This window comes from Durio zibethinus, chromosome 20 (genome assembly GCF_047325235.1).
Source record: "Durio zibethinus cultivar Kanyao isolate XHJ-2024 chromosome 20, ASM4732523v1, whole genome shotgun sequence".
In the NCBI taxonomy this organism is placed as follows: domain Eukaryota; kingdom Viridiplantae; phylum Streptophyta; class Magnoliopsida; order Malvales; family Malvaceae; genus Durio; species Durio zibethinus.
This window is the reverse complement of record NC_143181.1, coordinates 5,257,727-5,328,857: the sequence shown is the minus strand read 5'-3', so window position 1 is coordinate 5,328,857 and position 71,131 is coordinate 5,257,727. Positions and strand designations below refer to the sequence as shown.

General features: G+C 32.7%; 7 protein-coding genes across 9 annotated transcripts in view; 3 read left to right on the top strand and 4 right to left on the bottom strand.

Moving 5' to 3' along the window:
* Positions 1–5,241: 5,241 nt before the first annotated feature.
* Positions 5,242–14,429, bottom strand: LOC111315628 (uncharacterized). The gene is given in 17 exon segments (XM_022917497.2): positions 5,242–5,489; positions 5,603–5,683; positions 5,685–5,735; positions 6,079–6,386; positions 6,469–7,655; positions 8,526–8,655; positions 8,741–8,832; positions 8,936–9,261; positions 9,393–9,472; positions 10,380–10,439; positions 10,965–11,177; positions 11,285–11,369; positions 11,852–11,946; positions 12,262–12,555; positions 12,669–12,836; positions 13,767–13,892; positions 13,999–14,429. Coding segments are annotated over 17 exon segments (3,678 nt in total). The 5' UTR covers positions 14,272–14,429; the 3' UTR covers positions 5,242–5,380.
* Positions 14,430–16,688: 2,259 nt separating this feature from the next.
* Positions 16,689–19,752, top strand: LOC111314976 (lysM domain-containing GPI-anchored protein 1-like). The gene is made up of 5 exons (XM_022916590.2): positions 16,689–17,891; positions 18,268–18,385; positions 18,511–18,672; positions 18,783–18,814; positions 19,301–19,752. Exons 1-5 carry the CDS (start codon positions 17,222–17,224, stop codon positions 19,588–19,590), a joined length of 1,272 nt encoding a protein of 423 aa, XP_022772325.2. The 5' UTR covers positions 16,689–17,221; the 3' UTR covers positions 19,591–19,752.
* A 1,040-nt stretch (positions 19,753–20,792) lies between these two features.
* LOC111315627 (uncharacterized) lies at positions 20,793–23,378 on the bottom strand. 2 transcript variants are annotated; one of them, XM_022917495.2, is made up of 6 exons: positions 22,995–23,378; positions 22,803–22,911; positions 22,382–22,593; positions 22,277–22,304; positions 21,754–21,862; positions 20,793–21,089 (listed from the first exon to the last, which is right to left on the bottom strand). In XM_022917495.2, exons 1-6 carry the CDS (start codon positions 23,262–23,264, stop codon positions 21,008–21,010), a joined length of 810 nt encoding a protein of 269 aa, XP_022773230.2. In that variant the 5' UTR covers positions 23,265–23,378; the 3' UTR covers positions 20,793–21,007. The 2 variants fall into 2 exon arrangements, with proteins under 2 accessions (XP_022773230.2, XP_089605686.1); XM_089749560.1 differs by having other exon boundaries at positions 20,853–21,092; positions 21,803–21,862; positions 22,995–23,374.
* A 669-nt stretch (positions 23,379–24,047) lies between these two features.
* Positions 24,048–29,225, top strand: LOC111315624 (uncharacterized). Its single transcript, XM_022917492.2, has 9 exons — positions 24,048–24,252; positions 24,520–24,625; positions 25,795–26,102; positions 26,254–26,359; positions 26,453–26,863; positions 26,947–27,023; positions 27,112–27,236; positions 27,940–28,200; positions 28,850–29,225. Exons 1-9 carry the CDS (start codon positions 24,110–24,112, stop codon positions 28,870–28,872), a joined length of 1,560 nt encoding a protein of 519 aa, XP_022773227.2. The 5' UTR covers positions 24,048–24,109; the 3' UTR covers positions 28,873–29,225.
* Positions 29,226–30,416: 1,191 nt separating this feature from the next.
* LOC111315625 (ChaC-like family protein) lies at positions 30,417–34,585 on the bottom strand. Its single transcript, XM_022917493.2, has 8 exons — positions 34,366–34,585; positions 34,178–34,254; positions 33,784–33,837; positions 33,034–33,090; positions 32,903–32,943; positions 32,748–32,819; positions 30,991–31,070; positions 30,417–30,867 (listed from the first exon to the last, which is right to left on the bottom strand). Exons 1-8 carry the CDS (start codon positions 34,472–34,474, stop codon positions 30,788–30,790), a joined length of 570 nt encoding a protein of 189 aa, XP_022773228.1. The 5' UTR covers positions 34,475–34,585; the 3' UTR covers positions 30,417–30,787.
* Positions 34,586–36,497: 1,912 nt separating this feature from the next.
* On the bottom strand, positions 36,498–39,443 carry LOC111314975 (WAT1-related protein At4g08300-like). The gene is made up of 7 exons (XM_022916589.2): positions 39,180–39,443; positions 39,032–39,094; positions 38,436–38,552; positions 37,921–38,158; positions 37,669–37,827; positions 37,187–37,338; positions 36,498–36,921 (listed from the first exon to the last, which is right to left on the bottom strand). The coding sequence occupies exons 1-7, from the start codon at positions 39,371–39,373 to the stop codon at positions 36,708–36,710; spliced, it is 1,137 nt and encodes a 378-aa protein (XP_022772324.1). The 5' UTR covers positions 39,374–39,443; the 3' UTR covers positions 36,498–36,707.
* A 26,791-nt stretch (positions 39,444–66,234) lies between these two features.
* LOC111315623 (uncharacterized) overlaps positions 66,235–71,131 on the top strand; it is a 5,888-nt gene continuing 991 nt past the window's right edge. For both annotated transcript variants that reach the window (XM_022917491.2, XM_022917490.2), the window contains exons 1-4: positions 66,235–67,159; positions 67,255–67,392; positions 69,484–69,723; positions 69,801–69,928. In XM_022917491.2, the coding sequence (XP_022773226.1) occupies positions 66,338–67,159; positions 67,255–67,392; positions 69,484–69,723; positions 69,801–69,890 (1,290 nt within the window). In that variant the 5' untranslated portion in view covers positions 66,235–66,337 and the 3' untranslated portion in view covers positions 69,891–69,928. The remainder of the gene's footprint in view (positions 67,160–67,254; positions 67,393–69,483; positions 69,724–69,800; positions 69,929–71,131) is intronic.

Sequence of the window (71,131 nt, the reverse complement as noted above, 5' to 3'; positions counted from 1 at the left end):
AAGGAAGGAAGAAGGCTTCAATCAAGCAAAACTGAGAATGGAGACGAATTAGTATTCCAGCATTCAGCTGCATGCTTACGTTGTTTTTTCTTATCGCTTTTTGCATCTCGTGAATTTTGGAACTCTACAATACGACATAGCGTAATCTCTTCATAACCGATAGCACCTACACTTTTAAGAAAACAAAATATATTATGCCTTTGAGTATGGACCATACCGTTTCATATGTTAAAATTTTTCACCTAAACATATATTATTGTGGCTCATGGAATGATAGTATTAATGAATCTAACATCACCTAGGAGAATTTTTTTTTTTTTAATTAAAACTATACCTTTGACCATAGTTTTAGACCAAACTTTTTTTTGGTTAAAGACCATGCCCTTTATTTTCATTTATATATATATATATATATAAGAGAATATTCAAACATAACTTTTAAAACAGGTCAGGAAATACATATACTAATTATTGACTAATTGTTAAGTATTCGGGTAGATAACATATAATAAGAGTATTTAGATATGATATGCATGTATGTAAGGATTTATTTATATGTGCTATTTAACTTATGATAGTATACATATACCAATGTTGGCTATTTGATTGTGAAAGGAAATTATGTATGTTTAGATTTTTTTTTCTTTGCATATGTATTGGCTTAGTTTCTTCTTTTATGTTCTTGAACTAATTAAACTTAATTACCCTATCATAATCTTTCATTAGATCATCAGTTACATAACACCAGCATAAAAACATAATCTTTTACATTATGTTCGGTAGGAAGGAAAGAAAACGAAAAGAAGGAAAAGAAAAAGTAAAGAAAAAAAAAAGATAAAGGAAAGTTATTTTTCTTTCATTGTGTTTGGTATGAGTGATGGAAAATAGAGGAAGAGAAAGAGATTAAGGGTAAAGTTATAAATAAAATTATTAATTTAAGTTGAATAATTTTTTTTCTCATGACACTTGCGATAAATGGATTTGAAGTGAAAATAAATGTACAAATTCACTCATTTTTCTTTTTTTTTTTTTCTACTAAACGAAAGAAAAAATAGAAAGAAAGTAATATTTCTTTCTTTCTATCTTTCCTTCCTATCAAATACTGTGTTAATGTGATAAAACTAAGCATAAACCAAGCAATATAATTCCATTTTTATTACAAATTAAAGCTTTTGTTCTAAATTTAATGATTGTTATATATCCCTCTAACTAAAAGTAAAGAGTAAAACTTTTTTCTTCCTCCAACTTTATCTCTATATAGAATACAATGTAAAATGTAGTACTACTTCAAAGAAACATTTTTTTTTTTTTTCACAAATCAGATAAAGGAGAAGAAAAGAACAGTGATTTTCCTAGTGATTTTTAAGCAAAAGGACAGGCACAGGATAAAGGGGGGAATATATTGGTAGAGAATATAATGATATTTTGCACATGCGGCAATATCAATGGCTTGCATGTTGCAGTGGGGATTTGATTTTGAATCTGTACATTCATAGCTACAGCCTACGGGGCTTTCGATCACAGGCTGCCTGGCTGGTTGGCTATGAAAAAGCCAGATGAATCAGAAAAAAGGGTGCTCCCTTTTTTTTTCTTGGTAGATTATTATTGTGAGTATGAATCATGTTGGTTTTAATTCTTTTTCTCCCTACTTGCTGATCAGGTCATTACTCATCAGCTGAAATTGTTTGGGTGGTTTCCTCTTTGATACCGAAGGAAGGTTGTAAAAATTAAGAGGCAAAGAATTGCACATTCAAACTAGCTAGACAAGTGGTCTCCTTCATTCAATGGAATATTAATGACATAATTGTTCAATTTTTTTTTACCTTTTTGATAATTTACTATGTTAACTTTTTTTTTCTTTAGATAATTAAAGATATGCATGACTTTAGGTAAGTTAAATGGAAATTTGAAAATCCACCAGATTAATCTAATTGATAAGGAGAATAGCTAATTTTTATATCAACCATAGTTCGATTCTTGTAAATATCATTTTTGGAGTAAAATTATAAATATATCAAATTAGAGGAATTGTGTTAAGTTTTGAAATACCAATGATCGTGTTATAAAAAAATTAATAAAAAAAAAAGAATTGACAATTGAAAATAAATACTTAAAGTAGAACGAGTAGGGGAAGAAGAAATTAATACTACATAGTACATACTCATGTTATTAATGCAGAAGCACTATTTTAACCACCATGAAAAGAAAATTAACATTACCTGATATAAGCAACCTTGTTTCATTTTGAAGCATTCGATTCATTAATGTTCATCTCATTAAATGAGATATAAATATATGCGTGAAGACAATTACGTTCCTATCTTGTCATGGTCTCAACTCAACCTGTCTTGTCTGACAACAAGATTAAAAATGGCAAACAGGGTTATTTGAGTTATCAGACAAATACCAAGCTAGAGCCACAGCATTTATATTGAAGATATATAAATACACTCAACTGCTTTTTTAAGATGCAAACATAAAAAATCTAATGCATGCTTGAATTAATTGGCTAGCTTGAGAAGGGCAACTATAAGTTTGCAAATATTCATGACTAGTTAATAAAATTATCCTCCCTTTATGGGTAAAAAAAGTAAATGAACAAACAGTCAGGATTATTTCTGCCCTGAAATTTGCTAGCAAAGCTCTAATTTCTTGCCTTCTAACCTAGCTCGTACCGGATGTTGCTTTTATACGAAGAAAATTTTCATCTACTAAGAGTCAATTCGGAAGTTCGATTGAAAAGCTCTCACTCTAATGATAGATGCGTTTCATGGTTGAATTCTAAAATATAATTTAAAAGTTCAATCATTTATTAACATTTTTTTATTTGAGAAAAAGAAGATTTGAATTCTACATTTTTAAAACAGTAAATACATAAATTTATTAATTACTTGAATTTAATTCTTGTGTGTATTTGGTGAGAAGTTAATTAATGATTTAATAAAAAATACCGATTGGACCGATAAAATAAGAAGATAATGATTCTTTAAAGGAAAATCAAGATGTAAATAATTTGGACGGAGATATTAAACTTGGATGCTTTGAGAAATTCAACATGTTCTTCTACAATAGACCAAAATGATCATATTGGCTACTATATAAGATCTAAATTGTAACTATATAACATGCATGCTGCTGAGGGTTCAGTAGTTGATGATTGTAGACTCAGAGCTCCAGTAGAGAATTACAGGCAGCAAGCATATTGGTTGGCCAGGAGGAAAAACCGAAACAAGCAGAAATGGTGTAGTCCCATCGGCCATTACCAGGATTTCAGGATGGCCTTGGATTTCTTTTCAGAACATGTGCATGAACAGTGTCACCCCATGTCGATCTCTTCATATCAAAAGAGTGGTCCCATATTTTGTTTAATTGACTGTAAAAGTGACAATTGTTTCGAGATATTCATCATTGATTTTTTGAGACTTGCAGCCCAAAAAGATAGCTGTTTTATTTGATAAGCAAGCAAAACTAATAACGGATCAATTCCTTAAATTTTTCCGCTTCAGAATAAAGTAACTTAGTGAGTTATTTTGATGCAATTTTAGCTTTAATGGTCAATGATAGGAAACCTTACCATTCTTATAAAATAATTATGTTAAACTAACTTCTGGTCTGATGATTAAAAAAGATTATCAGTGATTGAGAATGATAATAAATATGATTGGAAAAAAAAATTAAGGAACGTGATAGATAAATTTTAACACGTGTTCCAACACTCGAGTTAAGAAATGTATAGAAAAATAAAATAAAAATGAATAAATAAAGAAAAATTAGAAAAAAAAAAAGAATCAAGTAATAAATACGGTAGGTGTTTGGTTTAATCTCACCATTTATATCTTAAGAGTAATGATGCGGTTGATTGAATAATCATGTCAAAGTCATGGGCAGTTGGAGTTGTTACTGACATGGCTACTAAGATATAACAAAATCAATGTTGATTTTTCTCACTGAGACTACCAATTCATTGATTCCCTCAACATACAGAACATTTTATGAATTCGTTGCAATTATGTATGGGAAATTTTCTTTCTTAACGTAACTTCCATCTGCTTTGTGCTTAAAAAAGGTAGTTGTGGTTTTTCTATTCATACATATTATGATTTTTTTTTTTACTTGTATTTATGATTTTATAAAGAAAATAGGCTGAATTACAAGAGTTTTTATTCAACTTTTTCGGTGAGTTACCCCCATATTATTATTAAGCTGTGATCATTAACATCTTTCAATGCTTCTTTTTCTGTTATCATGGAATAAAATGGCAACTAGGTAGCATGATTAATTAAGCCACACATGCTGTACTTAAAATCATGGCATTGTGGCTAATCCTACCTGGCATCGTAACTAGTAAGGGCAAATGAAATGAAGTAAACCCGAAATATATATTTTTTAATTTTTAATTATCTTTAAATCTTTTTATTTTATTACTTAGTTAAAAAAAATACATATATAAATTCTTTTAAACTTGTAATTTTTAAATTCCAATTCTAATAACATATTAATTGATTCAAAAAATCTTCGATAAATATTTTGTTACCTACTTTTACCTTCTAACCTGCGCATATACATATAATTACGTCATAACATAACCTCCCATTTTTGAAGCTTTTTCCTATGCGCTGTGAGAGTTTTTTTTTTTTTTTTAAATATATTTAAAAAAATCATAATTTGAGAAAAAAAATTTTAAATGAATTTTCGAATTCATGGTAACATGCGCTGGAGTGCCTAAATAATCAGCAAGTTTCTCTTTAAGGAATTGCCTGAAAAAGGCAGCTTTGCTCAAACTTTTTAACTTTCAGCACATCGTAGACCTGAAATTCCCATTAAAAAAATTTCAGCAAATGGGATAACGTTTTTGAATATAGGACCCTAGAACTAGTTTCTTTCTGATATGTCATTCTGAAGGTATACATATCCAACATGACAGACGATATGTGAAGAACAAGAGATTTTCTATTTTTAAGATACCTGACTGAACAAAAAAGTGCATTATGGTCTCATTTCTCAATCTTTCTTATTATTATCACTATATCACTACAGAACTGTTATGACTACATGTTTTACAATGATGAGAATGGATGGAATGACATCCAATATTAAGATATCTACTCCTGTCACATATTAAGGCTTGTTAGCAAGACTTAAGGTTAGGCCAAAAAATAACAGCTGTTCCAGACATTCCTTTTCCAATAAATAATGATATCCAACACTTACCATCTGCTGAATGATTTTCTGTTTTTGTTCTGCAGCTGAGTTTTCGACTTTCCCTCATCCATTTAAATATCCACAGCAGCTGTTTGAAGCCAAGGACATTTAACTAAGTTACGAGCTTACCAAGTCCATTTTGTTAGTTTTCCTCAATCATAATTTGCTGAAACCGGCATCAGCTGTTGGATAACTTTCCATTAAAGTTATATTGAACCAACAAGGAAATGTCTTCAGGAGATAACATTAGTGCACCAGTGCTCAAGTAATGCCGAGCACCTCTTGCCCTGTGATAAAAACAATTTGTAATTAAACAGAACTGCTGCAAGGGATGTGTGGTCATGTGTAACGAAGTACTAACATTTGCTAAGCAAGTAATTTGAGATAAAAATTTGCCTACCTCTGTCTTTTTGTCAATCCCAAGCCTACCGATAAGCGGGATGCTTCTGATCTTGAAATACATCCCAATGAAGAAATATAATCTTGAAGGGACTATGGCCCTAATGATGTTGAAAAGACATGACTTCACATCCCTGTATTGCAAACGCCAAAACTAATTTAGGTGAGTAAAAGGGCAGAGCCAATAATGAAATTCTAAACTGAACAAGTCAATAGCAAGAAGACAGGCTATGTAATTACATGAGTAAACCAAAATTTGTTTCAGACAAAGCACATTAGACAAATGCTTAAATCCTACATCTACAAAGGTTCCAATTATCCAAGGAAACACTTCGTTCCATCCTAGCAAAACAGAAATTGTAAATGAACAATAATAAACATGAAATTTGATCTGTCATCTGCCAATGTCAAAATGCCTCAACTCATTTACAAGTAATAAATCCAAGTGTGGCTTCAAGTGAAATAATAACTCCATACCTTTTCACTGCTAGCTCACGTTTTGATGGGCTCAAGTCCAAAACCTTTCCATCAATTGAAGTCTTGTTTGCTCTAGCATCATTTCCAAGCAATCCACCGATTGCCATTATACTAGTTGAGGAAGCCAGTATCTCCTGCCTCAAATCCACCTTATGCTCAAAACCCATGTTTGATCCTATAACATCAATTTCTTTAGCATACAAGCAAAATCCATGTTGTGAAACTGTGTTAGCCATCTGCAACTGCTTATCACACCAGCTGAAAGCATCAGAATTCTCAGAAGGAATCATTAACAGCTCCAAAGAATCCTGCATATATGGCTAATTAGTACCAAAGGAAACAGGCAATAAGAAATGGTCTCTGAAAAAAATAATACTATTCATCACTTACTTGCATCTGGCATTTGGAAAGTAATTGGTCAGCTTGCGAAATTAGATCACTCATACTAGAAGTGAGTTTTAAAATTTTAAGTGCATCTTTTGGCTCTGAGTCAACATACTGTTTTAGATCAGCATGATTGTCACGAAGTTTTTTCCATGATTTCTGTACTACATTTACAACCTGGTTCTTAAATTTCTCCATGGAAAAGAATCTTTTGTTGAAAGTCATGCAGTTGCAATCATCCATCACTGCATGCCCAGTTGATACACCCTCATCGTACTCATTTTGAGAATTGTCCAGCACTTCTTCACGAGATGCTTCTGCAGTCATACTGCATTTGCCACCTAACATATCTGAAGTACTAACTAATTTATGTATAAATTTACCAGTGTCATTCGCATCAACTGGCAACAAATCCTCTGTGAACTCGGAACTCACTGAAACTTCCGTTGTTTCAGCAACATTAACATATGACAAAGTTCTAGAAGGCAGCTCCATTCCATTAACAATTTCAGTTTCAGGAACAATGGATGACTCAGGAACATATGATACATCCACAGATTTGCAAGCGTCCATTTGTAAATTATTTGCTGTTTTTGAGCATTGGAAACCCCTATCCTCACAATTCTCCACTTCAGAACAAAGTAGCTCGTCTCTTAATGGCCTTAAGCAATTTTGCATGTTTGGACAATGACAGTGAAGTCTGCAATCTTCTTTGATGAATAATTCACGGTTGACATTCTTGTTTGAAACTAAACAAGGTTGCTTATTAAAGTCCTCATCTTCGGAACCAGAAGACATTACAACATCAAGTTTCCTCCTACGTGTTCTTCGAGAGAAAGAAACTGGGGTGCCCGAAGAATTGTAAAAGTCATGGACAGTATAAGAAGGGTTTATGAATTCATTACAATCATGAATAGAGGTATTCCTGCCTAACATCACTTCTTTTGCATCCATTCTGTCTATCTCGTTATTATGCATCTCCAACCCATTTGACATGTTATTTTCAAGTTCTTCCTCCATCACCTCCATTGAAGTTGAATTTTCTTCCATCATGGACAATGTCTTAGCAATTTCCTTCTCAACTAACTCTGATAACTGAGATGGGAAATCCCAAGGGACTATAGTTGGTAGTATTGAATGACCCGCCTCTATATCAAACAGCAGCAAGCCATAAGTCTTCCACAATTTCCTATCTGGATAGCCAAGGGGTGTTAAAACAAAGTGCAAATATATAATACAAAGAATATTTCTTTGCAAGAGATACTAAACTGGCAATGAGTTCAAGAACAAATATTAAACATGGAAATCACACCCTTGAAAAAAGACCTGTTATGATTTTCTCAAGCACAAAACAAGTATCTGAAATTGGACCAGGTATAAAAAATAATCCAATTGGTTCCAGAAAGCAGTAGATGTCACATAATAACTTCCAAAAAGTCAAACAAAATGATAACAGAAATCCTTTTACAAAAAGTATGAAATATCAAAACCTTCAACACGATGCAGCTCTTTTGCTCAAGGAAGTAAAAATAAACCATAAGTCCATAACCACAAAGGCTGATCAGAAGTTTTCTAGTGAATTTATCTATTAAAAGTAATGACATCAACACTTGAATTAAATCTCGTATATGCATCACCATACACCAAAAAAACTGTTAAATAGGGTTTATATTTGCTCCTGTATCAGGGACCTATTGAGATCACCCAAATTAAAGTGAATATGTAATTTATAGATGGTCAATACTTACTTCAAATGATACTTGGCTTTATGCACAAGCACATACATGTCAGGTGAATTTTATTTTAAAACTCATTCCTTATATTTCCTCACATAGTGATTTATTAAGATTTGCAAAAATCTTGGCAGATTAAACAATCTCAAGAAACTTACTGAAGCTCTTTCATTTAGTTTTCTAACATTTTTCATAGTCTCTGCTAAAAGCATAGTACCCCAACTCATAATAGGGGAAACCAGTTTACTGAATTTCTATTATAACATGTAAATTTCAAAAAGAACAATAGATGTACTATGCAAACATGTATAGCTGTGTTATGTTATTAACCTTTTTGATTTATTTTGCTCTGGCACCAAAACTGGAGATGCATAATGGTTTTCCGAATGTCACCCTGACAACATTTAGTTAATTGCTCTAGTAAATGTGGTTGAATGGCGGCTTTCTCTGCTGCACAAACCTGTGGCATAAAACTAAGATAAATATGAAAAGGTAAAGATTTTTGTAATGTGAAAGAGTTCAAAAGAAGGCACTGAAGCTTATACCATAGAGAGATGGTGAAGCAGCTCTTCTTGTGACGGCATCGTGAAACATAACTCTAGCCTGTCCAAGTTGTCTGGCAGAACAAGATTGTTACCTGAAATTACCACCACAACATGGTGTTACGAGGAAATACATCAAGTAAAAGTTATAAAGTGTCAAGAAAAAAATATAATGTTTCAATCATAAAGCCAACTTACTATTACTAGTCAGTATCACGGGTCCTTTTGCTTTTTCAGCAATTTGCTGTATAGCAGCAACAAAACCACGATCTTCAGGAAAACTGACATCCACATCCTCAAAGAGAACCAAAGGCTTAACTTTAGTTTGACCAAAGCCAGTCTCACTATCATTACAGACATGTTTTCCAGATGCTTCATGCGCAAAAAATGAATCTTCCTTATCTGATATTGATATCAACTCTATCACCTCATTATCAAATTCTTGCACTGCTTCACTGCTAGATAAAGGTCCTGCAGATTTCATCACATGCTTGCTAAGTGAAACTATAGGATTTTCTAGTGACCTGCAACAAGTATACTTTACAATTTAGGACATAATTACATTAGTAAAGCTTGAATTTGCTAGATGCTTCAATGGACAATAGAATGATCACATAAATAGTGTAAGAATGATAATGAAGACAGAGTCACCAACCCTGTAAGGCAGTGTGATTCTAACGCCTCTCCAAGCTTTTGCTTCACAACAGCTCCATTTCGACAGTCTGATGCATTGGACTAACAAAATAATAGATTAGAAGGATGCAACTTTCACTTAAAGGATTATTCTCTTAGCATTGAATTACAAACACTAAAATTCATTGAAATAACAAACACTAAAATTCATTGAAATAAAATTAACTCAATTGACTGCATGAAAGGATGCCTTGTAATCAAAGACAAATTTGACCAAGCTATATGGAATTGCAAGAACAATAGCTGTATCTTATTTCTATTTTTAGGAGTGCACCAAGTAGAATTAAATTAATAAGTTTTTTAAGAAAGGGGAAAGTAGGCTAAAACATTTGGGACTTTTGAAATATGAATTGACCTTTTTAACGAGAAAAAATGATACAAAGGAAAGAGAAAACATGAAGAAACCTTCACAGTTTTCCAACTTACAGAAAATCTCCCTTTTAAGTTCCAAGCAGTTACATCTTAAAGAAGTGGCACAAACACAAGCCTTAGAGCAAGTGGGTAACAAAAGCACCATAGATTTACTTGCAGCATGAATTTGAAGGTACAGGACAAGTGAACCGATTTATCAATCTTGCAACTTTATTATTTTAGTTGAAATCTTCCAGAACATCCAATGCGTGAATAAGTCCAAAGTCAGACTCATCTAAGTTTCCAATGATATAGAAATAAAGGAGAGATGAATCTTTGTCTTTCAGTTGCAAGACATGTCTAAGAACTATAAGCATTTAGAATTGCAAACTTAAGAACTCAACATAGAGCCTTAGCTTCATAACAAAGTGAGAGTCCATTTAATTCACATACACAGTTTCTAATATTATGCCAAAAAAGCCTAGTGGTTATAGGCATTTTCATGCAAGGATAAGTATCATTTGCACATGGCCACAACTAATGCTGGACAAAAAAATTGTAAAATGGTTTGACAAGAATCTAAAAGTTTAGTAGCAACCTCCAAAACTTTAAATCCTTGTTCCTTTGCACAAGCATGGATAGCTGCAGATTTCCCACTCTGCAGCACGAAGAAATATACCTTTAACTACCAAGAAAAAGCAAAAGCATATGTACCAAACATAATTTGAAACAAAATACGGAATGCTATCCAACAAAGCAATCCTTTAAGAAAAAGAATGGAAATGGAGTTCCAATTTAACATAAGCAACAGTGTTCTCTTAAACCTTGTACAAACTCAAGACCGAAACCTTTGCAGGTGTAACTACATTTACTGTTGTGAGTAAATCAACTTAATGTCAAGTTCCTAGTTCCATTTTCAGGAAAAGAAAAATCTTAAATCAACCCAAGACATAAGAAACCAGTAAACCTTGTAGCCAAGAAACACACCACTAAGGGCTAGCAGTGCATAGAACAAAGAATTCAACCAATACCAAAGGAAATATCAACCGCAAAATGTAGTGAGACATGATAAAGAGATAATAATTCATTCAAAGCCAAGCATTACAAAGAACATACAAAGACAAAGGTTAACTCTAAAACAAGCAAACAAGTACTAAACTTCAGTGAAAACTTTTATGTATACCCCAATTGGTCCGGTAACTAAGAGAACATTCTTCAGACTTTCCTCTCCATCTATGTTTTCTGAATCAAAATCACTTTCACAAAAATTGTCATCATCTTCCTGCATGTTGCTTTTATCAACGTTTTTAGAGGCTTTGATGGCTTGAAAACTTCTCTCACGCCAAAGCTGCAACCATTCATTCATAAACTTCACTGATACAGTATTACCACACACCTGAAAAGCAGTATTAAAGGAGAAAAAAAATGTATGAAATATAATATTACCTCCCCCTTCCTTTTAGGATATAGAAGTTCAGAACAAACAAGCTAATAAAATCTCACCTCTTTGGCACTTTTTGGCTGATACTTATCAGTCCATAAGCTATTATCATGCCGGATACTGCAACCAGGATAACATGGCACAAATCTGCAAATTAATATAATGAAAAGGATCTTGCTTGGCAGAATAGCAGACTTACATACACAAAGGCTATCCTAACTAGCAAGTAGCAACTTTTTATTGGATACACTAGATTATTATTAGTATGGCCAAAAGTTGCAGAAGTTTGCACCATTGACCTTGACCATAAAACCAAGGCTTTAACAAGTTAGTGGATATCAACCGGGCCAGTTCCATTTGGTTAGCAAGTACCAACAGTATTAAGGCGCAAATCCTATTTCTAACACAACTATCTCTATTCAGCATATTTTGAATTGAATAGCTTCAGAAACTATAGTAGCATAGAAGATTCTCATACTGCCAGATATTGTGCAACAAATATGAAAATGATCATTTTAATGCATACAAAGTATTTGTAATAACAAACATATTAAAATAATCCTAAATTAACATATCAGAAAGGACGCTTAAGAAATGGGCAGATAGGTTTTAATATGCAAAATTCCAACCTTTCTTGAAGAAGCCGACTTTGCTGTTCAAGCTCTGAATTTCCCACATTATCAGCCTGCATAGAAAGGACAGCAACTTCATCTACTTGGCTGTCCTGGCAATAACCAAATTATAGCAACAAACAAATTGAAGAACATTCAAAGTTAATAAAAAGCTAATGAGCCTTTGGCACATGGGCAACTAGTACATCTTTAAAAGTATGGGTAAAGGAGGTATATGTTAGATTCGACTTGAAGAAATTGCCTAACTTAAATGGGGTTTAGGAATTTGTGGGGGTTGGTTGTCTAGAATTTCGATTGTTAAGGGGGAAAAAGAGTTAAATAACTAGAAAAAAATAATGGTAATAGGAACTCCCTTGAAAATAAATTAAAGAAAAGAAAGGTAACGAGGATAAAATTATACGACATACCCCTTCTGAGCCCTTTAACAGCAGATAGCTTTCCAATTGCTCATGTATTGGCGCAGCATTTATTGCTAATGATGTTCCAAGTAAGTCATTATCTTGAATAATACATTCATCTGACAACTTGTTTTCAACAACTAATGCATCAGAGAAATGTGAAACACCAGGCAAGTTGTCAAGACATAATGCCCCAACATAACTTTCAAAAACTGATGTGAATAGGCCTTCAAAATTGTAACCAATGTCAATGGCAGTTTTCTCAAAAAAAGTCCAATCTTTCCAATCAAGAACAACATCATCCTGCATGACAAAGTTTGATTGTCATTTCGGATAAGAAAGAACATTTAAAGAAGTTCAAATTCAAATCAAGAACATACAATAAATTTAGACATGGTTGAGTCATAATGCCATACCTGAATTCTTTCAAATACATGAATAGGACCAACATTAACGCCTGTGTTACATCTGTCTAGCAAGCAACCATTTTTCCCTACTTCAGCAGTCTCCTGGCTCCTCTTTCCCGCTTTTCGTGATGCAAAAAATGGATGAATTTGCCTTCTTGCAAACATCCGTGAATTTTCCTAATCAAGCATAAAATAAACACACTTTCAGTTACAACTTACATGTCAAATATTGTATTAAATGTTAGTTACATTAACATATCATGAACTTAGATACTGTTTGCTAGTAGTTCGAGCCAATGCATGGACAGCCAAATATTCAGACACCATATTGCAGCACTCATCACAAGGAAAACGTCCAGGGAGGGAGGGGAATTGGGGCAGATGAATTTCTGCACCAAAAAAAGGAACAATAACAGCTTCATATGTTGCAAGGAAAACCCTAGCAATCTCTCCACATTAAAAGTGATCCAGAAAATTGGTAGAGAAATAAGCTCCTGAGTGGGCTGAAAAAGTGATGGTTGCTTATCATTTTGCCTAGGCTCATAAGTAGGCACATCCTGCAGGGCATTATTTAAGCTCCAAGAGCTTCATAATAAGCTATGCCACGTCATCAATGGCCTCCAACCAAACAGCACAAACTAACATCACTTATTAATACCCTAGCGTCTTCCTTTCAGTAAATCGGAATCACCAAACACCAGTCACTATGTTTGATTATTTTCTCTCTACTTAATCCTAATTTTTACCTTCATCATCATCACCCATCATGTAAGCCCTAGGTTTCTTAAAAAAAAAAGAAGAAAAACTAAAACACAAAGCTAATATTCCACGGCAGACCTTTTTTCTTTTAATTTCTTGGAACTATTCTTATCTTACTACATTACAGCAAAATCTTTCAGCATTAGAACATGATATTTGCTCTTCAACATCTAAAACAACGTTCTCAATCAACACTAACCATGAAATAAAGGAACAAGAATTAGCCAACAAACTGCTAATGCAAGCGATCCACAGTACAATGGTAAACAAAAAGCATACTAAAAGTTCCAATGACATATATGAGAGATCAAAATAATGTTTTAATGCTGCGAAAGCACAATCACTAACCTCAGCTGTCAATTTTGCCTCCAATCTCAAATTAGGAATTGGTGGCGGTGATGCATCTTCACTCTCCATCAAATTATTCATCCCATTCTTCTTCAGTGTAGTTTCCATTGGCGATTTCTCCTTTGACTGCTTATGGAAAATCACATTCAAAATTTTAAAAACAAAAAAACTACCAAACAGCTCTTCCCTTTTATTAATCGGTTAAATTAACTAAAAATTAACTCAACTAAACCTTTTTAGAAGCTCGATTCTGAGAAGTTACTTTCCCTTTCCGTTTTCTTCCCTTCTTCTTGCCTTGGCTACCACAGAACTCTTCATCTTCGCCGTCGTTATTGTCATCCTCTCCTTCGTGAGCCTTCTGGTCAACCTTCGGTTCAATTTCTGGTGATTTGCGTGGGAACAAGGTTGACTGGACCAATCTCCGGCGGACGCTCCTCCGTTCCGGCTGGTCGGTGCCGTTGACCATCATTACTTCCGGCTCTCTCTTCTCAGCTGATTCTTCCATGGTATTAAGGTTTATCCAATCTTAATTTAGGAATTTAGGGTTTTGAGTGACGACATTTGGGCTTTGTTTTTTTTTCGTTTGGATTTTCCAACTTGATCTAGGAGAGAGGGAGAAAGCTGGAGAGAACGAGGATTTTCTTCCCGCGCGCGTTGTGAGGTAAAAGAAAAATTACTCACAATGCGTGGTGAGTATATCATTACCGAAACCTAATTTCTTATTTGCTTGTACCCTGCTTTTAATCATATCATTGCACTAATCAAATCTTTGCAACTGAATTAGACTTCGTTAGCATTGGTTTTGCGGTTGAAAAAATTATAGTTTGAAAAAAAATATAAATTTTAAAAAATATTATAAAAAATTAGTGTGAAAAAATTATGATTTAAAATTTTTTGAATATTTGTTATTGCTTTGAAAAATTACTGTAAATTTAAAATATTAAAAAAAAACACATTATGTTGAAAAAAAAAGTTATTTTTATCAAAGGTTGTTATCATAAATAATTCTTGAATTATAATAAATATTTAATATGATATTTAAATTTTAAAAAAATTTAATATGATACATAAATTATAATTTTGTTAATTAATATGATAATTAAAATTTTATTTATTTATCATATATCATCATTTGAAATTAATTAAATTAGAGATTAATATTATATCAATTAATAATTTTAAAATTTAAATATTAAATTATAAATTTTTAAAATTTAAATACTCTATTAAATATTTAATATAATTTAAATCATTTAAGACATCCACCTTTTATTAAAAATAAATAATTAAATGGGTATTTGATCATTTTGTATCAAACTCATAAATTTTAAATCAAAATTACATTTTCTAATTAATTTTTACGGTATTTTTAGTTGTCAAAAAATACTTTTTATATAAAACATAATGTATTTAGTATTGCTTTTACGTTTAAAAATTACGTTTTAAAATAAAAATGCAATGCAATACCAAACACGAACTTTAATCCTTCAACCGTTGGCTTTTAGTACAAAAGCAGTATTTGGAGCAAATTTGTGCTAATCGACATTGAGCATCCATTTGGATGCTATCACGTGGCACGATTTGTGGTGGTGGGACACTGGCCAATTTTGGTCTGCTAGTCTTACGGTTGACAACAGGTATATAAGATCGAGACGAATTTTTATTTATTTCGAATTTGATTTAATTTTATATTTATTAAATTTAAATTTTTATGATCCAAATTTTTTTATTTTTTATATTTATATCCAATTAAATTTGAAATTAATAAAATATTATTTTTTTAAAATATAAATATTTAAATATATAATTATATATAAATAAATAATTGATTAAAAATTATTTTTATATAATATTAGATAGAATCAAGTAATGTTTGTCTAAAAGTTGAATTTGATTCGATCTCGATTTTTTTTTAATTTTATTCAATTCTATCCTAAACTTGATTTAAAAAAAAAATAAATTATATGAGATCAATTCTAATCAAAACCTGACAAAAATAAATTGGGTTGCCTACTTTAATTAGTCTATTGATCATTCTTTTTATATATATTTTTACCTCTCAACTTATATTATAAATGCAAAATATTTTTATAATTTAAATTTTATAATTTGATTTTTTATTTAAAAATATGAAATAGTTTAGTTAATTTAATCTAATAAAAATATTGGTTAATATATTATTATTTTAATTATTTGTAATTATTTATTAAAAAATCATTATTTGATATTAAAATAATTTATTAATTTTATAAATATTAAATAATTTAACATTTTATTATATATAATTTTTATTTAATGTTTTTAACGGTCAATTTTTTTATATTATAATTCATCTCATTATAAATATTATTTTAATATCTAAATATATATTTTATTATTAATTTTAATCTTATTATTATAATTAATTTTATCAAAATTAATCTTATTATTTGCCTATTGATGTATCGGATTGATATGAAAGACTTACCGTACTATTTTATGTTTTTTATCTGGTTCCAGTTTCCCACCAAAAAAAGATATGAAAGGCTTAGTTTTCACGGACTTGTCACGTGACATCTCAACTATGAGAAGTGTCAACACGCGCCAAAAATGAAGCGTGGGGTAGGAGGGAATCAGGAATGCCAGTATGTTATGTCCGAAACCGCAACATTGAAGAAAAGAAAAGACCACAAATTCGTTACCTTTCCTCCACGCCTGAAAAGATAGCCGATATAGTTGTAAGTGGGGCACGACGGGCAACTTTAGATGCTGCGAAATCTAGAAAGAGGTATAACTGAATTTACTAAAACGTCCCTCAAATCCTAATAACTCAATTAACTTTCTTAGCTTGAGAAATAAAAAAGGCGGGAACAAATTAGTCTTAATGGAAAAAGTAAATAATGCTCGAAGACTCTAAATCGAGAATCTGACTCGTGTCTGTTCACTCTATGAAACACAGATGTGACCTTCCTCACCGCCACTACTTTGAAACCTCTGCCTTTGTCTTGTTTGTCTTGTTATTTGCTGCAGACCTTTTTGCAGAAAAGAAGGAAGCCCAAAACTCTAAAATCACTGAATCTTACCCAGCTTGAAAGTAGTCATTTTTCTACATTGTACTAACTCTTTCTCTTTCATAATAGTTCATTTTTGGTCGATAGGGGAGGACAAAAGCCACCTGAACAAACCCTTGAAACCCTCTAGTACATTACATTTGATCATTAGATTGAACCAAAAGACGCAAAGAAGGAAAAACCCATCCTTTATTGGTTTCAAATCTTGGCTCCTTTTTTAGCTCCTTCTTTGTTAAACCCTGAACCTTTACTAAAGAAATAACGCATCTTTGAGTAGCAAAGCAAAGCAAAGCAAAGCTAAGCTCTTTTGTTTGTATTCTTCAGCCACTCTGTTTTTATCCTGTTTTTAACTGAAGAGGAACAAGCAAAAAAGCCCTCGACCTGCTCAAACCCCAGAACCTAACAATGCCAAACCGAAAACCCACTTTTTTCTCCTTCTGCAAAGCCATTTGCTTCATGGTTTTCTCCAATGTGGCTTTGGTAACTTCCAAATCAACAATCGAGCCCTGTTCAAACTCTGATTCCTGCAACGCCTTGCTGGGATACACTCTCTACACCGACCTGAAAGTCGCTGAGGTTGCTTCCCTCTTCCAGGTTGACCCCATTTCGATCCTCACTGCCAACGCCATCGATATCTCTTACCCCGATGTCGAAAACCACATCCTTCCTTCCCAACTCTTCCTCAAGATCCCCATCATCTGTTCATGTGTTGATGGGATTCGAAAATCCGTTTCAACTCACTATAAAACCCGCCCTCAGGACACTCTCTCCACCATTTCGGATTCGGTTTATGCTGGTTTGGTGTCACCTGATCAGATTAGGGAGGCTAACTCAATTGCTGATCCTTCTGTTCTTGATGTGGGGGAGAACCTTGTCGTTCCTTTGCCGTGTACTTGTTTTAATGGGACCGATAATGAACTGCCGGCCATTTATCTATCGTATGTGGTGAAGCCAGTGGATACTTTAGCCGGAATTGCAGCGAGTTATTCGACTACGATCACAGATTTGATGAATGTTAATGCTATGGGGAGTACTTCTATTAAGGCTGGTGATATTCTAGCTGTTCCTTTATCAGGTAGTTTTTCATTTCCTTGTTTTGGTAGAGTGTGCGGTTGACATTAAAACTTGACATTTGTATTGCTTTAATCATCAATCATCTAAAGCCATTATGCCAATGCCAGTATCATGTGTGTTTCTTCTGTAAAGTTGAGTTTTCATCTTGCTTATGTAGTAGGGTTATGCTTTATATAATCACTGCAAATGGTATTGCTAATTTGCTATAACCTTTTGATTTGTTAGTTGAATTTTTGTCCTTTTAATAGTTTTTGCCTTGAGAGTTCAAGCTAATGCAATAATTGTGAATTTTTACACAGTTTTTATGCTTTTGCTTTGTTATGTCTGTTTCCTAAGGGCAATTGAGGATAAGTGTTATTTTCTTTTGGTTCCTGCAGCTTGTGCTTCGAATTTTCCTAAATATGCCTCAGATCATGGATTGATCGTGCCTAACGGGAGCTATGCTATTACTGCTAGCCACTGTGTTCAGTGCAGCTGTGGGCAGGGGAGTAGCAAGTAATTGAGCTGTTTCTTAGCATATTGGTTTATTCGTTGTTAATTAATAGTCTTTACTGCATGGGATTCACTCCCCTAAATCTAACAGTCTGGAGTTAATCACCTTTTCTGATTGTGTTGAACAGTTTGTACTGCATGCCTGCTTCTTTAGCTGTTTCTTGTTCAAGCATGCAATGTAAAAGCAGCAATCTGATGCTAGGGAACATTACAGTGCAGCAAAGTAGTGCTGGATGCAAAGTTACTTCTTGTGCTTATGGTGGTTATGCAAATGGCACTATTATCACTTGGTATGCTACATTTTTTACCTACTTTTATTGTTGGTTATGTGAAAAGTGATCTCTGTGTTTGAGTTTTATCCAATGACTGAACCCTTTCGACCCCTTTCTTTGTTCTGCAGGTTGTCATCATCTCTTCGACCTCGATGTCCAGGTAAGAGTTTATAAAACACAGTTCTCATAGGTTGTGATTCCAAAATGCATGAAGACAATAAATTGTTTAATTTTAGGGCTATTTGGACTTCCATAATCCAATGCAATGTGAATGTGTTAATTTCCTTTTCGCATTGATTCATATGAAAATCAAATTTGGTAATTGCTAATTAAATGGAGTGAAATGAGATAATTCTTATCTGATACTTCTTGTTGTAGCATCTACCAATACAAATAATGTTTGCTTATTCATAAACATACTGAATTCATTTGTTACCTTCAATAATGCATAATTGTTAGACAATTCTGGTGCTTCCTTTTTAAAAGAAATGAAAGTTTCAGTTTCCGTGACAAGATTTATGACTTCAAATGTTGAGGAGTTGAACATGAGCGATTTACTTTCTAGAATTCACAAATATTTCCAGATGGTCATAGAAGGCTTCTTGACCTATTTAAAGTTGCATTGCATTTCAAAAAAATAATGCAGGACCACAGCAATTTCCTCCCCTTGTAGCCCCACCTACTGATGTAACTAAGGATTCAGTTTTTGCCCCAGCACCTGCGCCTCAGTCAGATGGTGCCACAACAAAAGTGCCCAAGACTTCTACGGTGCCCAAGATTTCTACAGCGCCATCTACTGGGTCAATTTCTGTGCTTCCCCCAGCAGCTGCACCTATTGGAAGTTTCTCTGATGCTTCCATATTGATGAATTCAGTGGCTGCTCTTCCGACTGCTCTTATGATATACTTTCTTATCAAATTAATCTCGCCCTTCTGATTGTAATTTGCTTGTGAGTTTTGGTGGGGTTTTGTTTTCTAAGGTTGCTTTGTTTTTTACCTGTCCCACTTGTCTGTTGTATGTAACTTTATTCATGACTGCATTACGTAATTGCCTCGAGTTTTCAAGTTGCATTAGTAATTTAATTTACTTGATTACTTATCATTCAGTGCAATTCATCGGCAGTTGCCTTTCTAATTTCTATTCATTAAATTTTGAGCTATATGAAATTTCTTAGATTACTTCATTGTCTTTACAGGACTACTAAGACCTCATTAACCTGGTTTAGGGGTCGACATTTCTTGGCTGTGTTATATCTACTTGTGGGCGGGGAATAACATTTCAATAGCTAGTTTGAACATCTCAAGTCTGATCCAGTGTTGTCGTCTTTGTAATGATATCGTCTTTGTAATGATAGCATAACGTTATGATCATGAGTGTCTACCAACCAAACATCTTGATCCCCAAACCACCTTTTATCTTTCATTGTAAAAGTGAATATGAATTATAGTTGTTAATTTCATTTCAATATCAATCATATTAGACAGTTCAAATTATATTATAACATTGTACATCTAAAGATAATTTTTTATACATGATTTAATACAAATCGTCTTTGTTAATTTCGGTAAATTTCAATGAATTAATTTATTTTGACCTTAAATGTTAAATATGTTTTATAATTTTTAATTTATTTTTTATTATTTGACTATTTTTAATCTAATAAAAATAGAATTAATTGGCATAATACCGCCTAAAAGTTAAGCTTATCTATTTTTTAATTGTAAATTATTTTCTTTTATACTTTTTTTTTAAAATAAAAATTTATAAGTATTTTTATTTTATTTTATAAGAAAACAATTATACTTCATTTTTAAAGTTTAACAATCATAAAATCAAAATTAATTTTTTTATTTCTTTATTTTTATCTTAATATTTGCATAAAAAAACTTATTTAAATATTATATAATCAAATTGAGTGTTTAAAAATATCATGATAATTTTACGATATTATTTCTTATACTTTTAAACTTATTTTTTTGATTTTTAAAAATATTACACATTTACTTTGTAAATTTTTAATAAGATTATAATGTATAAGTTCATATATATTTATAAATATATTTATACTAAATAAAAAAATCCAGAATAATATACTAAAACAATTGGTATCGACATAATCATATTTAGAAAAAAAAAAAAAAACCAAAATGTTGTCTACTATTATATTAACAACCTTGATATGAAGAGTAAGCAGGGGGTGAATCAATACAATTATCCATTAAAGGAGTAGTACCAATGCAAACGTATTTACAGTATTTACATTTCACCCCAACAATGACTTAATAAAACAAGCAAGAATCCCCAAGCATTAATACAGTTAAGAGAGATTTTCTCTCAATCATGATCAATAAATTTATAGCGCCCTCATTACAACATTGCTGGTTGTGTGGATACCCATTGCAGCAAGTTTCAGTATAGTACGGGTCCTATATAACCTGTTCATGTCAAGGAGAAATTGATATGATAATTCATTATAATTAAAGATAGCATAGGAACACGGCTAAAATATAGCACATGGTGCTCCAAATCTAAAAGCACCTGAGAAAATCTCAGTTACCAAAATCTCCACAAGACTATGTACAACTTTGGAGTACAAAGAATTAAAATTTCCAATCTTTAGATGTTTTGGTCCCGAATGCAAACATAGGGTTCTATAGTATAGTACAATAGGTTATAACTTTGTTAAAATTTCCGAAAGAGTCTATAGGACCTTAAGAAGTTTACATATTCAGATGTATAAAAGGTATAATTGTTTCAATTAATAACAATCCATCTTATGATTAGAGGATGTTGAGAGCGTGGTGGGAGATATTTATATCTTTCAGCCTGCTAATAGAGCAGCAGCTTCTGTTAAATTTTTAGTACTGATGTAGATACTATATGCAAAATGAATCTTGGACTTTCATATCCCTTAAAAAGGATTCATAAGCATTGTCTCTAGGATCGAGGTTTAATGGTGTTCACAAAGTTAAATCAGCATGCCTGGCTTCTCAAGCAGAAAGAAAATGCATGCCATTCCTTTTTAAACTTGAGGGCATGAAAGGACACTGATAAATGCAAAAGCAAACAAATAATAGTAAAAGGAACAGTGAAACACACCCAACCAGTGTAAGTCCCCAGGTTGACAAGGTATAGAACAACTTTCCTGCATGCCAAATGCCCAAAACCTTCTCCAATTTGCTGACACTACCTAATGCTTTCAGCAGAGCTGCATGTAATCTCACCACAATAAGTAACACACCATAATATTCATAATTGATTAGAATTTAGAAGAATGGGGGAACAAAAGTAAGATAACTAGCTACAAAATCGATGGAGGATGATGCTCTGTGCTCAAATATAAGGTTACCAAACGTGGAAAATGGAAGATACATCTATATTTAAATGCTTGGAATTTATTATATGCACAGCTGCAGGCTGCCCATCTTCCAATATATAGTTTAATGCTGGAGTGAATTGTAATAAAGTTTAATCTTTATCAAAACAATGGAACTGAAATATATACTATCAATTATCAGGAAGCATTTACCCAGTCACCATGACATAAAAAAAGGTAACCATACCAAGGAAAATAATTATCAATTTAGGTAGTAAAGCCACATGAACTAAGTAGCAAACTTACTCTTCTGCAGTTCTTCTGGTGTCAAAGTCTGCGATACCAAGATAACAAACAAACATGAAAATCCGGCAGAAGTAAATTGGAAAAGCAGATCCATTAGCTACAAACCTGAGCTTTAGGGTTGGACAAAATGCATTTAGCCATAAAGTTGGCAACCCCATCCACAACATGTTCCTCACTAACAACAATGTAATTCTCATCATCAATTCCACTCCACTCTTCAACATGGCTTGGAGCCATTTCATCAGTTACCCATACCCACCAACTCGGCTCTTTTTGGTCAACATTAATCAAAATATCAGCTGAACGCATATCATCCCCTAATTCAAAAACAAATAAAAAAATTAATTACTCAATCAAAATCCACATTCCTAACATAAAAAGGGGAAAAAAAATGACCCAACATTATTGTCACAGCTGATGGGGTAATAATTTATCAGTTAAAAATGATTGGACAAGTAGCATTACTCACACAAAAAGTAATCAATTACGCGATTAAATTCAATGCAAAGATTTAGCATATAAGAACCTGTAGCTTCCTTGAATGGAAACTCGATTTTAGTATTGGATTCGTTAAGTGTTTTGAGTCGGGTCAAAAAGTCTTTAGAATCCACGGTAGATACCAACTGAGCATAAAGCTGCAATTAATTAAACAATTAGATTCCAGAAATTAGGGGAAAAAGAAAATCAAACAAATAAAAAAGTAACGAAATTTACGTACGTCAGGAGGACAATCGTTTAATACAGCAGGAGATTCCAAGAGATTGTTGAGGAGTCTGAGGTTCTGTTCCAAATGATTCCTAAGGCGTCGATTTTCGGATTTTAGGGTTTCCAATTCTTTTTCGAGCTTGGAATTGTCATTGTTTTCGGGGGAATCATCGTCGTGGTTGTGACGGTGGTGGAGGCTGTGGCAACATTCCATGGCGTTCCATGCGACGTCGGCGACTTCGAGGACCGTCTTGGCAACCTCCACAGCTTCACGGCCGCCCATTGCTTTTCGAAGGAAAAATGATTTTTTGACAACTAGAGAGTTGGTGGTTGTCGCTTCACGTTCGCGTGTCCGAACGTGGTGTGTCCGTGATCCGGTTTTGTTACTTTTTATTCTGGTCTACCGGTTTTGTCAACTTTGTTTTGAGCATTTTGTCTCTTTGTGAGATTGCGTGGAAATTTGGTAAATTTGTACAATAATATATTAAAAAAATAAAAAATAAAAAATTATAAAATTTAAACTTTTATTAAAATTTATTAATAAATTTAATAAAAATAAAAAATATATTTAATGCCAACTCTTCGTGATATAATAATTTTTATATTTTATTTATATTTAATATAAATAAATATGACTTGAATACACTAATTCTCTCATCTATAAAATACTCTCAATTATTATATTTGTTTCATATAATTCATTAAAAAATTAAAATTAAAATTTTTTTTTATGAAAAACTTTGATTAGTTATTTTATGCTTTACATCAATTTGTTTACTTTATTTATTCTTAATATTTTTAAATAAAAGTACAAATAATTATTTTCATGGATATTTTATATTTTTAGCATAGATTTTATTTGTTTACTCATAAAAAATTAAGCAAATAAATAAATTTTAATCTTAATTTTTTATTAAACAAGAAATATTAAGATCAATTATAATTATTTTATAATTAAACACAAAAAAGAGGCCGCAACTGATTCAAATATCCTACACCCGCCTACACCGTATCACTTCCTTGTCCCCCCCCTTTTTTTTTCCTCTTCCCCGTGTGTTAAGGTTTTAGGCTTATAGCATATTCTCTTTCTCTCTCTAAACCAGTAACAGTGAAACCTCCTCCCGACGAATGGCAGAGGAGCTGCATGATAGCGCTGCGCCCGATACCGTCGCCAAGGAAGCAGCGGAAGCGACGGCGTCTGCGGAAGATATCGAGTCACAAATTACCACCGCCATGCGCTCTCGTGTTGGCCACTTTAAGGAACAAGCCGAGTACACACACTCTCTCTTGCTGGCTGTTTATTTCTTACACTCCGTAACTAGGCTTTCAGTTTCGAATTAATGAGTTTGTGAAATTCTCATTACAGAGTCAAATTCTAGGGATTTGTTGTTGATTTAGGCCTGTATTTTAAAGGTTTTATTCGAAATATTTCAAAGAATGTGAATGTTGGGTGTCATATTGGTATCTCTAATTTAGTTTTAAGCGTGATTTATGTAATTTTGTTTAATTTGGTTCTTTGTTTTTGGTTTGTTGGTAAGTTCGTTGACATTCGAGGGAGTTCGGAGATTGTTAGAGAAAGACTTGGGGCTAGAGACGTTTGCATTGGACGTTCACAAGAGATTCGTCAAGCAATGCCTGTTAAAGGTACCTTTTTTTTGTTTTTCAATATTGCAATTCCTTCTCTGCTACCTTTTAGTTTTTTGGATAAGAATTTTTTTTTTAATTTAGGTTTCATGTAAATTTTGTGTCTTTTTTTTGTGGCTACTTGCATTTTCACTTCTAAGAGGGAAAGGGGTGTTTTAGATACTAAAGCTAATATTATTTTTGGAAGATTAAGAATAAAAAATTTATATTTTATATTGGAAAATGCATGATTTTACTCTCTGTGGAGAACAGTTATGTCAATTTCCAATACATTTTAGTCCTTTACTCATTTTATAATTAAGTATGCTTTATTTATTTTTGCTTTTTGCTACTGGATGCACTAGGAACTGTGCAGTTGATAGAAAATGCATGATTTTGCTTTTATATGGAAAAAAAATATGTTAGAATTGATTTTACATTTTGGTCATGTTTATTTTCAATCGATCACAATGTTGCTTTATAAAAATTTTTGGAAAACAAGATATAACTAGCAAAAATCAAGTAGTAAAAACAATCACATGTAGCCTTAGATTTTTTCTTTTTTTCCCTGGATGATAAGCATGTATTGGAAATTCTAGTCTATGACTGTATGTGGCATGTTATTCTTATAGTTTATCTTCATTTAGTACAAAAATAGCTTATTTATGTATAATACAAAAACTGAAATTTAACAGCCTTTTGTGTCTGATCAATTCTTAATTGTTGATAGAATACACTGCAGTTTTAATCCCTTGTTTTATGAAATAATCATATCTTCCTATGTTGCTTGGATTCTTCGTTTTCATTGAAGTACTTGTATTAGACACATATCTAACGGACATGAGCATGGAGATCCGACCCTCCAAATATATGGAAATACTTAGAAAAAATTAAGCATACCCGTGTCAGATGCATACCTGTTCCAACACTCACTCCCAAGTACAAGTAACATAGATATCTTCCGTTTTAAAGTTTTGCTGGGCTTACAGGACCAGGTTTGTTAGAGCTATAGTTTACTTGAGTATGATGAAAATCACAAATCTTGTTACTGCTGGAACATTTGGATATTGATAATGTTATTTTAGAAGGAATGGGTGTGTTGGAATGTGAACGCTTACAGGAAAGGTTTATTCCATTTTCTCATTTCACTTTTATTTGATTAGTACATTTAATTGATTCTTTATTTACAGTGTTTAGATGGTAGCAATGATGATGATGGCTCCAAGAGTTCTGGTGAAACTGTGGAGAAAAATGTAAGTACAACCACTGAAGGAACAGAATCACGCAAAGGACGACAACCAAAGAAAGATGAAAAGGATGCTGGCTCTGAAAATGAAGAGAAATCGGAAGACTCTCCTGTTTTGGGCCTTCTGTCTGGACATAAAACTACGAAAACTGACAACACCGAAACTGAGAATATAGAAAATAAAGAAGTTTCTGAGAGTATAATAAAGAAAGCTATCAGAAAAAGAGTTTCATATGTTGAAGCTAATTCAGAGTAAGTTGCTAAATTGTTTGATTGATTGCTTCTAGTCAAAATAAAATTGCTTGTCCATGATGTTCATCGTATTGTTTTGTATGCTTTCCTTTTCCAGTACCTATGGTGTACTGAGGTGTAATATCGAATCATTGGCTCTTTGATGTTTCAGCAAAGTCACAATGGCTGGACTTCGTCGACTTTTGGAGGAAGATCTTGAAATTGATAAATATACACTTGATCCATACAAGAAGTTTATAACTGAACAATTAGATGAGGTGGGTATAATTCGGTCATGAGAAGTCAATTCAGCTTCCTAAACTATCATGTGCATCATAGCTCTCTTTATGCTTTTCTCTGTTAATTATCAGGTATTAAAGTCTCGTGAAGTTTCTGCACCTGCAAGTGAGGTTAAGAAAAGGAATCCCAAGAAAAGTTCTCAGAGCAAAGCTTCTAAAAAGGCCAGCAAGAAAGTGAGTTCGGCTTCATCAGGAAGCAAGAGTGATGAAGAGGAGGAACACAAAGATGAAGACGAAGAAGATGTAGGAGAAGAAGAGGAAGAAGAGGTAGTGAAACCCAAAAAGAAGATTGCCCCAAAAGGGAAGATTAAGGACTCTGAAGGGCTTAAAAAACGGAAAATACCTAAAAAAGAGGCAGAGATGCCTAGCAAGAAGAGAAGCAAGCACACAGAATCAATGTCAGATGATAATAGCGATGAAGAAGACAGTGGGAGTATCTCTGATGATGGTCGCTCTCAATCATCCACTGCAAAGGCAGTGAAGGTCTTACTTCTTGTTGTTCATTTTCTGTCCAAAATCTATGTTTGATAAATTAAGCCTTTTTTAATCATATTATTGACATGCAGAGAAAAGAAACTTTTGCTTCAGTATATGGGAAACATGTGGAACACCTAAAGTCAGTTATCAAGTCATGTGGGATGAGGTTTCACTTGGACTGTGACCCCTTTACGAGTCTTGATCTCTGTCAAGGTTGACCATTACAGTATTCTTATTACTTTTTTTATTTACAGTGTTCCTCCCTCAATCTACAAGAGAGTCAAACAGGTATCTGAGAATAAACGGGAAGCCCAACTAATAAAGGAACTAGAAGAGATTCTTTCTAAGGAAGGATTGTCTGCAAATCCTTCAGAAAAAGGTCAGGATTGTTGCCCCAGTGCACAACTGTTGATGGTTACTATTCATTTATGGAGTTGACCTTGTTTTGGGAAAGATCTTTGATACTGAAAAAAAGTGGGATAAAGTTTTATTGTGTCATTAATAAGTTCTTTAATGCTTAGATAAAATTTTGGGAAAGGGGGCAAAACATTTTAACAAATTTTGTCCTCTCATGGATGCCTTCACCATCCATGAGTGAGGATGATGATAAAACTGTCCATTAATAGAGACTGATACCTATATAAAAATAAGTTAAAACATGTCTGTTTCTGTTCATACTATCTTTCATGGGGAACTTACTAAGTTTTGCAATTTGTTTCTTTGGGTTGAAAGTTTCCATGTCTATACTCAGAGGCTTGATGATATTTGCTTCAGATGTAATTGAAAATTTTAATGATGGGCACCCATCATCTTTGGTAGTTGATTGCTCTTTTTGCTTCAGATGTAATTGAAAATTTTAATGATGGACACCCATCATCTCCGGTGGTTGATTGCTGTTTTAGTATTAGGTAGGCAAATCTATAAAATTCACAGACTGTGGAGACTTCCAGGCACACCGAACACCAAGCTGCATGCATTATAATCCACAACTTGTGGGTTTGATCACCATCATCATCATTGTATTCTTCTATTTAATCATTTCTTCAGTTTTATTAATCTATTGGAGTGTTTTAAACTCTCAGAAATCAAGGAAGTGAGGAAGAGAAAAGAAAGAGCAAAAGAACTTGAAGGGATTGACACGAGTAATATTGTGTCAAATTCACGTAGAAGATCTACAACCAGTTTTATAGCTCCACCAAAGCCCAAAATACCAGATGTGAGTGATGATGATGAAAGTGAAGAAAGTGATGAGGATGACGATGATGATGATGAAGAAGATGAAGATAATGATAATGAAGATGCCGATGGTGATGGCAACAGCCAAAGTGAAGAATCAGATGAAGGTGAGTACGAGGATTTGTTTGTTTGCTTTGTTATTAAGTTTTATTGACTATCGTATGAGCTATCAAACATGGGTACTGTATGAGAATATAGATCTTGTGATTATTGTGCATGCGCTCTGTGATCTTATTAAATTCTGTCTCCATAGACAGGAGTATATCAATAGTTCAGACGTGTTTTAAGTTAAATAAATTTATCACTCTTAGCCAACTTTTGGATTATTGTTCCTTCCTTATGGTACATTTATTTTTGGTACATATGAGGAAGCCTAAGTGGGGATAGGAGATTTGGACCTTAGTTTATGTTATATGATTTCACAACTGGGACAGGGAAGCGTTTATGACACCTTTCAGAAGTGGGGCAACTCAATACCATACAAACACACCTAATAGCAAGAACCAATTTTTAAGTAAATTGAGGTATTAATGTCAGATAGGTGATCATAAAAAAGCCATGGGATTGAAAATGGAACCATTTAGTAATGTAGTAGCATTTCTGAGTTCTGACTCATATCCAAGTATCTGAAAGTGAAACTAGAATGTGCTGTCAACATCATTTCTTTAATAACTTTTAGTGAGATACTAGGTTGCCTGTTCTAACTTCTGAGCTATTGTGTCAGTTCTCTTATATGATCTGTGCATATGTTTGCAGAAGACGATGATGGCAGTGATTGAATCCTGCATGATATAAACTTGCAAGGCGATAGCTGGCTCATTGACTGTTAGATTATGATGCTGTGTTATGTATCTCAAATTTATTTTCTTATTAATATTTCCTAGTTTATACTTGGTATGGAAATTGATAGTCCTTCATAGAGAAAATTTTGCTTTTATCTTCATTAGGATGTTTTGTATTGTTGACTAATGCAGGGACTTTAGGTTATTTTTAGGCTATGGAGTTTTCTATGTTATAATGTAACATTGCATTTGTTTTCCAATGTGAAAAAGGCATGGTGCTGTTTATCCCCTCATTCAGGCCATCACCTTTAGAACACACTGTTAAATGGACATAGGTTGGTTTTCTTTTATTTCTTGTCTTCCATAATACACTTGATCTCTGGTTTATTTCCAGGCTTGTTAACAAGAGAGGTCAAAGCATAAGACACATGCTGTTGATCTTTTTCGTATAGATGATAGGATAGGGGATGGACTTGGTGGGACTTGAACTCTCATCTTACAGGTCTTTCTAAGCTTTTTTTAACCACTAAATCAAGAAACTGAAAATTCATTTTGTTTATCTCTAAATCATGACAAAAGAGAAAATTGAAATTGAAATTTTATAACAGAATAACCGGTAAGAATGAATTCAAGGCCTTCGTAAAAAACTTAAGCGGTTGAACCCGAAGTAAAGCTTAATGAATTCAGGGCCTTCGTAAAAAACCTTAAGCGGTTGAACCTAAAGCAAAGCTTAATTTAATAGGTCTATGCAGTTTAACAAGTTTAAGATTTAATTATCAATATTTGTACTTATTTTTTTTAATGTCAGTTACAGCCTTTTTTGTACCGAAAATAAACCTTACCAAGTTGAATGAGAGCTCTTTCAAAATTGGAACTTGGTTTAAGCAGTAAACTACCATGTCAACGGCGGTAAATGAATTCATGGCTTTAGCTGTTTGATGCATTGCCCATAATACATTCTTCAAATACATACATAAATAATATATATATTTACCGATAGTTTCAACTTTTCAGATTCAGAATAGAAATCAGTTTTTCTTTTTCGATAATTATAAAATTTCATCAAGTACAGAAATTGAATATGTAGCGACACCTTTTCCAAAAGCATGATCGCGCATCTGCTATGCATCTTGATGAGGTCATATAGGATTTCCTGTTTCTATCTCAATGATTGTTTTTCTTTCCTCGTAATGAAAAGAGATTATTTAATGTTGGATGCTCTAGTTGTTTTTGGTCTGTCATTGCAAATAAATAATAAAGTAGAGACAAGTTGCTTCAAAGTGATGGAAAATGTCAACAAGTTGAACACGACAATAACAGAACATTTCTTCAAGGGATATCATTAAATTTAGTGTATCAATGAGTGCAAAGCTTCACAATGTTGACGTGCAATTTGCTATTCAACACTGTTACAAGCACATGAAATTGTTATTTTTTTCTCATTTTAAATGTAACGACAAGTTCCCGCAATTAGGGATGACTCATCCCTAGGGGATTTTAAGCATGAGCGAGAAGCAGATAATCAGTGGGATGCCGCAGGATTTGGTTATAGATAACTTCATAAGCTTCAAAGACAAATTCCCCCATCATCATGGGACACCAATGAAATGTCGAGATAGCTTTCAATAATGAAAAGCCTTTGATTTGTTCATCATGAGCAATCAGGTTTAATAGGGAAATATCCAAATGAAAGAAACGACAAGAATATGGAAACATCCTCATCATGACACCATTTGCCTGTGGAGAATTGGGATGACTGTATCCCACACTATATGAAATCTAAGTTTCTGCATCCCAATCCGGGCAAACATGTAGGAACAGATGACTCCATGTAGCGGTGCTGATGCCCAAATCTATAATGCTGCCCTGATTTTCTCATTTTAATATATTTTCCCTTCCCCCCATTTTTGCATCATGATGTAGTTAGCTCCCCTTCTGAAAGAATTCGCCTAGCCTCATTTGCAAGATCCATTACATGTTTATCTTTACATCCTGAACTCATAAAAAAAATAGTAAATATAATATTGATTGGAAATCTTTTAGGCAAAGTAGTGAAAAAAATAATTGGAGTAACTGGTATAGAAAAAATTTAGGGGCTATTGAAAAGAACCTCACCAATTTGAAGAAGAGCCTTTTCTAGTCGGAAAAGATATTCTCTATTTGGCCCTGAAGGGCCCTCAGCATGAACAATTTGTCTGCACATAAAGGGGAAAAAGGAGGAAATAATGAATCAGAACTGGGTATTGCTGCTAGAATTTACACCTATACATCTAGAGATTCACAGTACGATGTGGAGAAACAAAGATGATAGACCACTGCAAAAATCTGGTTTTAGGGCCTTTTTTTTTTTTTTTTCTGTAGTTGATCTGTAGGGAAGGAATTTTCTCTTTAGAAGAAGATTTAGCCACAAATTTCAACAATGATTTTAGGACTTGACAGTATAGAAAACCTCCATTTCTAGTTAATAGAGCAAATATAAATAGTTTTAAATTATTTGACACTTCATAAAACAACCTAACAATGAGCCTATAGTGTATTATATCTCAGCTTTTTATATGTGTTCACATGCCCTAAAACAGCTTCCAGAGTTCAGCTAAGCCCTTTCTATTGAAAGAGGGATATGTCCGACGGTTGAAGTACTGAGATCAACACATCAGTAAATACCAAATAAGGACTCAACAGTATGATGTGAAACCATAACAGAGTCAAATCAGAGATTTTAGTAAGCAGAACTTCTGGTATAGGAATTTTATCCTTCCTCGAGAGGTCATCAAGAAAGTGATCCAGCTCTGTAATGCTTTCTTTTGGAAAGGTAAAGTGGCAAAGGCTCACGGCACATGAGTAAATTGGCAGTTCATTTGCCACAAATTCAGAAGGTGGACTTGGGGTTAAGGATTTAAAATTCTGGAATCAGGACTGCATTTTTAGGAATTTATGGGCTCTACTCTCTGAGCCCGGTTCATTATGGATTGCTTGGGTGAAAACATATGCGATAAAGAGGCAACAATATCTGGCATGTTTCTCCTTCACAGTATAGCAGTTGGAAGTGGAAGAAGCTACTGAGGCTACGAAGTGTTGCTCTAATTTTCATTCAGAATAAGAATGGGAAGATGGTATGGTTGAATTCTGCTAATAAATCCGGCACTTCTAGTACCTGGAACACAATGAGATATAAGCAAGAGAAAGAAGATTGGCATAGATCATTGGTTTGAATACCATATCCCTAGACACTCATTTCATGGATGACCATTCTTGATGAACCGCCTACTTAACAAAGACGTTGTAGGGGGTCATCCATGCTAGTCCTAACTGCTTGTTTTGTAATCAGGAAGTTGAATCGCTTATTCTTCACTTGTGCATTCGCAAAACAAATTTGGTTACAAGTGTTGAAACCCTGTGGGATTCAATGGCAAGCGGACATGGGACATCATGAACTTTTTTGGGCCAAAACTAACTTGAAAGGTAAATCCCTTTTGGCTATTATCCTTAAACTTGCTTGGACTACTTTGATCTATGGTGTTTGGGTGGAAAAGAACAAAAAGGCATTTGGAAAGCAGAGTAGCAGTAGCGCTAATATTTTGCAGTCTGTCAAGGATGCTATTTTGGTGCAGGCTCCACAACATTCAACATTTTGTGGATAATTCTATTCATAGGTTTCTTTGTCCAAATGGGAATCACAATGAGAAAATGTTTAATTAATTTGTTTTTTGATCCTTTCCTTTGTTGGTTTGCTAGTTTAAACTTTGATTCTTTATAGCAGAAGTTTCTGCTCTTTTTGGATGAATAAAGTCTCATTCATTTATAAAAAAAATGCCATAACAGAGATAGAAGAAACACACTCAAACTAAAATGCATAGATAGAAGTAACATACTTGGCAATCTCTTCAACAGTAGCAGGCCCCAAGTAGTTTTCATTAAGCTTCTTGTCTGCGGATCCTATGTACCTGAAAATTTTTGTGTCAATATAGATCTGGATATCTTCAATAATAATGTAAGAAAAAAATATCATTGAGAAAACAGCACATACACCATTACTCCGGAAACAGCTGGAGTTGTAGCAGTGGGATCCTGAAACAAATTTTGGTAGAAACACATGAATAACAAAGCTACATTATACTGGTGTTTCTTAACTTAATAATATCAAAATTCAAAACTCACAGTGAAGAAATCCAGATAAACTTTCTTGTCATACTGCTTCTCCCTCACTTCTAAATACTGCAGATCATTAAGAAATAAAAGGAAGAAAGAAATAATGATAACAGATTGATGAAATATTTTAGGCTACTAAGTAAATCACAGGCAAGTAAACACAAACAAAATGAAGAATTAAATAAAAGAAAAAGAAATAATTAAGCGCATCTTAGCAGCCAACAAGTAATAACAAAAACCAGCAAACAGAGAGTAAGAATATTTATGAACAATTTAGTCATTTAGTCAAGGCTATTCAGAAATGGAAATATATTAAGCCATAATTATTTTCAAACTCAACCTTTTGTTAATATTCCACCATCCAACACTTAATGCCTATTCTGTGGCCAAAAAAAAAAAAAACACTGAGCTCCTATACTATTTAACAACCTATTCAGACAATGCAATACTATGGTAATTTTGCAGTCAGAGGTCACAAAAGGTTGAGATCATTTCCCTTCTGAATCAATTCAGTAAGCCAGTGACCCAAAGTCCGCCAGCTAATCATACAAAACCGATAGTATCAATCCATAGTATCGATAGGCACAGCAATAAGATGTCTTTGTAAGATGCAACTCCAAAAGTTGCATGAGCATATATAGAAACATTTTGATTAGTGATTAGCCAGCAAAAGGAAAAGAAAAGATTGAAGGGCCACTAATGGAGAAAAACAATAAATTATATGAATACAATTTAAGAAATTCACTATCAGGACCATACCGTTAGAGCAGTTTCTTTATCTTCTTTCTTGGATATCTTGTAAGCAGCTCCCCACTATGACCTCACGAGATTGAAGAACATTTTAGTTCACATAGTGGCTCATTTGAGAACTTTGCATGTATAACAAAACAAAATAAAAGTTGAAGTCTGCATATCCATGCTAAAGAACTCACATACAAAACATCATGTAAATAGTTCTCACTGAAATGCACAAAAAAGCTAAACAATTTTGCAGTGCATTAACAGGGTTTCTTTGGCAAATGAAAATCTGAGGAGAGATAGCAACCCATCATACATTAATCCCGTGAAATATAAATGAATTGCTCCAATTAACCTCATGACAAAGCTTTGAATAAACAAAGAAAATGAGGGTAATGGGCAAAAAAGAACTTACACAGACTTCGCCCTGAGCAGGCTCCAATGTGACAGTCCTCCCAGGATACTCAGGCGTCCCTCTGTGGTCAGTACTCCCTGTTTTAACCAAAACACACCCCACCAACCATTCCCTGAGCTATTCAATAAAACAAGAAACTTTTGCAAAAAGTACATACAATAATAAAATAAAGAGCGCAAAGGAAGGACCTTGGTAGAAGACACGGCGATAGTCTTTGATGAAGCCAACAAGACGATCATCATAGTTAAACCCAGCTTTCCAAATAAGAGAGCCGTACCCAAATACCCACATCGCCATTTTCTTCCTTTTTTTTCTTTATTATTGTCTCTTTCGAGGGCTCCCACCAAAAAGTGTCTTTGCCACGACAAGATAGCCGGAAAGAAAGAGAAAGTAAAAAGTAGAAGCAGCATATTAAAACATCCAATGGGAGACAAAGGGAAAAAGGGCACTGCCAAACTGGCAAGCGTTTGCTGGCATGAATGGTCCAGATTCATTTGGAGTGAAAAATAGGTAAAAAAAGCCAATTTTTTGGATCCCACTCTTTGAGCCTACACAATTGATTGCGTCGCAACAAGTTTACTATGAACTCCAGTTGGCCCATTCAAGGAGTTGGGCTGCTTTCTCATGAGCAGTATATAAAATTCAAGAGAAACAAAAAAGAGTGAGCAATTGGATCCCAACCTGCCCTGGGTGAGCCCACATGAATAATTGTCATGCCCGATGCCCAATCCCGATTGCCCAATCAATGATGACGTCTTTAGCCCAAACTAGTTATTTCAATCTAAAAGGTTATCTAACATAGAAAAATGGAACTAGAGAAGACAAAAATACCTGAAATTAATGGGTTTCGATCCGATTCAATTTTTTAGGATCGATTTTTTTTTTTTGAAAATTGGATATTGAGTCGGATAGGGTCGGGTGGCATAAAAAAAATTCGGGTTCGGGTCAGGATCGGGTTTTAGGCAAATCCGAGCCTACCCACTCGATATATATAAAAAAATTATTTTTTTAATTATTTTTTTTAATTTTATATATATTTAATTTTATATTTATATTTAAAATAATATTTTATTAATTTCGGATCGGATCGAATTGGATTTGATTTTATACGATGTCGGATTCGAGTATTAAAAATAAAAAAAAATATCGAGTCGGATTCGGGGCGAGCAAAAACCTGCCTTGACTTGACCCGTTGCCATCACTAAATGAAACTCATTAGATATAATATTTAATAATTTTAAAATTTAAATTTCAGTACTTAAAATTTATTCAATCATATTTAAGATATGAGATTTAATAATTTTAAAATTTAAATTTCAGCACTTAAAATTTTTTTTTTGGCACTTGTTACAACCAACTAAAGAAATTTGAACAACATGTGTTTAGGTTCCATTTTTATTTAGACATTCTGTAATCAAAAGCATAAAATTATGAACGGTGAAGAGTAGGCACAGAGGTTACTGACAAATATATTCTATTGTTGCTAAGATTTTTTTAATGTTGAAAATTGATTTAGAAACATATCTAAACCTAATTCATGGTTGTTTCCTAGACAAGCTAAAACGGACAACTAACATCAGCCACCACCTCTTTGAGGTCAAGTTCTTGCCACGATTTCTAATCGGGAAAAAAAGAGAAATAACATCTTAAGGTGGGTGCTTGCTCTAGGTTCTGATACCTATATCTTTCTATCAATATCAGATATCGAACTGAAAATATTGCATTACCTATCATGATGAATCATGTGTCAAGATCAAACGTAAGAATACGTCACACAATCTATGCAGGATGGATTCATTTTTGGCCAATAACAATTCTTTCTTCTTTGTCACTCATGTTTGATCTTTAATTTGTTCCTTTGTCCATGTGTTGTTGTTAACTGTCCTTTTCTAACCATTTTTGTTACAGACTCGGAGTTTAGCTCAGTTTGACATTTTTTATGTTTTGAGGATCAAATTTCAGCATCTGTAATTACTTTTATTCCCAGATTACATCCTCTTCGTATAAGAAAAAATGTGGTTTAAGTAATTCCTTTAGCCATTTATACTCTTCACGTGGCCAAGTTACAAGAAGAATTCGATTCTTCCCTAAGCCATTTCAATCAAGCTATAGATGAGTAGCTATCGGGATGTGCATAAAAATATTCCAATGAACTTGAGCAGATGATGACCCTGGAATATTTGAGATACCAGTATAATTTCCGGAACAAGGTTAACTGTTTGATTCCTATTCTGATATTTGCAATACATCTTTTTGTTCTCGCATCAGATGAGTTTGAACCAAAGAAAAAGTATGGAAATGAAATATTTGGACAAGAACATAGACACACCGCCACAATTCATGGTTTTTACTTCACCAAATTTAAAGCCTCATGGTACAATAAAAAGATGGTAAGCTACAAATTACTTTAGATGCAGAGCAGCTTCGAGAGAGAGGGGAAGGGGTGGTTACATGGTAAGTTTTATCGGTTAAGGAAGAACAATGCTGCTAGAAATTTTTTCAACATTTGACAGAAAATGTTTTTTGTTCCTTAAGTGCTGAAGGGGCTCTTTGAAGCTGGAATATTAACAATTTTAGCAGGTCCATCAATGCCATCATCAACACAGATTGATCTAGCATTGTTTTTGATTGGCAATTCCTGCAGGGCATTGCTTTTCTCATCAGTTTCTGAGTTTTTCCCATCTTTGCCTTTACCCCACACCACAGTGTAAAGGCCTGTGACTATGATAATGGAGCCAAGTATGCTGAAATCAACCAAAGAATAGGGAAAAAAAGAAGAAGCAAATGAGCAATCAGAACAAGGAAAACCAACGCATAACCCACACCACAGTGCATTCTGTCACTATCTGCAAAAGCAATCATCTCTAATAATTGATAATGCACCATATATTCATGTCTTAGTAAACTTTGTCATCAACCCGGGATTAATATAATATGCTTTTGGTGTCAATATTTATTAAAAATGAAAGTTCAAGTTGTTGCATGAAAATTTGAGATGCTGCATCATACCTTCCAAGGTGGATTTTTTCTGCTAAAACAATGGCCCCAAGCGAAGCAGTGATGATCATGCATAGAGGGCTGAAAGATGTTAAAAATACTGGCCCCCGTTCCCTGATCACGATTCCTTGGACATAATATGCGATTCCGGAGCACACTATTCCCTAATCAATGGCAAATTATATTAAAGTGTAAGCACTTCTGTTTCATGTGTCTGCTAATTTTGTTTTACTAGGACTTTTCAAGTGCATCATGGCAGGCAAAAAAAGCCTTGTAAAGCAATAAATAAAAAGTCGGTATCTCTTTTTTTGGGTACAGAGGAGATCGTCTGAAGACAGGGAGAAGGGGTTACAGTTGTTAAAATTTGAATCTCAGATTTATTGATGCCACCTCATAGGGTGACTGCATGAACCAACTTAGCTAAACTCTTAATTCAATTGGTATCTCTTTTTTGTTTCTGTATTCGTTGTATTTGGTTTTATTGGGGCACTTACAGAATAAGATGCAGCAAGAAGCCTTGAGTCCCAGCCAACTTTCCAGGCACTTAGGTCACGAACCATGATAAGTGACACTCCTGCACCTTCCACCATTCCCATGAAACATATCAAAGCTGTAAGAGAGAGTTCAGCCGGGTACTTCTTCAATGTGAAGGACTGAACCGGAAATGATAACCAATATCAGCTCAAATATAAGTAGTTTAAACAACTTTTTTTTTTTTTCGTTCAACAGACTAGATTTGGACTCACTTGCAAAATAAAGAAACTTGACCAGCTACAGATACTTCCAAGAAGCAATATGGTTCCGGTAACCCAGTGTTTATCAGCAGATTCACTGGTAGTTCCATGGTGAGTAGCTCCTCCTGACTTGATGAAGTCAATAATGGGACCTCTGTACAATGTCATGACCATTGCTCCTACGACTGTTATTGCTGTTCCAATGATCTTTGCTAGACTTCGTATCTTCTTCACATTGACCTTCTCTAACCTATTGACATAATTATAGCATATTAACCATGATAAATTCCTTTAATCTCATTGATGATATTAAAAAATTTGAAAAAAAAATCCCTTAATGAAAAAAGAATGAAGGTGATGGAAGTTTTTAAGCAATTTGATGTGGTGGGCGCTGGCATATTTTCAATCAGGGGTCCCAGAGGCTTGAGACTTCGACAGGGTGTAGGATCTTACTGGCACGTCTTTTTCAGTAGTGTGTTTTTGCACTACAAAATTAATAAATAATGAATTGGTTTGAATCTTTTCACCTGAAAATCATTGCCAATATGAAGGTAACAGCTGGAAGCATGTTGACAAAAGCAGATCCATATGTTGCTGTCGTGTACTTCATTCCCAGATAGTATAAGTTCTGGTCAAGCACTGGCCTGTACATAAAATCAGCAACGTTAATTAGACCCTTCACAATCTTGTTTAGCATTTGACATTCCATTTTCTTCATTGTATTTATAAATATATCAAAAACAGGAAACATGCATGGACTCGGGGATATATGCCAAAAGATGAACACTTGATTCTGTCATTTAAATTGCTACTATCATCATTTTAGATCGAAATGTTAAACTTTTTTGGATGGAAGATTCAGTAGTTTCTTGCGCAAGACAGAAAGCCTTGCAAGTTGCAACCATGGTGAGAAAGAAGAGAACGGATTGATTAATGTGAAAAAAGAAAGAGAGAATCCAACTCTTGCAGCCACAAATTGGAAGATCAAAGAAGCAAGGCAAGCTCTTCCGAATCTCCTAGGGGGCTACAGTTGTTTCCTTAAAAAAACAATGCACAGTGGATATAATATGGAGATGCATTTATTTGCCTAAAGATGCAAAAAGAAGAGAGTTTAAAGCATTACTCCAGGAAACCAAGAGCTACAATCCTTAGGAAGATAGGGAGGGTCATCTTTGGCCTTATTTTCCTGCATAAAATAATGGAAGGCAGCAATAAGATTAGGGGTTCAAGGAATAAGAATGTGATTGTGAGAGAGAGAGAAGCAACGAAACCTTTCAAGAACAAAGGCAAAGGGTGCAATGACAATGGTAGCAACAACATGACGGTAGGTTGCAAGGATGAAATTACTCATGCCATGCTTTAAAGAAACCATTGAGATTATGTACATCCCTGCATATCCAAACTGCAGGGAGATTATCGCCACGTATGGTTTCATTTTGTTCAACACATTACACAAAGCTCCCATGTTTCTCTATCTCTCACTGATCTCTTTCTCTCGACTATTTGCTCTGCGGCTGCCAAGTTCGAAATGAAAATGGCCTTCTTATAGGCAAGAAAATGCTATATGACAAAAGATAAAATAAAGCGAGTGCATTATTTTTCCAATAAATGTAAGAGCTGTATAAATGTCCAAGGCACTAACTCTCAATCTAATTTTTGATTCCCTTATCCACTAAAAATCACCCCTATTGCCAAAGTAACTAGAATCCTCTCACTTTGCTGATAGAATCAGAGTAAAACAAAATAAAAAAAAAAATATAGAAGAAAGAAGTGTGTTTTTGTGGATCTCTGTGAATATAGTGCTTTGCCTTTATTTTTTTTTCTTTGATTTCTTTTTTTTGTGGGAAGTGGGGATTTGATTCATTGACCACCAAATGATGTTTGGGTTAAGTGCGGATGATGCGTGCAAAAATTATATGGCTTTTGTATTAAAGAGCGTTGGGTGCTATGAAGCGTGGCCACCATTTCTGAAATCATGGTTTGCTTAAATACTCTTTCTGATTTATTCACGGCATTCATTGTCATTTACTCTCCCGCATATTTTGACCTTTAAATTTCTATATATATGGCAATTTTTATATGAGATAAATTTTGGTTGACCTTCCCTCAAAACGCAAAGTAAAAGCAAGTTAGCTAGTACAAATGACTTGACAAATCTGCGGTTTAATCCCGTTTATTTATGCAATCATTCTTAAAAAAAGTGATGTTTGTGTTCAAGGAACCTACAATAATTTTTCCTATTCCCAAATTTCGGTCTCTTTTATCTAAAAGATTGACGTTGACAAAGATTTTTTTTATGATCCAACAGACTTTATATTGCTTTAGTTTGCTTTGGGAGAAATTTTACTTGAGAATTTCTGAAACTGCAAGCTGAAATTCTTTCTAACATTGGAATTGCTTGCTGATTACTAATCACTTAGATTAGGCATCTCTGACTTTAATTCTATGCGTGAAGCTGAAACCACTCTGCTTCTTTATCTTCTCAATGATAATTTCGAATGTTTGCATTGGAAAACATTTATTCTTATTCCTTTGCTGCCTGCCTCTTCACTTTGTTTTTTGGCCAAGCCTGCCTCTTCATTTCACACTCAACAAATTCTTTTCTTTTTATGTAGCAGAAATTTGGAGCAAACAGTTGTTGTTTCTTTCACAAATTGCCCAAAATTTTATTATGCTTTATCTGTCAATTCCATTGATAAACAAGAAAAAAAAATGGAAATTCTCCTTTACTCAATGTTAACCAAATGGGAAACCAAACTAATTGGATACTAACTAGATCATGATAATTAACCAATAATGATTAGTTCAATGGTTAATATACAATCAAGTCAAAGTGCATAGATAGATCATGATAATTAACCAACAATAATTAGTTCAATGGTTAGTATACAAGTGAATAGTTATTTTGATTCCGTGTGGGATCTAATCCTTCTATCACTAACTATCTTATGGACAATAATATTGTTAAAATTTGAGTGGGCATGAAATCATATTACAGCATTGAAATTTAATTTAATTCATTTATATAATTATCTGTAAAATATGATATTTAATAAATCTAAAATTAAAATTTTAGTACTTGCAATCACTTCTGATAATATTAAACTTTTTTTATAAATAAAGTTATATCTGAAAATTGATAAGATTTGTTGTATTATTAAGGGTAGTATAAATTTCTCAAAGAAAATAGTTAAAGATATATGATGATACAATATTAATACAATAATAATTTTTAATGGTACATGGGGAGACAATGCAAAGCCGGTGCTTTCGTGTTTGGATTCCAACATGGAAATCAGGAATAAGGTTGGTTGGTGGAATCCCACGTAACAAATGGGAGACATTCGAAAGATATGTCAAACAGGTGTCGAAGGGATGGCAAGAGATTGATTGCATACTGTACTTTATGGAGAGTTGTGGCTAATAATCATCTCAACAGGGGGGGGGGGGGGGGGGAATGAATCTAGTAAACCACTAGGCCACAGTGGGGACTTTTGCCTAGTTATTTTGTAGGGCAGAAGTTTGTTGTCATTTGCAATTTTAAACACCATAATATGAAAATAATAAAAAAAAAAAATTAAAATTTTAATAAAAAATGTTTTGCACGAGTTTATTAACACATACTATTTGACATAAAATATATAAATTACCAGATTATGTACCTTATATCGTTAAACCAACTGTTAATATTCTCGAGCATAAAAAATTATGAAGGATTTGTTCTGTTTTTCTCTTCATGGCTTTAATTATTCGGATCCATCCAACCACAATCAAGAACAGAAAAGGTCTGAAATACAATGGCATATTTTTGCTCCAGCATCAAATCAGGGTTGACACAACTTATCACCATGTTAAAATTTGTTTCAAAATATTATTCCACCGGCCAGAATGGCAGAACTGAATTTCCAACCGTCCTACACCTATATTTCAAGTAGAAGTTGGTGCTACTCAATCCAATACGACACAATCAGAAGATTGAAAAGAGTAGATTTATTTGAGCTTTCATAATCATAGCTGCTCTTGGACATGAACTTAGACAGTGCTTTCGATATTCTTCACGAAATATACTGCACAGCTAAACCTTGTCCGTCAAGTGCAATTCATGATGAAAAATAGGCCCTATAGTGACAATAAAAGCAGTTTCTTTGAGTTCTATCATGTGATTCAAATGTAAGTCGACGGATATATTCATATAGTAGGGTAGGTAAGGAGATAAAATGGTTCCATTTGCATATAAGTTGAATGAAGTTGAAGTTATAATGGCAATGCATCTTGTAGGTGTCTGGCTCATCTAGAGAATCATTTATCTTGTTAGATTGACAATAGTACATGCGGGAATAGGGTTCATAAGAAAAAAAAAAAATGAATGGAACTTAATTCCACATAGAAAAGTTTTGACATATACCAACCATGAGGATTTATCAAAATGTTGTCATGACAAAGAAAAATATGTTGATAATTTGGAAGGAAATTCCAATTTTATTACAAGTCATGTGAAATTCATGGATTGTGTATTAGAGTTATACTTGGAATATAAGTATTTACATCATTTTCAATTTACAAAATTATGAAATTCAATAAATATCTTACAAGTTGGTATAGATTCTGACACAACGCATCTATGAGAAGTTTGAATAAAAGGAGCTAACAATCCACCCTCACAAACACAATAAAAATACTTCTTGAATAATGGTAATATTGATATATTATAACCACAAAACCCCAGATCCTCAATTATTTATGGTGCACGTACAATCTCACTGCCCCACTCTGATATGGCAATGTTGTGGCAGTGGTAAACAAAGAGAAAAAAAATTGTCTTGGATATCAGTAAGTCTAGCGCAAAAGTTAATCGTCGGCATTTCTACATCTCTCTCTCTCTATATATAACAATAATGACATTAATTAATCAAGACAATGTATTTTGTGCTCACATGATCCATCCCTTGATGTTTGCACAAAGTTTTTCACTAACAAGTTGCAGAGAAGAGCATAATGGAAAGGCTTTATGGACAGAGATTTTAGTACTCTTGAAATAGGTGAGGCAAGTTCTCCTGCTACTTTTTTTAAGGTCATGCTTTTAAGTCATGCTTTTAGGAACATCTTTTACTTTCCACCCTTCTGAGCACTGTTAAATGTGGCAATAACAAGCTTAGTGCCATCATCGATACAAAATTTTTTCAGAAATTGGTAGCTTTTGGATATAATCAACCTGTGAAGGGCAAGATTGTGCTGTACCATCCTTGCTTTTACCCCAAACCACAGTATAGAGGCAGATTGATCATATGAATACCAAAATGAAAGAAGAATGATACTTGAAGTTATACCCTTTTCCTTTTCTTTCTTTATATTGTTGTACTAGCTTAAAGCCTATTCGACAATGCTCAATTGATGGCTTTCCTATGGCTGCCTTTATAAATTCATTCATATAAAAAGAAAAAACCCAAAGCAAGGTGTACAATGAAAACTCTTAGAAATGTTTGTTTTCCTTATGCTCCATCCTTTGGTATATAGGACATGAAGTATGCTGAAAGCTAATTGCTGAGTTATCAAGCACCAAATTTTCTTTCTTTAAATAATGGATGATTATTTCAAGTACGTTTGGTAATTGGGGATCAGATATGCTAATGGAGCAGGCTTTGCCTCATTACTTCATCTTATTTCTTTAAGTCCAATGTGTTTGATTCAAGATTGATACTGTGCCACCGTATAGAATTAGGCTCATCGATAAAAAGTGATTGCTGAAGTTGCTTTTGAATGGGAACTAATGACTTCCATCATTTTTTTAAACTTTGATTTTTAAGTGTCCTGTATTCCATGGTGAATTTGCTCGCCGAGGATGGCAGAACTAAGAGCAGCAACGGTTATCTTGCAGAAAGGGTTGAAGGCAGTGACAATACAAGGCCTCTTGTTTTCATGGCAAGACAATCCAATTATATCTTTCATTAAAACGGTTAGATAACAAACTTAAAATTTAATTTAATTGATTTATACAATCATTTTAAAATATAATATTTAATTAATTTGAAATTCAAATGTCAATATTTACATAATTTATTTCTATTCTTAGACAACGACCTTTTTTATAAAAAAGAAAAAAGAAGAAGAAAAAAACAAGTTGTTAGTGTCACGAGTCGATATTTAAACTCTGAACCCGCGCAGCTCCAGGACCCGTCCCAGATCAGCCTATCTGCCACGGTTCACACCCTTGTGAGGTATTGTCCGCTCTAACCCCCCTGGCTTAACGGTTTTATCCTACAAAAAGCGCATCACAAGGCGAAGATGGTGTGAACCCTTTTATGCCCAAGGGATCCTCCTATGATGTTCGATGTGGGATTCAGGACTCTTTCTTAGGTCCGTGACATTCTCTCCCACTCAACCTCGTGACGCCCTCGTCACGGAGGCTGACCACCCTGCCTACCTCCCTCGAGGTGCTTGGCATGGGTCGAACAGTATAGGGCTGGCTCTGATACCACTTGTTACAGGTCGAGACTTAAGCTTTGAACCCGCGCGGCTCCGGGACCCGGACATTCACCCTTCCGACGTCTTAGATCAGCCTACCTGTCACGGTTCACACCCTTGTGAGGTATTGTCCGCTCTAACCTCCCTGGCCTCACGATTTTGTCCTACAAAAGGCGCCTCACAAGGCGGAGGTGGTGTGAACCCTTTTATACCTCAGGGACCCTCATATTATGTTCGATGTGAGATTCATGACTCTTCCTTAGGTCCGTGACAAGTGGTATCAGAGTCAGCTATAAACCGTTCGATTCACGCCAAACACCTCGATGGAGGTAGGCAGGGTGGCCAGCCTCCGTGATGAGGGCGTCACGAGGTTGGGTACGGGAGAATGTCACGGACCTAAGGAAGAGTCCTGAATCCCACATCGAACATAATAGGAGAGTCACTGGGGTATATAAGGGTTCACACCACCTCCGCCTTGTGAGACACCTTTTGTAGGACAAAACCGTGAGGCTAGGGGGGCCAGAGCGGACAATATCTCACAAGGGTGTGAATCGTGGTAGGAAGGTTGATCTGAGATGTCGGAAGGGTGAATGCCCGAGTTTCGGAGCCGCGCTGGTTCGGAGCTTAAGTCTCGATCCGTGACAAGTGGTATCAGAGCCAGCCCTATACCGTTTGATCCACGCCAAGCACCTCGAGGGAGGTAGGTAAGGTGGCCAGCCTTCGTGACGAAGGTGTCACGAAGTTGGGTGCAGGAGAATGTCACGGACCTAAGTAAGAGTCCTGAATCCCACATCGAACATAATAGGAGGGTCCCTGAGGTATAAAATGGTTCACACCACCTCCGCCTTATGAGGCGCCTTTTATAAGACAAAACTGTGAAGTCAGGGGAGCCAGAGCGGATAATACCTCACAAAGATGTAAACCGTGACAGTAAGACTGATCTGAGATACCGGATGAGTGCATGTCCGGATCTCAGAGCCGCGCGGGTTCGGAGCTTAAGTCTCGACCCGTGACATTAGTAGTTAGCTTGTATAAGAAATAAATATGTTGATAAGTTTTACAAGTTAGCTAGGCTGGCAATTTGATTATAAGATTGCTAAACCAATGAAATAATTGAAGCTAAAGGTATTTAGGTTATACTTGGTGCATAAGATGATTGATAGGATAGAAAAAATAATTATTTTGTATTATATTGAGTTTGTATTTAAGAAAGAGATATGATTATAAAAATAATTAATCATCTTCTTAATATAGGATAATTTAATTTTTTAAAAATAAAAAAAATTATTTTTAATTCATAAAATTAAATTTTCATATTTTATTATACCATTAAAAATTATATTAATAATTAAAATTATATAAATTTTAAAAAATATAATTTTGATTAATAAATAAATTATCATATCTTAATCTTCACACATCAAATACAAAATAAAATAATATTATTTAATTTAATTTAATTTATAATATTATATTATATTATTTTATCATAATCTTATCAATCGATTCAAATTAATATTTGTCTGAAACCCTTGCTTGAGTCTTGATAGGACAGAATTATAGACCTGAAAACATAGTCTAATCTGCTTTTCCATTTTGATGATAATTTACCTAGATTTAGTACTTACCAAGTGAATATTTCGTACTTACTGAGTACAATGGAGTAAAAGGCCTAGAGTTCCAGCCCACTTTGTCAATCCACTAGGGTGATGCTCTACAACAAAAAGATAGCTTTTTGTGGATTTATATTATCATTTCATAAAAAGCTTATTTCATTTCTTTTTTCCACAAGCAAAAAGAAAGAAAAGGAAAGACAAAGGTTGGTGCATTTACGAGGATTTATATTTATACGACCAGCCCTGACAATGATATTATAAAATATCTTAACAAATTTTTGGCCAAAGTAAGAAAGATATGGCACTTAGAAATTAAATTATTTATGGGAAAGATAAACCCCAGACAATGGGACTTGTCATTTAAATTTTTTTTTTTGAGAACAGTACGAATTTCATACTGTCCAATTTTCAAATGGTTAAATGCAGTGAAAAAAATAATAATAATGGGTGAATTCGGACATTAATTCAATTTAAGAGATTAAATTTAACAAATCTGACATTCAAATCTTAATTTTTACAATATCTTTTTCTCATATTTTGACCTTCTCTGAAAAAAAAAAAAAAAACAATGGCTCGCTCATAATAGTTCCATTTATTGTTGTTTCTCATTCAGAATGCATGATGTGGACATGAATGCGAATGCAAATCCTTTGCCAATAATTTGCTCTTATTTGCTTCAACCACTGAATCACATCGATAACTCAATAATAAACTCGGAGACTTAATTGGCCTGATCAGGAAGACGAAATTGCTCCTACAACAAAAATGATTAAGACTTGTATGTCTAGCCACCAACTTTGTTTAATGCTTTTGGTAAATTTGTTACTGGATCACATATTCAGTCAGGATTGAAACAAAACCAAAGGAAGTACAAATAAGATGGCAGAGGCAACCAATCAGATGGTTGTACAAAGTTCCTCTGTGTTGTAGGATTTTTGTCCTTTTTTTCCCCTTGTTTTCAAGTTCATATATTCCACCATTTTGAGTAAAGAATGAATAAAAAGAGTCATAAAAGAAAAAGTATTGAAAAGAAAGGAAGATTCAAATGCAGGGTTTGACGTGTAAAACATTGGAAATTCTTTCACATCGTATTTTACATGAAATAACGTGTCATAATTTATGTTTATACGAAAAATATAAAATATATGTTTTAATTTTTGTTAAACTCATATATAATTTTTATTAATATTTTGAACCGTATCAATTTCATATTTTTTTGTATTGTGTTTTAGATTGTCAGTTTATAAAGCTTGTCTTGTGGAGCTCTCTGTCACATCTAGGCTGGTCTTTAAGATAAACCAATCTTGTGTTCATTCTGCAGATCGTTGATAAGATAAAAATGACAATTCAGAATGTTTTTCCAAGGTTCATATCTCAAACTATCAATTTCATTTTCTAGAGATACCGAAAAAGCAAGCCGTGTTCTATCTGTACTAGTTCACTTTTGTTAAAAGAACAATTCAGTGATGACAATTTCGTGTAATCATGGCAAAAACATACTGCAAATGAGAAAATCTGGTTCAAAATAGGGTAGCCCATTATTGTCCAAAACAGCTGAATTGCTCTGCTTTAAGATGCCAAAGCAGCAAGGAACTTAAAAGGAAAAAGCAGCTCAAGTCCATGATCAACTAATGGAGTTTTGGAGACCGAACTTGAAAACATAAAAAGGTATCATGTTATTCAGGAAAGAGGGTCAAAAAGACAGCAAGACAAGCTACTTTCCTTTGCTTTAATGCTTTATCATTCAGTCTTTCCAACGTGTCGTATAAGAGACAATCTGTTTTTGCATGAGATTTTCTTGTTTTCTTGCTTCCTTTTTTATCTAACAATTTCTTGAAACATTGTCTCCTTTCAGTAATTGACATCACATTATGATAATACTAGTACCTTTTTCCTTGTTCAAAGCCTGTAATCTAGGGTAGGGAGTCTAAAGGACAACACGTGTGCAAGTTGAGATGCCCTATGAATCATTTGGTGGCTTTCAGCTTCCAGGATCCTGAAGGATTTTTTGGGATAATTAGTGGGAATTCTCCTGATAAACCAATGGAATCCAATATTTAAGCAATCCTGTAATTGTTCCTGCAACTTCTTGTTGACGAGAAACATCAGATAAATATGCATATCGACACCCAATATGATATATTTGGCAAAAAAAAAATGTCATTTCAAGCTTGTGGATTATTGGTTGAACCAGCCAAAAGCAATTCTATCAACTTTCTAGGCTCTGATCCATCAGTATGCAATTGCAAAATCAATTGGTGAACCTAGACTTTCTTAGTGGAACACTATACCAGCAAATTGCAAATCATCAATTCCTTCACAAATGCAGTAAGAGATAACAAAATGACATTCCTCAGTTTCAAAAAGATGATAAATTGCTTATCCCAGAATATTAGCCTGAAAAGATGGCAAATCGGACTTACAAAACTATTAGAATCATATCAGACCTGATATGGAATCACAAAGTTCATGAGACTTACGTTTGCATACCAAGAGGAAAAAGTATATGAAAAAGTTGCTCGGACTACAAAGTTTGGAGTGCGTGATTAAAGTGATGAACAAATTAAACACCTTAGAACATGATAGGCCTTGTTTGCTTGCATTAGTTGTATATGGTATAGATATTATATTCATGTAAGTTTTAAATCCTTATATATGATATCTTATAATTAAATAAATGAATCATTTTAAAAATCAAAAGAAATCTTAAACAAATCACAGAATGCATAGTGAAAAAGGTATGATATTAATTATATTTACAATTTTTCTACTTAAAATGGTACTAATAATAGATAAAAATTTTAAAATCCACCCACAATTTAGTTGTAAATAAAACACAATGGGGTAATGGGATGACCCATGGACCTGTACAATTGCTTATAGGATATAGAAACTGATATAAAGCAGATAAGGGTTCTGACCTGTCAGTAGAAAACACAAAAGGCATTCAAAAGTGGGAAAAACTTTATCTATGAAGTATGATTTTATATTGGTTTCTTTAGAATGATTGAAGTGAGAGATCATGGGTAGGTGTCCAAGAAAGAGCTGCTTTCCCTTTGCAGTAGGAGAGAAGATACCAAGAAGACGCGTGCACGACACATTACTTGAACCTAACAGTTGATCAGAATCTGTTAGCAAGTTATGATGAGAATATGAAGACGAAGATCATACAACTTTGCAAAGATGATCAACTCTCAATTAGTATTTAACTAACTCTCAGTAAGTTGTAAAATGAAGATGATATGTCATGACCGTCCAGTTATCGAATGTTATGCCTCCTGTGAAGAAGTTTGAGCCCCAATCAAATATATGGTCAACTTTCCAAGAATCTTGTAACAGGGCAAGGCATTGGTATAATAATAATAATAAAAGAACCTTTCAACTACTTGGAAGGACCTATTGATGGAAAGGATGCAACAGTGAGGCATTGGAATCAGTCACTTGCAAGAATGGTAACCTACTTTGAAGTAATATATTCAATTCATTTTAATCAACTTTCTTTTAGCCATATGATAAAAAGAAATAAAGGCATAAGAAAAAGAAAAGAAGACAAATCAACCAATTGGTGTAATAAGTCCATCATTAAAGTTGTATATAATGACAGTACCAATTCTTCAATCACCAGCGACAGCTACAGATGGCTTGAACTCTTCATCTACTCTACAATGTTTTTTTTCCCTTTTTCCTTTGGTGCAATTGAGTTGCTCTTACTGGTACCCCACTAAGCCAAGATACTATCAACATCCACAGATGAAAAAAGATGAAATGAGGACAAACTCAATCGTGCACCACAAAAAGGCAGGAGTTTAATAACAATCAAAACAATCCAAGTGAACGGACTGCTTGGGGCCTTTGAAAAAATGGATTAGTCAAAAGTTGGAAAAGAAGGAATGAATATGACATTAAAGAACCACGATTGATGCAATTTTTCATTTTATCACTTTCCAGACCTTAAAGCGCCTGCTTTTGTTTGCGTGGAATTAATAAAATAAATGAAAAGAAAAGTTTTTATATCAGAGCAAATCAGGGTCAGTGATGACAACTAGATTTTGCTGGACCTAGTCAAACTTAGTAAAACCGACTTAATTTATATCAAAATCCTTTTCCCTTGTAGTTCTACATGTGCTTCAGTATCCATCATATAACAACAACAAAAAATCGTAGAGATATCTGACTGTCTAAAAGCAGCTGCTATCTTCTTTTGGACAAGCTCCACCCCAAGTTGAGGAGAATCCATATAAATTTCACATATTAATCCCAAAATTGTAAAGACTAGTGCAAAGGATAGCTAGAGAAGAATGATCAAGTTTAAATATCCTTGTTATACCCGTATTTTGTCAGAAAAATCGATATGCCTGTAGTAATATTTTTATATTATATTACTCAAGATACCTTCAAATATTGTTGATAACTCTCAATGTATGTCTATAGCAAATATTTTAGGAATCTAAAAATGTTATGCTGATATTTAAAACCTTGGTTTTGAGACCGCCTCAACATGCTTCTGGCATTACCAGCCACTACATTTATATCCTAATTAATTTTGGATACAGTAGCATTATGATTTGATGGTCAACAAGATTCCCCCAGCTACTCAAAGGAAAAACCATAATCAGAAACTTTTCACTGACCTATAGCCACGCAAAAGGGCTGATATCTGATGAAAATGATGACAAGTACTGAAAAGTTGTGATGCAAAAGGGAATCTGCATCTCCATAACCTGTACCATACGTGTGTGGACAGGATGAACATGATTGAAAGTTGTGATGCTTTGTTAATGCAAAAGGGAATCTGCATCTCTATGACCCTATACCATCCGTGAGTGCAGAGAAGTTGTTCTACTATTATACTAAATTTATATAGATTAGATGTGGAAAAAAGAAAATCACCAGAATGAAAACCAAGGGTCTTCCTCACCGTGAAAAGAGTAGTAGTGGAAGAAATCCACCAAATAGAAGAGGGAAAGAATAAAATGTGTTTAAAATTTATCACTATTGACAACCTCATCCAAATTCTATATCAATAACAAAATTCTCTGGTTGGAGTATCCAGACTGTCTATTTTAATATCATTTTGATTAAGTGTTATCTCTGAAGAATGTAGAAATCATGTTAGACTTCCAAGAACTGTACTTGGGGATTACCAGCGAGTTTTCACTGTGGAGTGACCGTTATATAAGCTTATTCCTTCAAGCATGCAACAAAAAAAAAAAAAAAAAAGGAAATCCGATAAGGTTAAGGCCTTAAATAATGGTAAACAATATAAATTTACTTCAAACAAGCATGAACTTAAGACTACCAGAGACGTTCTTTGAAAGTTTTCAAACTGAAATAGATTTTTAAGAAATACTCAAGTAATAATAGTATGTTTCATGTAAATTCTTTGTACTAATGATAGAGATTACTCTTCCTAAGATAACTATAGTAAGCCTGCCTATACCTTATTTACTTGTTCTAAAGTCCCCCTAGCAATTATACAATGTCACCTTTTAAAACACTGTTTCCAAGAACAAGTGATGGCCCATTTCAACCTGAGAATGGACAACTAATGCATTCTACTTGCTAAACAAAGCCGAATTGATGCTCCAACTTTATTCATAATGATCTGCTTACCTTGAAATGACTTGGTCCAAAAGAAAATTCCAAATTCAGTGAGTCTTTTACCAAAATCAAACAGAAAAGCCCAACATCCAATATTCTAAGAGCTCAAACCACGTGATGTAATCCTCCTCCCTTTCTTTTAGTTCAATTACATGGCCCCTTCCTCAAACTTCAATTCATAGATATTGTAGAGAAATTCCTTAATTACAGATGATAGAATAAGATCCAATTTTCAAAATACAAATTATCCTTTGGTTTGGCCCAAAGAAGCAATATCACTCCATCATAGTGTCACTAAGTTCTAACTTTGCCACCTAACTCATACCCAATGTTTAATAGCCACTGTAATCCAATTAGGTTCAATAAACTAACTTAACTTTATTTACTGGAATATATTGTAAATGATTGAATTATGTATGAAATTGAAGATTGCATTTAAGAAACATTTGTGTATAAATTTTTTTTTACCAAAAAAGGCCGTAGCCTTGAGATTGGAAAAAGAATCGTAAATGTTTATATTTGAATCACAAATTTACTAGATATCATCTTTTAAGGATAACTATATAAATAAACTGGGCAAAGCTTCGGGTTCTATCCTTTAACTTCAATGCGTTATACTTCTATACTGCTATTGAGGTAGCAAAAGTGTTTTATACAATGAAAAATCCAAACATGAAAACTAATGGCTAATTCCATACAAATGATATATCCAAATAAAATGCAAAATCTGACAACAATAGCTGTAAAACAGTTTATGTTCTATAGTTTACATACAATTGTCGCCATTATTAAAATTTAGAAAGGTTTTCCTATGGAGACTAGCACCCAATCTACGAGGTATTGTCATCTTAGCTATCTGGTGTGCACAATGTGTTTCATGTGTCAATGTTGAGAAAATATGTCTCTGACCTAAGCCATGTGGTAGAGTATGAACCTTTAGAAGTTAAAAAAGATTTAACATACTTGAAATATCTTATTCAAATGGTTGATTGAAAAGAATAAGTTTTGAGATACAATTATTGTCTTTATAAAAGTTAAATGAAACAATCATACAGCAAAAGAAGTGATTTCAGAAATGGAAGAATAAAATAAGGATGTAAATCAAGTTTCAAGGATGAAACTTTTTATAAAGAAGGGATAATGTAATACCCCAACTCAAATGATAATTGGGCTAAATTATTACTAAAGCCCATTAAGTTAATTAGAAGGTTAATTACTAAAGAAAAAATGGTTGAATGTTTTATTAAAGAAAACCTAGTTATTGTAAAACAAAAAAGAAAATGGAAGTTCTTCTTTCCCATTTTCTTTAGAGTTAGAGAGCATGAAAAATTAAGTACAGGATCCAAAATCAGAGATTACAATCAAGTTAATCTCTTATTGGTGAGTATATGCCTTCTTTTTATTTAATAAAAATACAATGTTAGTTACTATTATTTGAAGTTAAAGTTTTAAAAGAAATTTTTTTTTAAAAATTATGAAATCTTATATTAATCTTCATTATCTATTTGGATAAATTATTGAGTTTTGTTTATTTCATGTTCTTTAAGATTTAATGGAGTTTAAAGGATAAAAGTGAGGATTTGAGTTTTAAAGATTGAAGGAGAAATTATGTTTTCAGATAAAATGCTATGATCTGCAATAGTAAATTAAAATGAAATTTAGTATTAATGGATAGATTATTACTATAAGTATTATATATGTTTGGAAAGCTTATTAAGTCTACTTTTCAATAGAACAGTGAGATTGAATTTGGAGTTTCCTATGAATAAATGTGTAATTTTTATTAGAAGGTATACATATTGTCTGATAGCAACATATGACGTTGATTGCAAAATTTATTATAATTAATCTACAAGAAATTACAAGGTGGGCCAATATGGTCAAAAGCTTATCAAGTCTAGTTTCTAACACATTAAAGAGATCTTAATTCTAATTTGGGTATATTGATATATTATCATTTTAATGAAATGAGGTCAGGTTGCCACTATTAGTTAGTTGAGTTAACTTTTATATAACTTAATTGTTTTTGGTATCTTTGGTATCGAAATAGGTTGATTAATTTTTATTATGTTGAAATTATCTTGTATATGCCATTAATTATTTTGGGAAAAAAATTAAATGGTGGAATAAAAAAAAGGTTAGTAAAATCTCACACACATTGCTTATTTCTGAACCTTTGTATATATGTATGTTTCTAAATGAGTAAATGTTATATTTCATTTTTTTCAATATATGAAAATAGGACCAATCATATGATTATTTTTTATTTTTGCTATGTAAATAGTGGAACATACTTATGAATGAATGAGAAAATGATTTATGTTTAAGGAATAATTTTATGATAGCTACGTCTTTATATCCTTAGGAAGTGGGATCATTGACACTAGAATTAGTTCTACGACCTTGGCTAACGGGTAATAGTAGTTAGTATAGACATGATCATATCGCCCTGCTAACAAGTTATATTAGTTAGCATAAGGCCCTGGTTAGTGGGTTATAATAGTTAGCAATGATCATAAGGATGAAATTATTGATATGGTCGATGTCACAGATTATAACAGTGATCGTAGCTAATAATAAACTAATGATGAACTAATGATTTATGATAATGATGATTTATAATGATTTTAATGATTGATCTATGATTCAATTTGATCATAATATTTGAATGGTAGTATATTTTGCAATGATTTATGATTGACATGTTTTGATATTGATTTATGATCTACGAAATGTTTGACATTATGATGATTTTGAAAATGTTTTGACATTATGATTTGATGAATGTTTTGAATGATCTATAAAATATATATGAAAATGATACTTGTTCCGGTAGAGTGTGTGAGTATATACTTACTTAACTATAGTTTACTCATTCTTCTTTTACTTTTTATTTACAGATGATTAAGTGATAACTTTGTTTAGTTTTGTGAAAAGTTAAAAGATCAAATGAGAAAGATTACTTAGTCGTCGGAGACAATGTTGGTAAATGAGATCTTATGAAATGGTTTTGTATTTTTATATGCTTTATATTTGGATATATAAAGATGTATCATTAGTTGGATTAAAAATATTAATTTTATTTGACAGACTATATTAGTTTATTGAAGAATTTTAGAATGATTAAGAAAAAAGACTTCGAATTACTTTGGGGTATTACTTCAAAGTAATATGATCGTGTTGCGTCTTGATTTCGATGCATGACATTTTCAATCAAGATAATAAATACATATATCCAATTATACCTTTTTGTATATAAAATACATATCCTTTTTCATTATTCCATAGTTTAAATGATAAAGGTATGCATTTTAATTAGGGCCATATTCAATGTTTTGATTTTTTATGTTAAAAATCCATTTTGTTTATAAAGACTTTCGAAATCTTTCTATTGAGTAATCAACAATAGGCTTGTTAAAAAGATTTCTGTCACCAAGGATATAATCCAGATCATAAGTAAGAGTCATTTTGATTAAGTTACCAACTTTTAATTTAAGCATGTAAACATTCACAAGGATCTAGATTCTAGATGTATACAATACCAAAGACATCTCTTGAAGGAACTAAGCCATGTAAACACTCTTATTTTAGCCATTTGCACTAATATTTTCTTTTGTAGCTTTTTGGTTCACAGTTTCACAAGCTGCACATAGGAAAAATATTTCAGAATAATAGACATCAAACTTTTACCAAGTTAATGAATAATGACATGGAAAAGATGAGATCACCTCTTTCACCAAAGGTGTCTCGGGAAGGATATGCTATCACACAAACCATGATAGAAACAAAGCCACAAGGGTTGCAAATAAGGCCCATATATATTCAGCTTAAGGCATTTCATTTTCATGTAATACAAGGTAATGCTATAAATATACGTAGAATAGACAAATACAATTGGAGCTTAGTTTATGCATGGTTATGATCGTCTTGCAATAATAAAGTATCATACTCACTATCGATGGTGCTAAAACACTCTCTTTGGTTGCTATTTTTTGAATAGATTTTCAATTTGATGATATATAGATCAATGAAAAATTGAGTCACTGTTGTAAGGAGATGTTACACTCAAGCAAGAATTAAAAATTTTGTGAGCAAGTTATGTTTACCCACAATCACATGATCAAGCTTAATTAGCTAATTATCAATTGCGAAACAAAGTTAGTTGTTGAACTAGTATTTTAGATGACATATATAGACAACCTTGCAATAGTTTTAGAACCTTATATTTCCTTATGGTGCAACAATATTTGTTCAATTTGAAGTTTGAACTTTTACCAAGAAAGGATATTTTGCTTGGTGTTAGTGTATGCTTGTGTTTAAGCTGAAATGTTATAAGAATATTTCATGAAAGATAATTTAGGAGAGATTAATTGAGAGTATTAATGTGTAATTTTTAATTGATTCTTTTTCTTTAGTATTGTTTATATAATGAAAGGCTAATCTAAGGGATTAGCAAGTTGTTCTCTAAAGCCTTAATTTTAATATGGTATCAAAACGATTATCGATCAGATGAGAGTTAAGTATTACATGATAAGAGCCACCTTTAGAATTTTAACATCTTGTGTGATTTTGGTTCTGTGAATTTGTGTGTGTTTCATGTTCAGTTTGATGAGGATGTTAAGCTTTAAAGAAAGAGATTATGATGCATTTAATCCTATATTGGAAGAATATCAAAATTTGATATGATATGATATATATATTTAAACCAAAACTTATGAAATGTCTTTTGTGAGACAAAACCGTAAAACTTTTGGGTCAAAGTGAAAAATACTTTACAAGTTGGGTATAAGTTTTCACAAATAGTATAAAAGCACTTATCATATTAAAAAATTGATATAATCTACTTCATATATCTGTAGTCTCATCCATTACCTATCATATCAGAAAAAGAAGATTTCTTCATCTATTAGATACATAGTACATCGATTAATGCATCTCTTTTTGAAGCATGTCTTGATACTCGATTTGATTATATGTACACTAAAAGGACTTACAAAGATCCACCTACAGAAACTTTCCTTATCTAGATAGTCTCTTCGTCGATGGATCCCCCTCGAGACATAATGGTTGATGATGTATCGGTTGCTTTACGAAAAGGTATGCAAACTTGTAAAATTTTTTCTTTATACACGTTCTTGTACAAAAGACTTTATACTCAATTTCAAACTTGTATTGTCACAATTGATGCTATTATTGTGTCACATACTCTTCGTGATACTTTTACAAATTCTAGATGACGTAAGGTTATGAGGATAAGATAATGTCCCTAGAGGCTAACTATACATAGGACTTGGTTTCCTTGACAGAAGAGAAGCAAGCTATTGGGTACAACTGGGTTTACACCACAAAATAAAATTCTAATGGTTTATTGGCTAGATTGAAAGTAAGGCTAGTAGTAAAGGGATATGCACAGGCATATGGAATATATTATTTTGATACATTTTCATTAGTGGCAAAGATGACATCTATTCGACTATTTTTTAGTTTTGCTGCTACATATAAATAGGCATTATATCAATTGGATATGAATAATGCTTTCCTATATGATGACTTGGTTGATGAGATATATATGAAGCAACTATTAGGGTTTGTTGCTTAAGGGGAGTCTGGAAAGGTGTGCCTTTTGCATATGTCTTTATATAGCCTAAAGTAATCTCCACGCGCATGGTTTGGCAAATTTAGTGCAGCTTTTGTTTAGTATGGCATGCAACAAAATGAGAAGGATCATTCAGAATTTTATATGCGATAGAGTTTTGACCTTATATTTTGAGAGTATATATAATGGATATCATCATCATTGGTAGTGATAGTGCAAGGATTGGCAGATTTAATATGTACCTTAAATCCTAGTTTGAAACCAAAAATCTTTATGAATTGAAATATTTTTTGGGTATTTAAATGGCAAGGTGTAAAAAAAAAAAATCTTTATATCTTATAAGAAATATGTGTTGGATATTTTAAAAGAGTAAGCTTGTTCTATGCCAAGTTAAATAACACACCGATAGATCCAGGTATTAGGTTTTTATCCAGAAAATGATATTTTACTTGATAATCCCACACGTTACAAGAGGCAAATTGGAAAATTGAATTACCTAACCATGACAAGACCTGATATATCTTTTCCAATGAGTGTGGTTAGTCAATTCATGATAACTCCTAGAGATGCTGGAGAGTAGCGATGCATATCCTTCAATATTTATTGAAAAATTATGGAAAGGGGATACTCTACAATTTTACTAGTGATAAGGGTATTCAAGTCTATATAGATGCAAATTGGGCATGTTCTCCCATAGATAAAATATTTATATATAGTTATGCTATCTTTCTTGAGAGTAATTTGGTGTCTTTAAAAAGCAAGAAACAACAAGTAGTTGGTAAATCTAGCACAGAAGCAGAATATAGATCTATAGCTTTGGCTACAATAGAGGTATTATGGATAGTTTAATTCTTAGATGAAATTGGGCTTTCAATTTAAGCCCTACAAAGCTATGGTGTGATAATCATATAGGAATTCATATTATTTCCAATCTAGTATTTCATGAAAAGACCAAGCATATAGAAGTTGCTTGTCATTTCATTAGGGAAAAGTTATAGAATAGAATAATATTATTGAAGCATGTGCGCACGGAGAAACAACTACCTGAAATTCTTACAAAATCATTCATAGGAGTTTGAGTTGACTAAATATGTAGCAAGCTGAGCATTATTGATATATATGCTCTAGCTTGAAGGGGAGTGTTAGTGTATGCGTATGTGTATGAGTTGAAATATTATAGAAATATTCCATGAGAGACAATTTAGAAGGGATTAATTGGAAGCATTAATATGTAATTTGTAATTGATTTTTTTTCTTTAGTATTGTCTATATAATGAAGGGCTAATTCAAGGGATTATCAAGTTATTCTCTAAAACCTTAAGTTTAACTTTTTATACATGATGTATTACTTGAATGAAACTTTGTTGTATTAATATAATGCTAGCATCCTAAAGTTATTAATGCATTAAGTTTGAAAATCACTTGCATGTCTTTAAATACAAAATTAGCATACTCTTTTACAATAACTTTTGCCAAATTCACAAAGTTACAGCGCTTTGTTAAAGGTACTTTATGATCCAAAAGGCATAATGAATTTTTTCTTCTTTAGTGTATCTCAACAATATACCAAAGTCATTATTGACATTCCAAGCTGAGCTGATATGGTAGGTTAACTTGATTTATTAGATTCGACATCATCTCAGCTAGGTCACCTGCCTTCATGAATACACATGAACATGTAAACATGTCACTATAAGATTGGATTATCATCTGTTAGGTCAGATCGAGCTGGCCTCTTCAGCCCTATGCCCATGAACAACATTTGGGCTAACTTGGCTTGGAGCCCCTTTAACATAAGTATAAATTGCCCTTCTCTATCTAGGTACTATTCATTCAATTTTTTACTATCTTGATTATTTCCTTTTATATTTTTTTTCTTCCGAGCACTAACTTAAGGGTAAAAAAAAAAACAAATGCCAAAAGCACTTCAAGCCTTTATTATTGATTGACTTTGATTTTTGATCTTTTGCTTTTTAGGTTTAACCTTTATCGAATAGCTCAACACTAACAAGCTTATTTTACAAAAACCCACTTATAGAATAGTAATATTGTAGGCAGTAACTTTCCCAACATAGATCCTTAGTGTAATGTGCATTGTAAAATCTCATGAAAAATGTTGAAAATTATGAAAATTAAGTTATGACTTTTATAATAAAGAATCTATGCCTTTATAGCTTAAGGATAAAGAACGGAACAAAATGATTACTACTGCAACTAAAAAGCACATCTTTGAACAAGATTGCTCACTTTAGAGTTAAAATGCTATTGCAAGTTCAGAATCAAAATCAAACTAAAAAAAAAAACAACAATAATGAAAAAAGTGCACTTGAAAGCAAAGATACGCATAAAATTTTCACAAAGTTGTGTTTTTATTGGTCAAAGATTTGACAACCTCATCCATAACATTCACCAAGGAAAAACTTCCCTAACTAGACTAGTAAAGTAGTCTCCCTTAATTTTGCAATTTTATAATGTACTTTCCTTATAAGAACTATGTTTAGAAAGTATTTTGGGATATTGTCTAGCTTCTACAAAAAAAAGTCATTTGCAATTTATTTCCAGTTGTTCAAACAACCCTATTAGAAACAGACCCAGACCATATCTTCCTATTGTCAAAGCAACTTGCTTTTACAAATATTGCAAGTTCATCATCTCCCTAATCCCAAATTTCTTCTAAATTTCAATAATGCTATAGACACCTTATTTAGTCAAGAGTATTTTTTTATTTAATTTTAGGATTTTAGTATTTTATTTAGTTTAGGATTATTTATTTTGTTAATTAATTGATTTATGATTTTTAAAAAAAATAAAAGAAAGAGTTTGATTCGCTTTGAAGTTTAGTGTTGTAATTGAAAAAATGTATTGGGCTAAGAGGTGCTCTTGGATTAAAAATCTAAAATATACTTTGATTAGGAGATTGAAACCAAGAAAACTTTCTCCTATTATGATTTGGATTAGAAGCCTATAAAAAGACCCCATTAGGATCAATTAGAAATAATTAAGAATCAATCAAAAAAATCCAGATAAAAAGAGTAAAAGTAAAGCAAAAAAATTGAGAGTTTTTTTTATAATCTTTTCTAGTGTTTTAGGTTTAGATAATTAGGATTTTCTTTTGAGAGTTCTGTGTTGGGGAAAAGAGTTAAGAAGAAACATAATTACAAAAGCCCCCATGCTTTAAAATCAATCATGACTCAATCTTTGGTATTTACTTTTTACTTGTCTTTTTCTTAAGTTATAGTTATCATTGTATTTTATCATAATTGTATTTATTTGTTCGTTTATTTGACTATTTATTTCTAATTTTTAGGAAAATTAGAATGTATTTACAAAAAATTAAAAAAAATAAAACATTAATGAATTTTTTTAGAATAATTAACAATTATCTAAGGATGGTAATATTAGAAAATTCAAATGGTAAATTTTTTAAGAAATCTCTAGGTGAGAAATTTATCTAAATTTACCTAAATGGTAAAATAATTTAGATGAAATTTCAATAAAATAATTTTATTTTTTTCAAATAAAAAAATTAAAAATATAAAAATAAAACATAAAAATTTAGGTAAAAATATTTGACAATTATCTAAGGATGAGAATTTTAAAAATTTCAAATGATAAATTTCCTAAGAAATCTCTAAGTGAAAATTTTTTTTAAATTCAACTTGAATGGTGAAAGAATTTAACTGAGACTTCAAAAAATAATTGTTATATTATTTTCTCTTTAAGGATTAGGAAATTAACAATAGTTTAAATTCTATATTGACCAAAATGGTAAAAAATTAGAAATAAAACTTGCAAGAAAATTTTCTAAATAGACCCTAATGGTGAAAAATTTAGAAATTAAACTTGTAAAATAAAAAATAAATTTTAAAGGATGAAATTCTTAGTAATCATAAATGGATGATTATCTAAAAAAATTTTAAAAGAGAAAATATTTTTAATTTAGGCCCAAATAGTGGAAGAATTAGATATATTTTTTATAAACAAAAATGATTAAATTTTTTCAACGATGGAACTTCTTTAAAAAAATAAATGAGATTTTTTAATACTCTTGAGATGAAGAAGTATTTTTAAGAATTCTATCAGATTGATGAAAAAATCTTAAGAATTATTTTCAATATTAAATTTAAGACCATTAAAATTAAGACCTTAGGATAATTTAAAATAAAATAGTATCATCTTTTAGATGGGCATGTAGAGGTGCTATAACTTTTTTCATATGTAATTGAGCTATCAAACCATATTCTGATTAGTAGACTAGAACCTGTTCTTTTAGGGACTTTTAGTCAAGTTTAGAGTTCCTTAAAAGAATATATTCATTAGGTGGTCAATCACACCTAGATAAAAGATTAATGGTGACTCCTTAAGTTGTGTCTAATTATAGATTTACAAATTTATACGTTATAATAGATGCTTTAACATAATTTCCAATAAAAAAGAGTTAACTTTGCCAGGTTCTAGTGTGAAATGATCCATGCTGATTTTTTTATCTAGGATTCTCACATTCGTAAAAAAAAAAAAATCAATAATAGAAGTCTCCAGGCACAAATATAACTTTTCTTAAAAATTTGACAAAACCAAAAAAACCTATATATAGAAAAGCTAACTTCAGTGCCTTAAAAAATTGACAAAACCAAGAAAAACCTATATATAGAAAAGCTAACCCCAGTGCCATCAAAGAATAATTTGGCTAAAATAGGTATCTCATATTAATATGCCTTTTCTCACTCAAGGTTGTTGGCAGTATCTTTCACCTACCAAAAAAACCTCACAACCAAAATTTTCCAAGTTCTAATCTTTATAGAAGTATAGGTTAAGAGTCTAAGGTAGGGATTTTACCTATAAATGATATCATGAAGGAAGTCAAGGCTGGACAATGAGAAGGTAATGTGGAGTTTTTCTTTGAGATCATTGCATAAATAATAACCAAGCTTTAAGTAGAGAAACAGCTTTCTTGCTTTGGATGTTGAAAAAAAAATGATAAATGAGTGAAAATCCATCTTGGAATGTGAGCAATGGATAAAGGTGTTGCTACCATTGTTGCAGAGGTTTACATTATTCCAATTAATTTTTATAGCATTTTGCATAGTTGGTAGTAGCACTAGTCACCACTATGGTTTTATTATAGCTTTTGTTTTAGCTTTTGACCCAAAGGTTTTCTGTTAAAATTCCTTGTTAAATTTATTGATGTATATATTAACTTGTTGCTATGATTTTTAATTTTATTGATGTGATATTTTAATTGATTGTTAATAAAGTTTTTTAACGACATATATTTATTGAAAAGTCAAAAGACAAACAATAAATTCACAAGTAAAAATGTGCCATAGGTCTTTAAACTCGTCAAATTTTAAGAATTTAGTCCCTCTGCTATAATTTAAAGAAATTTAGTTCTTATACTATTATTTTTTAAAGATTTAAGTCCAATCGTTAATAGTGTTAAATTTTATCCATTAAATGACTAGCGTGATTGTTGATGTGACATTTCATTCGTTTTTAACATTGTTAATATTAACATGTATTACAATAATGACCATGTGGACTACTAAAAATCCATGTCAACATTTTCAGGTGGCTAATGTTGTGATAAAATAAGGTTAATTGTGGAACTATAGCAAAGCTTTCCTTTTATACTTGAACACACTATTGTATTTCAAGACCTATTTGAAATACGAGAAGAATCTCAAAGTTAGGAAAGCAATTACCTAGAAATTCATTGAGTATTTACACTATGTTAAGGAAATCCATGCTGTTTTCGATGAGGGTGGCCCTGGACTAGCTTCTAATAGGGATGTTGTTATTACTATGTACCCTAAAAGTAAACCTAATGATGGTAATGGTGCAGGAGAAGGCAGTGATAGGGAGAATTTGAAATAGGCCAAGTTGAGAGCTGGGCTTAATTAAACTATTATTAGGGAAAAACTTAATGTCAAGTGGAATGTGTGGCTATGTTAGAAAATGTTGTTATTTTGCTTGTCAAGTTTCTTGAATTTTTTACTAGTTAGTTTTTTTTTTAAAAAAAAACTTTAGGGCTTTTTTCTTTAGATTTTTACGAATGATTTTGCGTATGCATCTATAATATTAGTGGCTTTAGCTAGATTGTGGTAACTAGTAACGGATACCAAAAAGGGTTAATTGTTGATTGTTGAACAATCGAAAAATTTTACGATTTTATGGTTTTTTCTTGATAGGATTTGTTAAGGATGATTTGTGTTTTTTAGTTATAAAATAATAGCTTTTGCCTAATTTCGGCAATAGGTAGTGCATAAGGAAATGTGTTGATTATTGATTGTGAAACGGTCAAAAATTTTTTTTTTCTTTCTTGATTATGATATTATTTAAAAAAGAGGTTGGTTAGTTGTTTTAATAAAAAAGATATGGTTTTGGTGTTGATCTTTGATAATGTTAAGATAATTAATCTCGCTTGTTTGTTTAGGTTGACTTTAGTAATGTGGTAATCCATGTAGCAATTATTGTAATACACGTCAGTATTAACAATGTTAAGAACCAATGAAAATGTCATATCAATCATTTAACGGATAAAATTTAAAATTATTAATGATTGGATTGAAATTCTTAAAAAATAATAGTACAAGAACAAAATTTCTTTAAATTATACTAAAAGGACTAAATTCCTAAATTTGACGAATGCAGGGACCTATGGCACATTTTGACCTAAATTCACATCATCAATTTTTTTTACAAAAATATAATTTTCACTTTTTTTATTTAAAAAACTTGTTAAACTTATGACCTTAAAAAACAAAAGAACCAAAAAAATAGAAAAAAAAAAGATAATGTAAGGTTTTCTCTTGACTATTGTTTGCCAGTAAATACAAATTCGAAACAACTTGACACTTGAAAAAAAATGCAATCTAGATTCTAGACAACAATAGCAAATTCATATTCATAGTTAAGCTAAATCATAAATACATAGTATAACAGAAAAATTGAACATCAAAGAATAGAAAAGAAAAACTCAAATTGAGAAAAAAAAAAAGAAAAACCAGATAAACCCATATCGAGATTATGTTTAGTTTGTAATAAAATGGTCAATTTTATTTAGTTTAAAGTAAATAGCATATGTAGTTCTTAAACTTTAGACCAAATTCTATTTTAATCCCTAAATTTTAAAAAGTTCTAATTGAATATTTAATTGCTCAAATATATACCAATGTAGTCCTTTTATCTATTGGGCCGTCTAAATTAACAAAAAATCCACTACGGCATGACAGGTAATCTTTAAAAATTTAAATACGTGAAATTTTAAAGTTGACTTAAACATTTGTAATTAAGAAATGTAAAATTAAAAATAAAAGAAACCCTAAATTAACACTTTATTAGAACTTGATTTTGTATTTTTTTTCTTACTATCTTCTCTTTTTTTTTCTTTGTGGTCCCTTTTTTCCTCTAACAGCCAAGAGATGGTCAACCACTTGGAAATGTAACATATAGCCCTCCCATTACTTGCACTAAAAGTTGGAGTTTAGCACAACTCCACCTTTACTGGATGAAATGCAAGGGATGAGATTCGACATTACTAGGGCTAATTTAACCCTTTTCCAGTCAAGATTCTGACGACCTCTCTCTTCCATTTTCTCTTTTGTTCCCTTTACAATTAAGAAGGAAAAAGCAAGAGAAAATTGAGAGAAAAAATTGATGAAATCATTTTCATTTGTTTAAGATATGGATGATAGGTTAATGGCATTGGTTGATATTCAAGATGGTAAAGGTAGCTTTTCAGTACTTATTTTGTGGTGTCTTACGCTAAAATTTTATGGGCTTTTTTTATTACTCATAAAGATAGAGTTTCTTGTTATATATGATTATTGGAAATTGGATAATTTTTTTTTGTTTTTATATTAAAAAGATTGAATTCTATGAAGAATTCAAGGTTTTCTTGGGTTACAATTCTTTTTATTAGTAAATGTATACATGAGTAGGGATATTAATGGGTAAAATATGGGTAAGGTAGAGCATTCCGTATCCACATCCCTAGATTTTTATATTATATTCATTCTCGTACACATATCCAACAAATATTTTAAATTTATCCGCATCTCCATCCCTGCAAATATTTAATAGGTATAAGTAATCCTTATACACTTAACTTAAAAAAAAAAAAAAAAACTAAAATTTATTTTTTTAGCTTATTTTTATTTTTATCTTGTATATTTAGATAATTTTTTTTATAAATTTATGTTAATACATATTTTTCAATAAAACATATTAATTCTAATTAATCTAAAATAATAACATATATTATTTAATAAAAAGTTTATTTACTAAATATATGTATATATATATATATATAAGGTACGAGTATGAGACGTGTACTATATTACATGTTTGCATTTCTATATCCAATAAAAATTTAAAATCATATCCATCCATATCCTCGTACTCACAATACCTATTCTCTTTGGATAAAAAGTCAGTTCCCTAATTAGATATGAGTAAAATTGATATTCTTATATATAAGCAATGGATTAATAGGAATTTGTGCTAAAATTTTTCATGAATTAATACATGTGTTAAGTTAATTTACATATATTCAACTGATAAGTGAGAAACAAAGTTTTGTTAAGTTAGTTTAATATTTTGTCCTTAATTATGTTATGTTTTGATTTAAGATTTTTTTTTAATTTCATGTTTTTTAATTACACATATTTAAGTCAAATTTAAAATTTTACGTATTCAAAATTTTAAAAGTTACGTGTCATGCTAAGTGAGATTTTTTGTTAATTTAAATAGTCCAATAAATGAAAAAATTATAATGATACATGTTTGAATAATTAATAATTCGATTAAAATTTTTTAAAATTTAAAAATTAAAATTAAATTTGATCCAAAATTTAAAAAACACATATGTTACTTACTCTTTGATTTAATAATACCAGACAAACCAATATCGATAAACCCGGTCTGAGAATCTTGGTAGGAATTGAAGCGCAATGTTGAAGTCCAGGCCCACGCCCACGCGCTGCTTTTTTTTTTTTTGGCTTAACTTTAGCAATTTAACTAGTTTGAATTGTCAACAAAATCTAACTTTGATAAAAAGTGCACTCAGACAAAAGGGTGCAGTTAAAACTCGCTTGTCTCGTCCTTGCCACTTTGACTCTCACTTCTTCGCTCTGCGTTCCTTCACTGCCCATCCATGTCGATTCTACACCTTCTTCTCTTCTTCTTCATCTTCTTCTCAGTTCATTCCCAAGAAGACAATCCCATAGCTCGCTTCCGACGTTACCTTCAATTCAACACAGCTCATCCCAATCCAAACTACGCCGACCCAATCTCTTTCCTCATCTCCCAAGCCAACTCCATAGGCCTCCAAGCCCAAACCCTCGAATTCACCCCTTTGAAACCAGTTCTGCTTCTAACATGGCCTGGCTCCAACCCTTCTCTTCCTTCGGTTCTCTTCAACTCCCACCTCGACTCCGTCCCCGCTGAACCTGCCAAATGGTCCCACCCTCCTTTCACCGCCACTCTCACCCCTGAAGGTAAAATCTATGCCCGTGGTGCTCAAGATGACAAATGCATCGCCATGCAATACTTAGAAGCCATTCGCAATCTCAAGGCTAAAGGGTTTACTCCTTTACGAACTATTCATATTTCTTATGTTCCTGATGAAGAGATTGGAGGGTTTGATGGGAGTGCGAAATTTGTTAAGTCCAAAGAGTTTGAGGATTTAAATGTTGGGTTCGTTTTAGATGAAGGGCAGGCTTCTATTAGTGATGAGTTTCGAGTGTTTTACGCTGATAGGTCACCTTGGGGACTTAAAATAAAGGCCACTGGAGCTCCAGGGCATGGTTCTAGGATGTATGATAATGGGGCAATGGAGAATCTGATGAAGAGTGTGGAAGTTATTACTAAGTTTAGGGAGAGTCAATTTGATGTTGTTAAAGCTGGAGAAGCTATGAACTCTGAGGTTGTTTCAGTTAATCCTGTTTATCTGAATGCTGGGATACCCTCCCCAACTGTGAGTTAGTTTCCGATATTTGTGTGTTTTATACAGTAAATGCTAATATGGATTTTTCGATGGTATTGATGATTGGGAGATTTGTTTGTGTGTAGGGATTTGTGATGAATATGCAACCTTCAGAGGCTGAGGCAGGCTTTGATCTTAGGTTGCCACCTACGGTTGATCCGGGTCTTATTAAGAAAAGAATTGCTGAAGAATGGGCACCGGCTAGAAGGAACATGACATATGAGGTAAAGGGTAATTTTCAGTACATATTAGCGGTTGTATTGATTTATTCATGGTTTGCAGCTATAGTGTTGTTTTTAAGCAATTGAGTAAATTGATTGTTTCAATTGGAATCAATTATATGTTCATCCGTTGAGATTTATTTTTTTTCTAGACCATGACAGTATTACTTGATTCCTTTTGCAATTGGTGGTTATTTTGCTTTCATGATATGCTCAAATGAAGTTATGGTGCGACTCGATCATCTATTATTCTATTTTCCAATAATTGAAGGAAGCATTACAAGATTTACAGAATGATTGTCGTTTTTTATTTTCTTAAAGAAGTCTGATTAAGTGAAGTATTCTGCTCAATTGGAAACTGGCACCATACTGTAACTCTGTAACAGAATTCATAGAACGTAGGCTTTAACGAAATGCAGAGTAATCAATCCATTTGTTAATGATTACTACATGTTAATGAAAGCCTGTGCAACAATATATTTGTTTCATGGTTGTTAGAATGAACTTTCTAATGGATGCTGTGATTTTGGTAACAATAGTAAAATGATAGCAATGGCTTCATTTTTGTTAACAGTAGTAAAAATGATGTAATGAATCCTAACTAATTTTGGATTGGGATGTAGATCCAACAATATTAACGTGGTGTTAAAGCCTTTATTCTTATATTTGATACCATGGTATTAATTGTATTCTTTGCTGCTACTTCAACTGCCATTTCTGTTGTGAACTGGTAACATATATAATGCCCCATGCTTGGGCCATCATTTATATATCTGCTGATGTTTCCTTTCAACATTTTTTCTACTTACTAAATCTTCTCTAGAATGGTTAGTCTTCTAAACGTTCTGTGGAATTTTAATGAATATGAGCTCTACCAGGACTCACCTATCTGGCTGTAGGAAAGCTAAATCTTGCTTCTAGAAAATTAGAAAAAAAATTAAGTGAGCTGTGAATTGCAATAAAAAAAAGGCTTGGCCAGTGTTTACTGACTCCCACTGGGTGAAAATTATGGCAGTCTTGAGCAGCAGGGACAATCATATTGATGTTAATCAATACTACCATATGGTGCAAAGTTAAATTCTATTGTTGCTTTTTGACTTTTGCTTTCAAATTTATGCTGACAATGGTTTTGACTACTGATTGTCAGTTTAAGGATGCATTGTTATTTTGTGTTTCTTGGTTCCAAGGTCTGCTATGAGTTTTGTGCTTTGGCTTTTTACCTACTCAGGATGCACCTTAAGTGTGCAATGACTTTTTTAACAGTGCTGGGAATAACTGGTTTAACTTAGTTGTATCTGCAAAGTCGGTGCACTGATTTTTGTTGTCTCTATAACATCTAAATATATACATCTTTTATATATTTTAAGAGAATCCTCATTTTGCTGAGATGATAAACCCTATGGTAGCTTGTTCTGTTCAGTGCCTTAGTATATGCTACTTGAATTTTTTTTTGGTACAAAGGAGGCTGCAGTCTAGGAATAGGGAAAGGGTTGCAGTTGCTGGGATTTAAACCTCAAACTTGCTGGATGCCACCTCTTAAGAGTAGCTGCATGAAACATCTGTAAAATTTTCAGGTAACGCAGTGTCTGATAGGTGGTTTTTAGTGTGCTTGGTTCTTCTTTTTCATTATTATGTCATGCTGCCATTTGTTTTAAGAAACTTTCATTTTTAACCTAGTCTAACTGGGAGGCATTAAACTTGGTGAAGCTATTGCTTTCATCAATTTAAATTGACAATCTTTGACCTACTCTAGCCACAAGAAAAATCTGTGACCTACTCTAGCCACAAGAAACTATCACCCAAAAGTAGGCTAGTTGTTGTTTTATCATGAGGAATAGGCATTTCCTATATGGTTAGTGGCAGCCATACTGGGGGTTACCTGTCGTTGGGAATGGCATGCATGACTGGAGGATGCTAAGGTGCCCAACTTTATGTAATGTAGGCTGAAAAATCTGTTATGAGTACAGAGATGATGAGTGATTCCATTTGCTATCAAAAATGTCAAGTTTATGCTGCCAACCATTCTGAAACTAATTAATCTGAAGATGTCAGATAGCCATTTTCTGTGCTGCTAATTGCTTTCTGATTTGGCAGGTAATTGAGAAAGGACCAATAAGAGATTACATGGGCTGCCCTTTAATGACACTGACGAATGATTCCAATCCATGGTGGCCTGTTTTCAAGCAAGCAATTGAAGCAGCTGGAGGAAAACTTTCAAGGCCTGAAATTTTAGCTTCAACAACTGATGCGCGATACATGAGACAAAGAGGAATTCCTGCTCTTGGTTTTTCCCCAATGACAAACACTCCCATCTTGTTGCATGACCATAATGAGGTTTGTCAAATTCCCAACATACCATTTTTCTTACTATTAAGCAAGCATTATTTTTTCATCTTGGTCCTGTCTTGCAGTTCCTGAAAGATTCCGTGTACTTGAGGGGAATTGAAGTGTATGAATCCGTAATAAGTTCTCTGAGTTCCTTTAAGGGAGAATCTTATTAGATGCTTTCAATTGGTTGATTAATGGGCAGTGTCTCATGGTATGATCAATCATCTTCCTCTTTCTCTTGTTTTGCATTCTTAACAATGTATATTCATTTTTTAGTAACAATATCTCATTTTGCTTGTTTCTATGTACTTTGCATAAAATCATGGCTCATTATGATCTTACCAATATAAAGCAATTTGTAAAAATCCATTTGAACGCTACCAATCTAGACTTGATGTTCCAAATACCTAGTTCATACTCCTTTAGTAGTGAAACAAAATGTACACAATGTTGTTGAATGATCAAAACATAATATACCATTAATCTCATCTTAGAACCTAACCACAAATTCACTGCTATTTTCCTGTTATTGTATTTGTTGTTGTAATGGTGTAGGTGCAAGAGTTTGGTTGTCTTCTTCTGTCTCACCATTTTTAATAAGTGAGGCTTAGATTGGTCGTTTAAAGTTCATGCACATTCTATTGATTTTGTTTGAGTCAATGTATGTAATATTGACTCTATAGGAGGTCTTCTGCATATAAACTCGTATTTCCTGAGTTCAAAATTTTATGTGTATTTGGAAAGTTGAGTTGCAAAATTAGAAGGTAGAAAGCTGATCTAATTACTCTAACATGCTTATAATGTTGGAAATAGGATAGGGAGAGAGAATGGAGAGAGACAAAAGAGAAAAATCAGATGGAAAAGTGCAAGAAGCAGGGGAATCAAAGGGGAGAAATAGCTAGGGATGGCAAGTATACCCGAATTCGTCAGGTTCTAACCCGACCTTATAGGGTCTTTTTAAAAATCAAGTTTCATGTCGAGTTGGATTTTTTTAAAGTTGGGTTGGGTTGAAGTTGGGTTTTAGGTAAATCCACCTTGATTTAACCTGGTATATATATAAATATATTTTTATTATTTATTTAATTTTATATTTATATATTATATTAATAAAATTATTATTTAATACTTTAATTCAATATATTAATTTAATAAAAATACTATATTTATGTATAATTAAGATGTAATTTTTATTAAAAAATAATATTTTATGAATATTATATTAAATTAAAATTATTAAATTAATTTCGAGTTGAGTCTTGTTGGTTACGGCTTTATTTATATGTGAGTCAGGTTAAATATGAAAAAATAATATTTTTATGTCGAGTCGGGTTAGAGTCAAGATGAACCAAAAACCTACCTCGCCTCAACCTATCACTATCACTAGAAATAGCCACAAACAAAGGGGAAGGGAGAG

Bases quoted from the DNA above. Each gene is read 5' to 3' on its own strand.
- LOC111315627 (XM_022917495.2), bottom strand. From the start codon at position 23,264: ATGGGCGGCCGTGAAGCTGTGGAGGTTGCCAAGACGGTCCTCGAAGTC. The intron at 22,594-22,802 runs GTTCTTATATGC...TTTTTGAATTAG, and splicing joins TCCATTCAAGGAAGCTACAG to GGGATGATATGCGTTCAGCT. The intron at 21,090-21,753 runs GTGTGTTTCACT...TGACATGAACAG, and splicing joins TGGGGACTTACACTGGTTGG to GTTATATAGGACCCGTACTA.
- LOC111314975 (XM_022916589.2), bottom strand. From the start codon at position 39,373: ATGGGAGCTTTGTGTAATGTGTTGAACAAAATGAAACCATACGTGGCG. The intron at 38,159-38,435 runs GTGAAAAGATTC...TTATGTCAATAG, and splicing joins ATATTGGCAATGATTTTCAG to GTTAGAGAAGGTCAATGTGA. The intron at 37,828-37,920 runs GTGAGTCCAAAT...TTTCCGGTTCAG, and splicing joins CAAGTTTCTTTATTTTGCAA to TCCTTCACATTGAAGAAGTA.
- LOC111315625 (XM_022917493.2), bottom strand. From the start codon at position 34,474: ATGGCGATGTGGGTATTTGGGTACGGCTCTCTTATTTGGAAAGCTGGG. The intron at 33,091-33,783 runs GTATGGTCCTGA...AATGATCTGCAG, and splicing joins ATAAAGAAACTGCTCTAACG to TATTTAGAAGTGAGGGAGAA. The intron at 31,071-32,747 runs GTATGTTACTTC...CTTTATGTGCAG, and splicing joins ACTGTTGAAGAGATTGCCAA to ACAAATTGTTCATGCTGAGG.
- LOC111314976 (XM_022916590.2), top strand. From the start codon at position 17,222: ATGCCAAACCGAAAACCCACTTTTTTCTCCTTCTGCAAAGCCATTTGC. The intron at 18,386-18,510 runs GTAATTGAGCTG...TGTGTTGAACAG, and splicing joins TGTGGGCAGGGGAGTAGCAA to TTTGTACTGCATGCCTGCTT. The intron at 18,815-19,300 runs GTAAGAGTTTAT...AAAATAATGCAG, and splicing joins TCTTCGACCTCGATGTCCAG to GACCACAGCAATTTCCTCCC.
- LOC111315624 (XM_022917492.2), top strand. From the start codon at position 24,110: ATGGCAGAGGAGCTGCATGATAGCGCTGCGCCCGATACCGTCGCCAAG. The intron at 27,024-27,111 runs GTTTCACTTGGA...TTTTATTTACAG, and splicing joins ATCAAGTCATGTGGGATGAG to TGTTCCTCCCTCAATCTACA. The intron at 27,237-27,939 runs GTCAGGATTGTT...TTAAACTCTCAG, and splicing joins TGCAAATCCTTCAGAAAAAG to AAATCAAGGAAGTGAGGAAG.